This window comes from Salmo salar, chromosome ssa09 (assembly GCF_905237065.1).
Source record: "Salmo salar chromosome ssa09, Ssal_v3.1, whole genome shotgun sequence".
NCBI classification, from domain to species: Eukaryota; Metazoa; Chordata; class Actinopteri; order Salmoniformes; family Salmonidae; genus Salmo; species Salmo salar.
In genome coordinates this window covers 151,983,374-152,055,462 of record NC_059450.1, presented here as the reverse complement: position 1 = coordinate 152,055,462, position 72,089 = coordinate 151,983,374, and the positions used below count along the sequence as shown (strand labels likewise).

At 44.7% G+C, this 72,089-nt stretch overlaps 1 protein-coding gene across 2 annotated transcripts; it reads left to right on the top strand.

Moving 5' to 3' along the window:
• The first annotated feature begins 19,924 nt into the window (after window positions 1–19,924).
• Window positions 19,925–60,071, top strand: tiparp (TCDD-inducible poly(ADP-ribose) polymerase). Of its 2 annotated transcripts, none has more exons than XM_045724823.1 (7): window positions 19,925–20,200; window positions 21,218–22,260; window positions 43,701–43,887; window positions 45,963–46,150; window positions 53,956–54,237; window positions 55,931–56,188; window positions 58,818–60,071. In XM_045724823.1, exons 2-7 carry the CDS (start codon window positions 21,251–21,253, stop codon window positions 59,005–59,007), a joined length of 2,115 nt encoding a protein of 704 aa, XP_045580779.1. In that variant the 5' UTR covers window positions 19,925–20,200; window positions 21,218–21,250; the 3' UTR covers window positions 59,008–60,071. The 2 variants fall into 2 exon arrangements, with proteins under 2 accessions (XP_045580779.1, XP_045580778.1); XM_045724822.1 differs by lacking the exon at window positions 19,925–20,200 and adding an exon at window positions 20,763–20,956.
• Window positions 60,072–72,089: the final 12,018 nt, after the last annotated feature.

Here is a 72,089-nt window from a genome sequence, read left to right as displayed (position 1 = left end):
AACAACTACATGTCTGGACCACAGAGAAACACAGAACAACTACATGTCTGGACCACAGAGAAACACAGATCAACTACATGTCTGGACCACAGAGAAACACAGAACAAGTGACATTTGGGAAGGCCTGTGTTTGTGTGCATACTTGGCCAATGAACAGAGAGACATGTTGTCAAACCTGGTCTGTTAACTCAATCTCTTACATAACATCACAGTACCATTGAAAATTATATGGCACATGGAAACCAAACGTGGGTGGTCTATGGTGATAGGTGGGATGGGCTGAGAGTGGCTGAGGGTTGGTATTAAAGACTTGATGTTTGGTAATGTATTATTATGTGACTGCTTTATATAAAAGTATAATGTATGTAAAATGTATATATATGTAGTTGAAAAGCTGTACAAATTAAATATGATATGTGTCCTCCAGAGAGGGGGGGTTAATATTTATTTCAATAATAATAACTCTACTACTGAAAGCAGAGAAAGAAAACAGAAGATCTTGACATTTTGGCTAGTCTATCAGCATCTCAAAGGTCACAGTGTGTTTTGGAGCGTCAAGTGTGTGTGTGTGTGTGTGTGTGTGAGAGAGAGAGACAGAGAGAGAGACTTCAAGCCAGAGTCTCTCAAAGCATTCACAGTCAGCCCACTGACACCCCTATTAGATCACAGCAAATTCACTGTCTATCAAAGACAAAGGAAATGAATAATATTAAGAAATGCTATAGATAGAAGGAATGTAGTGTGGAAACCTTCCACAAAAAAAGTTAGACAACAACAAATTCAATCCCTTTAAGACAACTTCCTGGACAAAACGTTCCACTGTAATAGTGAAGGTGTAAACTTGGCAGTAGAAACCCTAAACAGTATATCAGCTTCCCTATCAAATCAAACAATTTCAAACAGAAAACCAAAGAAAATGAACAACAATGACAAGTGGTTTGATGAAGAATGCAAAAACCTAAATAAGAAATTGAGAAACCTATCCAACCAAAAACATAGAGACCCAGAAAACCAGAGTCTACACCTTCACTATGGTGAATCACTAAAACAATACAGACATACACTACGGAGAAAGAAGGAACAGCACGTCAGAAATCAGCTCAATGTAACTGAAGAATCCATACACTCCAACCACCTCTGGGAAAATTGGAAAACACTAAACAAACAACAACACGAAGAATTATCTATCCAAAATGGAAATGTATGGATAAACCACTTCTCCAGTCTTTTTGGCTCAATAACAAAGAACAAACAGCAAAAACATATACATGATAATGTAACGGTCGTCGTAAGATGGAGAAGTGGACCAAAGCGCAGCGTGGTAAGTGCTCATGATTCTTTATTATCACAACACACTCAAACAAAATAACAAAAGGCGAAAAACGTACAGTTCTGTCAGGCAACAGAGGCTAAACAGAAAACAACCTCCCACAAAACCAGGAAGAAAACAGGTTGCCTAAGTATGATTCCTAATCAGAGACAACGATAGACAGCTGCCTCTGATTGGGAACCACACTGGCCCAAAAACAAAGAAACAGAAAACATAGATTTTCCCACCCGAGTCACACCCTGACCTAACCAAACAGAGAATAATAAGGATCTCTACGGTCAGGGCGACAGATAAAATACAAATCTTAGAATCAACTATTAAAGACTACCAGAACACACTGGATTCTCCAATTACATTGAATGAACTACAGGACAAAATACAAACCCTCCAACCCAAAAAGGCATGTGGTGTTGATAGTATTCTCAATGAAATGGAAAACATGTACAGACAACAAATTCCATTTCGCTATACTTAAACTCTTAAACATCATCCTTAGCTCTGACATCTTCCCCAATATTTGGAACCTAGGACAGATCACCCCAATTGTCACGTCCTGACCCTTGTAAGAGGTCATTTTCCATAGTAGATTGGTCAGGGCGTGACAGGTGGTTGTTTTGGGTGGTTTTGGGTTTTCTGTTTATATGTGGGGTTGTTCTAGATTTCTATTTCTATGTTTTGTTTTCTATGTTTTGGCCGGGTATGGTTTCCAATCAGAGGCAGGTGTCTATCATTGTCTCTGATTGGAAGCCATACATAGGCAGCCTGTTTTTCCTTTGGGTTTTGTGGGTAGTTGTTTTCCGTTTTGTCAGAGGTTACCTTACGGAACTGTTGTCAGTCGTTTTATTGCTTTGGTTCAAGTGTCTTCATTAAAAGTTTAACTATAAGCACTATACACGCTGCACCTTGGTCTACTCACTTTGACGTCTGTGACACCAATTCACAAAAGTGGAGACAAATTTGACCCCAATAACTACCGTGGGATATGCGTCAACAGCAACCTTGGCAAAATCCTCTGCATTATCATTAACAGCAGACTCGTACATTTCCTCAGTGAAAACAATGTACTGAGCAAATGTGAAAATGGCTTTCTACCAAATTTCACCAACAAAGAGCCAATTTAATTACGACTATATGTCCCAGAATGATATTGCAGATGTATCTGACTCCACTTTGTGGGAGGCATTTAAGGCTGTTATGAATGCACTTATAATATCGTATGAGGCTACCATTATAAAATGTTGGCAGAGAAGATTAGTAGATATTGATGCCCAGCTCCCGGTGCTTGAGAGAGGCTATATGGAAGCGCCCTTATCTTCCAAGTTGAATGACATAATAAGAAACTCAAATATGAATACAATACTATTCTCTCCAACTAAGTAAACACAATGCTATTAAAGATTTAACAAAAACACTTTGAGATGGGTGACAAACCTGGATAAAGCGCGCCAGTTGAGAGGTATACAGGCCAATAGAGCTATTCATAGAATGAAATCTAGTACAGGAGCTGTTACTACAGACCCAAAAGAAATGAATGTATGTTTCACAAAGTTTTATCAAGACCTCTACACCTCAAAGACCACTGCAAATACCACAAAAAATGTCTGATTTCCTCCATTCCCTTTCCCTACCTAAATTATGCGGCGCTGCTCAAATGAAACTAAATACAGAGATAACTTTTGAAGAGGTTGTCTCTGCAGTACGTTCCTTCCCTAATGGAAAAGCGTCAGGCCCTGAAGGCTTTGGTATCGAGTTTTACAAAGGTTATTCATAAAAGATTCACTCCTCTTATGTTGAGGATATTTAAACACTCTATTAAAACTTGCAGACTCCCAGAATCTTTGCACTCAGCTAATATCTCCCTAACATTAACAAAAGATAAAGATGAAACTGATCCATCTTCATATCGTCCTATTGCCCTCCTCGGATGCGATCTCAAGGTGTTTACTAAAATACTCGCGAACAGACTAAATAAATGCATTTAGACTATATTCCATCATGACCAAACTGGTTTTATCGCAAGGCAGAATTTTTCATTTTCCAACGTTAGGCGACTGATGAATATCATGTATTCCAAACATGACAAAGATTCTAAAGTTGCAATTCTTGCACTTGACGATCGAAAAAGCAATTGACCAAGTGGAATGGAACTACATTCTGACAGTAATAAATGAGTTTGGTCTGGGCGAGAGTTTTGTCTCTTGGATTGAAATACTATATGCGTGCACGACGGCTTCAGTTCTCACTAATTACCATAAATCACCTCCGTTTTCACTTCAAAGTTCCTGCCGCCAGGGATGCCCCTTGAGTCCGTTGCTATTCGCCAATGCTATGGAACCCCTAGCTGTCAGTATCAGAAGCCATCCTGCCATTGCTCTACTAAACATTGGCATTGTTGATCACCGCATCTCGCTCTATGCAGATGACATCATCTTGTTCGTCTCACGCCCTGAAGAGTCACTTCCACCGCTGTTGGAGCTCATCGAATCATTTGGAGAACTCTCTGGGTACACCATAAACTGGGATAAAAGCGAATTCATGCCTCTTAAAAGGTGACTTAAACCCAGAGTTCTTTAAACGTATACCATTTAAAAATCACAGGAGACTAAATTAAATATTTAGGTGTTGTCATCCCCAAGGACCCTAAATTGATTTATAAATTGAACTACCTCGACATGATAGAGAAGTTGAAGCGCAACACTGAGATCTGGAGAGTGTTGCCTCCATCTTTGATAGGCCATGATAACGCTATTAAAACGGTTACACTCCCCAGATTCCTTTATCTCTTTCAGAATCTGACTATATTTTTAAGTAAAGCTTTTTTCAAATCCTTGGATTCTATTATCTTGCCTTTTGTGTGGGGATACAAAGTACACCGTATCTCTAAAAAAAACTATAATCAAACCCAAAGAATTAGGTGGCCTGAGCCTGTCATTTTCAGCATTATTATTGGGCAGCAAATGCTAGAGCACTGGTTTATTGGCAGGATGCATACCCTGGTGTGGTAGATCCCTCCACCCCTTCATTGCTCGCTATTGAACAAGATATACACAACACCTCTCTTCCAGGACTTATCTTTTCATCAACTAAATCCCCTACAGGTATTACTGGGAATAACTTCATGCAAAACAAAATCATTAAAAATGTGGTAGCAAATAAGGAAAACATAACGTCTGTAGTCGTATTTGCCATAACCATGCTTTCCCCACTTCACTAACTGACAAAACTTTTACATTCGCTTAAATATACCACAATTTGAGGCAATTACACCTGCCCGCGAATTGTATATTTTCATGAACCTCGCCCCTGGCTCCAAGAGTTTGATCTCCAGATTTGTAGATCACTTTACAGCATATCCACACAACATTTGAAGGAGACCTGGGAGGAAGACCTTGTTATAGAGATTACTGATGACCGTTGGGCTGATTGCCTTCGAGATATTCACTTGTGGTCGATAAATTCCCGACACCAACTTATTCAATACAAAGTGATTCACAGACTACACTATTCCTGTACCAAATTACACTCGTTCTACCCTCGGTCTCTCAGATATGCCCTAAGTGCAAATCTGCAGAGGGTACCCTGGGTCACCTCTTCTGGTCATGCCCCAAACTGCACACATTCTAGCGGGATATTTTTAAGCGTTTCTCAGAAGTATACAGCTGTAACCTCATACCAGCCTCGGATACTGTTGTTTTAGGCAGGTCACATCACCTAACGACTTTAACACACTAGGAACAAAAAAACATTACAATATGGCATGGTTATTGCAAAAATAAACATTTTAAGCCTTTGGAATAAGGAGGCTGTACCCGTTTTAAAACCTGGTTAGCTGAAGTCACCAGCTTGCTACATATAGAAAGGATTCGACATGATATCTCTGGCAGATATAATACATTTGTTAATATATGGCAGCCCTTTATCGCGTATCTTTCACGTGATGATGGGCAACACAATATACAACCTGCAACCAACCCTGATCCACAGTAATTGTTTTTAATGCCGAGCATAGTCCTTATACTGTACAGTTGGTCAAATATCAATGAAGCAAGGTGCCAATTCCTTAACCTGTCTTTGTGATTGTCTCCACCCCCCTCCAGGTGTCGACCATCTTCCCCATTATCCCCATTGTATTTATACCTGTGTTCTCTGTTTGTCTGTTGCCAGTTTGTCTTGTTTGTCAAGTCAACCAGCGTATTATTTCCTCAGCTCCTGCTTTTCCCCAGTCTCTCTTTTTCTCGTCTTCCTGGTTTTGACCCTTGCCTGTCCCATCTCTGAGCCCGCCTGCCTGACCACTCTGCCTGCCCCTGAGCCTGCCTGCCGTCCTGTACCTTTGCCCTACTACTCTGGTTACCGACCTCTGCCTGACCCGATCCTGAGTCTACCTGCCTTGACCTGTCGTTTGTCTGCCCTGTTGCCGTAATAAACATTGTTACTCCGACACAGTCTGCATCTGGGTCTTACCTTCAGACATGATACTTGCTGCCAAGGGAATGCCTGACAGCTTGAAAGACGTTTTGGACACCACAGTGAAAATGGTTAACTTTGTTAAAGCAAGGCCCCTGAACTCTCGTGTATTTTCTGCACTATGCAATGATATGGGCAGCGACCATGTAACGCTTTTATAACATACAGAAGTGCGCTGGTTATCAAGGGGCAAAGTATTGACACGTTTTTTTAAAACTGAGAGACGAGCTTACAGTTTTCTTTACTGACCATAATTTTCACTTGTCTGACCGCTTGCATGATGACGAGCATCTCACACGACTGGCCTATCTGGGTGATGTTTTTTCTCGCCTGAATGATCTGAATCTAGGATTACAGGGACTCTCCGCAACTATATTCAATGTGCAACTATATTCAATGTGCGGGACAAAAATTGAGGCTATGATTAAGAAGTTGAAGCTCTTCTCTGTTTGCATTAACAAGGACAACACACAGGTCTTTCCATCATTGTATGATTTCTTGTGTGAAAATGAACTCAATATTACGGACAATGTTGGGTGAGTTGGGTGCGCAATTGTGCAGGTACTTTCCCGAAACTGATGACACAAACAACTGGATTCGTTAAAGGAGGCACATAACTCTGCAATGTTGGGTTGTATTGGAGAGTCTGTCTTAAATAATTTTCCACACACAGTCTGTGCCTGTATTTAGTTTTTATGCTAGTGAGGGCCGAGAATCCACTCTCACATACTGTAGGTATGTGGTTGCTAAGGGCAACAGTGTCTTAACAGCGCAATTTGCCAAGGCAGGATACTCTGAGCGCAGCCCAATCCAGAAATCTGGCAGTGGCTTCTGATTAAATTAAATTTTCACAGAACCGCTTGTTGCAATTTGGATGAGGCTCTCTTGTTCAGATATCGGTAAGTGGACTGGAGGCAGGGCATGAAAGGGTTAAAGCACACCCTTCTCATTAACCTGTGGTGAGTTATTCACAATTTTCGATTAACAAATAAGGTTTTATATGTAAGATGGCTAAATAAAGAGCAAAATTATTTATTATGATTATATTATTATTTGTGCCCTGGTCCTATAAGAGCTCTTTGTCACTTCCCACGAGCCGGGTTGTAACAAAAACTCACACTCATTCTTATGTTTAATAAATGTATCGTATAGTGTGTGTGTGTGGCAGGCTTACAATGATGGCAAAAAACAACATTTGAGAGTGCGCTGACCCTGGTGCTAGAGGGGGTATGCAGCTGGAGGTTGAATGTTTGAAGGGGTACGGAACTATAAAAAGTTTGGAAACCACTGCCCTAGAGCAAACAAAAAACTATACCTTGGTCTAAACATCAGCGCCACAGGTAACTTCCACAAAGCTGTAAACGACCTGAGAGACAAGGAAAGAAGGGCATTCTATGCCATCAAAAGGAAAATAAAATTCAACATACCAATTAGGATCTGGCTAAAAATATTTGAATCAGTTATAGAACCCATTGCCCTTTATGGTTGTGAGGTCTGGGGTCCGCTCACCAACCAATAATTCACAAAATGGGACAAACACCAAATTGAGACTCTGCATGCATAATTCTGCAAAAATATCCTCTGTGTACAACGTAAAACACCAAATAATGCATGCAGAGCAGAATTAGGCCGATACTCACTAATTATCAAAATCCAGAAAAGAGCCGTTCAATTCTACAACCACCTAAAAGGAAGCGATTCCCAAACCTTCCATAACAAAGCCATCACCTACAGAGAGATGAAGTTACTTGACACATTGTAAAGAATTAACAAAAAACAGAGCAAACTAGAATGCCATTTGGCCCTAAACAGAGAGTACACATTGGCAGAATACCTGACCCCTGTGACTGACCCATAAATGACTACGTACAGACTCAGTGAACATAGCCTTGCTATCAAGAGAGGCAGCCATAAAGTGCCAGCAGGTGGGGCTATTGTTTGATTATATGGACTCTTAATAATTAAGGACGAGGTAGACACGTGTTCTTTACCATATGTTGAAATGATCAATGCAGTAACACAGGAGGTTGCGTGCTTCACCATTAACACCAAGGCCACTGGTTTAAGTTTCGCTCTGAAATCACTACATATGTATAACCCATTTATTAAGCCTCATCTCCTAAAGACTAATCATTCTGGTATTACATAACATAAGGTTCCCTTATAAAGCACTCCTTTTCCCACCAACTCTCCTTGTTCTACTCATCATTATAGGGTTCTGTGTTCCAGAACGACCATTTTTATTTTGTCTACCCCTCCCTCCTTCCCTCCCTCCCCTTCAGCCTTTCTCTCACTATTTTTTCTCTGATTATACCTGTTATCTATAAACTCATCCACCCTTTCTCTCTCTCTCTTTCTCCCTACTTTCCTTTAGAGGGAACTCTTGTAAATTTGACAGACATCTGTTCTCTTTGTCTATCCTTCCTTTGAGGTTGATGTGGCGACAGCAATAAATTAGAACAAAGAAACAGAGAGAAACCAAGAAATAGAAAGAGAAACGAGTCTAACAGGTTGTCAGACAGACAGACAGACAGACAGACAGACAGACAGACAGACAGACAGACAGACAGACAGACAGACAGACAGACAGACAGACAGACAGACAGACAGACAGACAGACAGACAGACAGACAGACAGACAGACAGACAGACAGACAGACAGACAGACAGAGAGAGAGAGAGAGAGAGAGAGAGAAGGTCAGTTTGATGATGACTTGTACTGAATATGCAACATTTTCCTAGAAAAGAAAAGCAACTTTTATTTCCTTCTCGGGAGTGTGCTTCCTGGGAAACTCAATTTCCTGCTCACTAAAGGTCCTAAGACAGGGAAGGAAATAAAAGGTCCTAAGACAGGGGCCGGAGTCTGTCTCCATAGTGAGGATGTCCTCCCACCCTTCCCTTTCATGGTTAACCCCACAGTGAACAGCCACATATCTGGAACACACAGGAAGTAGGATGGCAGCCTTTTCCTCCATGGTTGAATAAAATCCTGGTCTGTGGTAGTGTAACTACCTCCACAAGTGCTTTTGAAAACATTTTTTTACCTTTATTTAACCTGGCAAGTCAGTTGCCATGATAGGTTGGATTGAACCAGAGGGTTGCAGGCAGACTTATCCCCTGATCAGCTGTGAGGTAACAGAGAGAGAGAGAGAGAGAGAGAGAGACTTTAACTATTTGCACATCGTTACAATACTGAAAATAGACATAATGACGTTTGAAAATGTCTTAATTCTTTTAGAATTTCTGTGAGTGTAATGTTTACTGTTCATTTTTATTGTTTATTTCAATTTGGTTTATTATCTATTTCACTTACTTTTGCAATGTTTTACATATGTTTCCCATGCCAATAAAGTCCTTGAATTGAATTGAGAGAGAGCGAGAGAAACACAAAAATAAACAGACCCCACAAAGCCCCAGGACAGCAACACAATTAGACCGAACCAAATCGTGAGGAAACAAAAAGATAATTAATTGACACATTGGAAAGAATTAACAAAAAAACAAAGCAAACTTGAATGCTATTTGGCTCTAAACAGAGAGAACACAGTGGCAGAATACCTGACCACTGTGACTGACCCAAACTTAAGGAAAGCTTTGACTATGTACAGACTCAGTGAGCATAGCCTTGCTATTGAGAAAGGCCGCCGATGGCAGACCTGGCTCTCAAGAGAAGACAGGCTATGTGCACACTGCCAACAAAAGGAGGTGAAAACTGAGCTGCACTTCCTGACCTCCTGCCAAATGTATGACCATATTAGAGACACATATTTCCCTCAGATTACACAGACCACAAAGAATTAGAAAACAAATCAAATTTGAAAAAATTCCCATATCTATTTGGTGAAATACCACAGTGTGCAATTACAGCAACAATATTTGTGACCTGTTGCCACAAGAAAAGGTCAACCAGTGAAGAACAAACACCATTGTAAATACAACACATATTTATGATTATTTAGTTTCCCTTTTGTACTTTAACCATTTCTACATTGTTACAACACTGTATATATATATAATATGACATTTGTAACGTCTTTATTCTTTTGGAACTTCTGTGAGTGTAATGTTTACTGATAATTTTTATTGTTTATTTCACTTTTGTATATTATCTACTTCACTTGCTTTGGCAATGTTAACAGATGTTTCCCATGCCAATAAAGACCCTTGAATTGAATTGAGTTGAGATGAATTGAGTTGAATTGAGAGAAGGGGGCATGGTGTTACAGGGTCTAGCAGAGAAAGGAAAGCTAGCCAGTCGACCCTCCCCCTGTAGCAGAGCCTAGGGCAGTAAGGAGGAGCTGTGGAAGTCCCGGAGGGCCATATGCTAACGAGGAAAAGGAAAGTTAATGAAAAGGTCACACACTCAAGAAGCGTTGGGGACACTATCCCACATGGAGAAACGAAAGCAAAGGTTTTACAATGCGCTGTACATTCACACATATATACAAGCGTATAAACACAAACACACACTCACCGACATAAAATAAAAGTATACAGCTGACTCTGTCCACAAACAGACAGAAATGAAAGTGAACACCCTTTACCACTTTCCAATGGTGAGGCATGAAGGGGACACAAGGAGAAAATAACTTCAAAAAAAGGTGCAGAGAAAAGGAATGGGGAGAGGGAAAATTGAAGGATTTTGAACTCAACAAGTGCATGTATACAGAGAGAGATAGCTGAGAGAGAGATAACTGAGAGAGAGAGAGAGAGAGAGAGAGAGAGAGAAAGCAGAGAAACAGAGAGAAAAGAAAGATAGCAGAGAGAGATAGCTGAGAGAGAGGGATAGAAAGCAGAGAAACAGAGAGAAAAGAAAGATAGCAGAGAGAGATAGCTGAGAGAGAGGGATAGAAAGCAGAGAAACAGAGAGAAAAGAAAGATAGCAGAGAGAGATAGCTGAGAGAGAGGGATAGAAAGCAGAGAAACAGAGAGAAAAGAAAGATAGCAGAGAGAGATAGCTGAGAGAGAGGGATAGAAAGCAAAGAGAGAGAAAAGAAAGATAGCAGAGAGAGATAGCTGAGAGAGGGATAGAAAGCAAAGAAACAGAGAGAAAAGAAAGATAGCAGAGAGAGAGATAGCTGAGAGAGGGATAGAAAGCAGAGAAAGAGGGAGAGATAGCTGAGAGGGATAGAAAGCAGAGAAAGAGAGAGAAAAGAAAGATAGCAGAGAGAGATAGCTGAGAGAGGGATAGAAAGCAAAAAAAGAGAGAAAAGAAAGATAGCAGAGAGAGAGAGAGAGATAGCGAGACAGAAAGAATGAGAAAGGCAGAGGGAGTGAAATACCACAGTGTGGCATCACAGCAGCAAGATGTGTGACCTGTTGCCACAAGAAAAGGTCAACCAGTGAAGAACAAACACCAATGTAAATACAACCCATATTTATTTTCCCTTTTGTACTTTTGCACATCATTACAACACTGTATATATAATGATATTTGGAACTTTTGTGAGTGTAGTGTTTACTGTACATTTTGTATTATCTATTTCACTTGCTTTGACAATGTTAACATATGTTTCCCATGCCAATAAATCCCTTACATTGAATTGAGAGAGCGAGCAGAAATCGAGTGAGATATATAGAGAGGAAAGAAAGGAAAGAAAGAGACAGAAAGGCAGAGGAAGTGAATCTCTTTCCTGGGCCCAGCAGAGCAGAGAGGAGACGAGGTATCTGTGACATTCTGCTGCTCTCTGAGACCTGCTGGGCTGGTTTCTGTGGGGTCATTAAAATTCCAGCTCCCTCCTGCACCTTCACCTTCAGCACAGCTACAGCTCACAGCTACATGTTGGCGCTTGTCCACCGGCCTCCTCTCTCTGCTTCTGTCTATCTCTCACTCCCTCTCCCTCCCTCTGTCAAAGCTCAGCTCACTTTCTCTATGTCTATTGTCCCACTCTTTTTCTCTCAAATTCAATTCATTATTGCAATGACAGGACTAAACGAATGTAAAAAGATTGCGAAATCAAACAGGTCAATATTTAATTTCTTTCTTTCTACCTCTTTCTGCCTTTTTGTTTTTCACTCTCTTTGTGTCCCTTTTCTGTTTGTGTCTCTCTCTGTCTGTGTATTCTAGCTCAAGTGCATGACATTGTTCCTTACTTCCTGCCCTCCTAAGCCTTGGCCTTTTGTTTTGGGTGACCCTCATCCCCCATCTCCCCCTCTCCCCGCACCTCCCCCTCGTATCCCCTTTCTACCCCCCCCACTCATCCCCTTCTACCCTCACCTCCCCACCTCCCACCCTCATCCCCCATCTCCCCCTCTCCCCCCACCTCCCCCTCTTATCCCCCTTCTACCCCCACTTCCCCCTCTCATCTTCTTTCCACCCCCCCCACTCATCCCCTTCTACCCTCACCTCCCCACCTCCCACTCTCATCCCCTTCTACCCCTACCTCCTCCTCACCCCTTACCTTTCTCCCTCTGGCCTTAACCCCTTACCTTTCTCAGCAGGCCAAAGAAAGCACACCACACTAACACATATTAAATATGACAAAATAAAATGGTTTGCTATAGCCATGATAAATTCTGACTGATCTCTGTCTTGATGGTCATAGGAAGATAAATAATGTAGTGATATTACAATCACAAAAGAGTAAAGTATGTTCTGGCTATCTCTAGAACTTCAGAGTAGGTCAGTGTTACCTTGGGGCGAAGGAGAGAGACCTGGCTATCTCTAGAACTTCAGAGTAGGTCAGTATTACCTTGGGGTGAAGGAGAGGGACCTGGCTATCTCTAGAACTTCAGAGTAGGTCAGTGTTACCTTGGGGCGAAGGAGAGAGACCTGGCTATCTCTAGAACTTCAGAGTAGGTCAGTGTTACCTTGGGGCGAAGGAGAGAGACCTGTCTATCTCTAGAACTTCAGAGTAGGTCAGTGTTACCTTGGGGCGAAGGAGAGAGACCTGGCTATCTCTAGAACTTCAGAGTAGGTCAGTGTTACCTTGGGGTGAAGGAGAGGGACCTGGCTATCTCTAGAACTTCAGAGTAGGTCAGTGTTACCTTGGGGCGAAGGAGAGAGACCTGGCTATCTCTAGAACTTCAGAGTAGGTCAGTATTACCTTGGGGCGAAGGAGAGAGACCTGGCTATCTCTAGAACTTCAGAGTAGGTCAGTGTTACCTTGGGGCGAAGGAGAGAGACCTGTCTATCTCTAGAACTTCAGAGTAGGTCAGTGTTACCTTGGGGCGAAGGAGAGAGACCTGTCTATCTCTAGAACTTCAGAGTAGGTCAGTGTTACCTTGGGGCGAAGGAGAGAGACCTGTCTATCTCTAGAACTTCAGAGTAGGTCAGTGTTACCTTGGGGCGAAGGAGAGAGACCTGTCTATCTCTAGAACTTCAGAGTAGGTCAGTGTTACCTTGGGGCGAAGGAGAGAGACCTGTCTATCTCTAGAACTTCAGAGTAGGTCAGTGTTACCTTGGGGTGAAGGAGAGAGACCTGGCTATCTCTAGAACTTCAGAGTAGGTCAGTATTACCTTGGGGCGAGGCAGAGAGAGACTTCCAAGAACTGGAAATCTGTAAAGGGGAAGGTTAACAACATGCGTATGGCAGAAAAAGAGAATTGATGCATATCCAAATGTGGTACAAGATCAAGATAAAAAATGTGTAGCAATGTATTTACTGTTGAGATAATGACATGCTGTGTAGATAATACACTGTGCTGGGGAATTCATTATCACAAATGAAAGATCTTATATTTCAGAGCGACACATAATTTCACTTAAGTGTCAAAGTTATATATTTCAATGTAACCTGACTGTCTAGCTCAGTGTGTGTGTGTGTGTGTGTGTGTGTGTGTGTGTGTGTGTGTGTGTGTGTGTGTGTGTGTGTGTGTGTGTGTGTGTGTGTGTGTGTGTGTGTGTGTGTGTGTGATCCACACAGTCCTAACAGGGTACATATATCTGAGGAATACATGTGCTGCAGCCATGGGTAAAGGGAAGCCTCCAACAGGGCCTGGTTACTGGATGGTGTCTCCTATAGCACCTTCTGCCATTACTATCAGTAACACAGTCTCAGATGTCCCCCCCCCATCCCCCAACACACACACCACCCCTGGACTCACTCATTAAGCGTGGTGAGTGACGCCTCATCAGGGTTCAAAGGTCAATCTAACCGTCATCTTTGATGTATAGACAGTGGCATCAGCTTTTTCAACCATAGCTTTATCGCTCACAACCTGCGTGACAAAGTTCACACTGACTCAGGTAAGATAATATTTCCACCTGCCGTGACTGTTACTAGTGGAAAAAGTAGTTGAAAATGTTCGGCCTTTTCCCGGCTCAGACAAGGGCATCATGATCCATTCACCTCATCTATGGATGCCCGATGAAGACATAAAGGGTGGAAACGTTTGTTTGGAAGTAAATCACCTGAGTAGCAGTGGGTGGCTTTTTCTTTTCTGTTTTCCATGAATTCACGTATAACTCCAGCACCTGCAAAAGAAAGTACCTAGATATTCTGCACGTATGTTGTTCAGTTTTTATCCATTCACCTCATGAGTCATGGACTACCGCACACAATTCAAGACTTCACTCTCAAATCAGATTATACCATTATAATACAACTAAAAGGTAGGGTGTGCGGAGGGAAAATTACAGCACATAAATGTATTTTTAATTTTTTTTAATTTTGAAGTGTTTCATCCGAAACACATTGATCCAATAAAAGTTTATGAACTCTAGATAATAGCATCATATAAAATGTAATTTGGGTGGGAGTTAGATGATCCCAGACCGGAACACAAGGTGTATCACATGCGTAGGCCAGTCTATTTTTTTTTCTTCATTTTCTTCATAAAGCCCCATATAGAGACATGTCAGAACGCAAAGAACAGGATGTTACACGTGTTGGTTTGGCTGGAATGCTGGAAACATGTAGGCCTAGGTGTGTAATCAACCAATAATTCACTTGCGTCAGCTCAACGCGGTTAAAAGGTGAGACAGAGCTGTAATTTATGTATGATTGAATCTGTTGACAGCATTGAAGGCATTGTTTGTCTGGGCGGTTGTTTTACATGCTCTGTTAACTGTCGCCCTGTTAAAGGAAAAATCCACCCAAAACCACTCATTCCTTTAATCTACAGTGTAAAATAACACCAATATGTGAGAAATATATTTTTGGGGAAGAAATGTTTCATTTTGGCGTTATAATATGGTTGGTAGTAACATGGACAATCCTTGTGGAAATCTGTTGCAGCTCAAGTTGGCTACAAAAACCACAATGCAATGCTCTCTCTATGTGCTGGCTGGCTGGCTAGCAAGCTAGAAAACGTAGCTATACACAATAATACCAAAGACAATATCAGCATGTAAAGTACCTAGTTTAGAAAATCACCTCAACAAACTGCACTATCAATTTGGCAGTCAGACGGCAAGAGAGAGATGAACAGACGGACAGACAGACAGACAGACAGACAGACAGACAGACAGACAGACAGACAGACAGACAGACAGACAGACAGACAGACAGACAGACAGACAGACAGACAGACAGACAGACAGACAGACAGACAGACAGACAGACAGACAGACAGACAGACAGACAGACAGACAGACAGACAGACAGACAGACAGACAGACAGAACGTGTGTATGAAAGGGGAGAGGGAGTTCAACAGTGACGCCTGGAGTAAACAAGGTTCACGTTTAAAAATCTGTCTCAAGCTTCAGAGCCAGGATTGCCCTTTCGACCTTTGTCTTTTAAGATTACCAGGGCATGTGCACTGGGGCGCAAACGATCACATCCCATCACTTCCACGGCACAGTCCAGGAAGTTCAGCCACCAATGGACACATGAGACATCCACATGATACACCATTGATTGTGTAGATAAAAGGCCATAGGCCTACACACATCTATGCTGCGCCTTGCTTTACCGGCCTATAGGCTTACCCCTAAATATGTGTGTCACATACATAAACAACCAATGTTTTACCTAAAACAGTTGTATTAGGGTACTATTGTATTTCTGTGTAATAGTCTTATAGGAAACATGTAGCATATGAATGGATAGCATACGATAATAGTTACAATTTGGCTAAATAGGCCTATTGTTTGATATATCTGTTTCTGTGTGTGTGTGTGTGTGTGTGTGTGTGTGTGTGTGTGTGTGTGTGTGTGTGTGTGTGTGTGTTTGACCAAGGGTGCCATGCATAGACCAACCACCAAACCCCCAAAAAAATCTGAAGAGGCAAAAGGTATGTGAGGACGGCGGCTGGTAGGGGGGTCCGGCTGGGAGCTAGAATTGTGTATTTTAAAACGCCTGAAACCGCTTTTTCACGCAATCTAGAACCATAATCATTATGCTTAAATTCTATGTAAAAAAATATGTCCATTTTTTTCTGCATATCTAAGCATGCCTTTTGAGCTGTCTGTATCCTCCTGACTGGTGTTAATTTTTTTTAAAGAAACTAAATATGCTTCTCTGCTAAAATGTCTTATTCAGTACATTTAACACACTTGCAAATTTAGAATGTAAATCTTAGTGGGGCAAACAAACAAACCAAAAATGTAGATGCATGCCAGCAAACCCAATACAAAACACTAAACAATACATTAATTGCACTATAACGGTAACAAACGGTTCCCACACACTGTTAGGGCCTACGTAAAGCTGTCCCAACAGCAGAGTCCCAACACCTTACCACTGTTACACCTGGCTATCAGCGGAGCCTTGACTGGCAGCGAAATAGTTCATTTAGCCTCATTTACTGCCTTTAAAAAAAACATAGCTGATATGGCTGACTTGCTTAAACAAATGTTCTTTCTACTGACAGTTGAGATGTACAAGATATGGAGAAAATATGCATAAGGAGACGAGGTAATTTCGATTAAGACATTAATGAGCGAGATAGGATGGACGTAGTCAATATAACTATTTGTTCAGCACTTTTGAAATCTACAGCGACAGAATTCAGAACATGGGCCATTCTTACAGTATTCTCCCTGTACACCAAGTCAGAACCGTAGGATAAATAAAGGGGGCATATAAGCAGACAATGAAAGCTCTTACAATATTCAGTGATAACATTTCTCTAAAACAGGCTAAAGGCTACATGTGCACCACCAAGTCAGAACAGTAGGTGAAATTAAGAGGGTGGAAAAGGGACAAATTATTAGGGTGAGGCACACGGGCTACTAACAACTTACTACACAACATACACTTAATATTACTTTCGTAGCTACTGTATACATATCTCCTTGGCATATTGCATAATTTATGCAGCAGCACACAATACATTTTTGGACTCACCTTGTTGTGCTGTGCTCACTTGAACAGGAAGGTGGCGTGGCGGTTCTTCGTGGGCATATGTTGTCATCAAACTTTTGTCATCAAAGTCTGACATTCTGTAGATTTATGGTGCTTTCAAGACAACTGGGAACTTGGTGAAAAAACAAGGTTGAATCATGATGACGTCAGTGATCTTCAAGTCGGAGCTCTAGACTTGCAATTCTCAGTTGGATCGCCATTGTAAACGTACTTCTCAGTTGTCTTGAACTCAGTGAAATCAGATTCCCCAGTTCTGAGTTTCCAGTTATTTTGAGCGTGCCAGAAGTCATGCTGGATTGACACCATGGCCAATGTTGAATGTTTATCCTTTTAAGCTTGGAAAAGAGACCCTTAAACCCAGACTTGGGACCACACACCCACTCTACTGAATACCAGGCTAGTGATTGCTTTTGGAGCTGCCTTACTCAAGAAATTAAAAAAAATTGATTTTTTTTGTATTAGCTCAACAAAAAAAATATTATATTTGTTTTTTTACACTGATATGTGACATGTATTAACGCCAAAATAACATGCAAAAAGGCATCCCAGTTTATATATATATATATATATATATATATATATATATATATATATATATATATATATATATATATATATATACACTGCTCAAAAAAATAAAGGGAACACTTAAACAACACAATGTAACTCCAAGTCAATCACACTTCTGTGAAATCAAACTGTCCACTTAGGAAGCAACACTGATTGACAATAAATTTCACATGCTGTTGTGCAAATGGAATAGACAACAGGTGGAAATTATAGGCAATTAGCAAGACACCCCCAATAAAGGAGTGGTTCTGCAGGTGGGGACCACAGACCACTTCTCAGTTCCTATGCTTCCTGGCTGATGTTTTGGTCACTTTTGAATGCTGGCGGTGCGTTCACTCTAGTGGTAACATGAGACGGAGTCTACAACCCACACAAGTGGCTCAGGTAGTGCAGCTCATCCAGGATGGCACATCAATGCGAGCTGTGGCAAGAAGGTTTGCTGTGTCTGTCAGCGTAGTGTCCAGAGCATGGAGGCGCTACCAGGAGACAGGCCAGTACATCAGGAGACGTGGAGGAGGCCGTAGGAGGGCAACAACCCAGCAGCAGGACCGCTACCTCCGCCTTTGTGCAAGGAGGAGCAGGAGAAGCACTGCCAGAGCCCTACCAAAATGACATCCAGCAGGCCACAAATGTGCATGTGTCTGCTCAAACGGTCAGAAACAGACTCCATGAGGGTGGTATGACGGCCCGACGTCCACAGGTGGGGCTTGTGCTTACAGCCCAACACCGTGCAGGACGTTTGGTATTTGCCAGAGAAGACCAAGATTGGCAAATTCACCACTGGCGCCCTGTGCTCTTCACAGATGAAAGCAGGTTCACACTGAGCACATGTGACAGACGTGACAGAGTCTGGAGACGCCGTGGAGAACGTTCTGCTGCCTGCAACATCCTCCAGCATGACCGGTTTGGCGGTGGGTCAGTCATGGTGTGGGGTGGCATTTCTTTGGGGGGCTGCACAGCACTCCATGTGCTCGCCAGAGGTAGCCTGACTGCCATTAGGTACCGAGATGAGATCCTCAGACCCCTTGTGAGACCATATGCTGGTGCGGTTGGCCCTGGGTTCCTCCTAATGCAAGACCATGCTAGACCTCATGTGGCTGGAGTGTGTCAGCAGTTCCTGCAAGAGGAAGGCATTGATGCTATGGACTGGCCCGCCCGTTCCCCAGACCTGAATCCAATTGAGCACATCTGGGACATCATGTCTCGCTCCATCCACCAACGCCACGTTGCACCACAGACTGTCCAGGAGTTGGCGGATGCTTTAGTCCAGGTCTGGGAGGAGATCCCTCAGGAGACCATCCGCCACCTCATCAGGAGCATGCCCAGGCGTTGTAGGGAGGTCATACAGGCACGTGGAGGCCACACACACCACTGAGCCTCATTTTGACTTGTTTTAAGGACATTACATCAAAGTTGGATCAGCCTGTAGTGTGGTTTTCCACTTTAATTTTGAGTGTGACTCCAAATCCAGACCTCCATGGGTTGATAAATTGGATTTCCATTGATTATTTTTGTGTGATTTTGTTGTCAGCACATGCAACTATGTAAAGAAAAAAGTATTTAATAAGATTATTTCTTTCATTCAGATCTAGGATATGTTGTTTAAGTGTTCCCTTTATTTTTTTGAGCAGTGTATATATATATATATATATATATATGCTAGAAAGGTGGGGCTCTGCCCTAAATAACCGGTTACCACTGACATTTAGCAATTGCTTTTCTAAAGTCTACCAACCCTGCCAGCAGGCATGCCAGCTGACATACTGTAGTTAGACAAGCTAGCTACTCTATCTTGATTGATCACCTGAAATGGCTTCTCGGTAGCTAGCTGTGAGGTTGGGGGACTGAGAACCTAATTGGGATAGCTAAAGCCAACTTCATAAAATTGATAGATGGTTAATAGTATCACAGACAAACAAAAATATGAATGAACATGTTAGATTTTTTTTCAACCTGACAAATGCCCTATGGGTATGACAACTGTGACTGTCATAAGCCTACTTTCTGCATGTGTTTGTTTTACCATAATCCTCTCACCCCTGTAGGCATACTGGAAAAGCTGTTTGAATATGCAAACAAGCAGAAACCGTCCCCGTTACTCAATCAGTATGAGTAGAAGCTCATTTCTGGTAAAAACAAGGACAGGAGGGGTGAGACCACCTACCTCACTGTAAACACACTTAGAACGCCTACTGCTACTGATCAGGCGTTGACGAACACAGCACAGCGTTCTGCTTTACCTCCTGCTATGACACACCCGTTTCGTTTTCTCCTCCTCTCTCTCTTCTCCATTGATGCCAAGTCCCGCCCCTCGACCGGGGTGAGAAGCGCCGTGAGAAGCGCCGTGAGTGGCTGAGAGGACTGAGCGTTCCCTGCAACAGCTGCCTCTATCCACAACGGGAGTTGGCGGAACTGAGCCCAGTGGAGAACGACAAACAGCCGCTTTGTCACGCATTGCCTCAGTACCGTACCAGCAGGCCAAACGCAGAACACCTAGGACGGCATATCTATACATTCATGACCGGACAGGGATTAAGTGGCTTAGAAGACAATTGCACGGAAGGGATAGAACGGATTTTACACAGGTAGGAATAGGATGTGTGTGTTTGGACGCTTTGTATTGTAAACGGGCTCGGTGAAAGCAACGCTATAATAAATCACCTAGCCAGCCGGGGCACCTATGCAGTATGTTTGTTGGAGATCGACTATATTGCAGTCCTTTTGCGCAGCGCACCAGATCTACATGACTCCTGGAAGGGAATTTTTTAACAATTTATAAATTATATAGCAGTGTGCTACATTGCACAGCAATGTATTTGATGTCAAACACCCACCGTGTTTTCTTGGATAAAATCTGCTGAAATGCGGGTTTTTGCGCATAAACCTAATTTGTATGCGGAATCTATGCGTTATAACACGTTGTTATTCTAACCGTTGACTAGGCTCAGACCTATAGGTATTTATATAGAGGATGAAGGCCTTTTGGTGATCGTTACAACCATTGAATGCAGTGGCTGGGTCGAGTCTTTGTGCGGTTCGCCGCAGTCCCCTGTCCCATCCGTGAGTGTCTGTGGATCGCTTTAACTGAGACCATAGGCCTACGTGCAAACTTGCTCGAGCAGCGATTTGTAATTTGCACGTATACGTTAGAGCCCGTTTATCCGCTTCCGCTGATCGAGAACGTTACGGTTGGACACGGGTTGTTTCGCGCTGTAGGCTTATAGCCTACGCAGTTTAGATGCATCATGACGCTCGTCGTTGACTGAAAGTAATAGTGTTTCTAAATTTGGGAGACTTTCCCCCCCCCACACAGTTTCCATTCTAGATTCTAGAATGCCATGGTAAGCAGGATACTTCCCGTCTCACTAGTTGTATCATTTTAACATTACCGAGGAAAATAAACGATTGGTTTAAAATATTACGGTTATTGTTTATCACCCAATGAAACGCAGTGGTTATTGACTCTGAACCGGCTGACTAACAAGTTTGTTATCTAATGACACACACATGCCCAGGACTTTCGAAACCTATGAGGCATACATTTTACGAGTGTTATTTCTCTCTCTCTCTCTCTCTCTCTCTCATTTCTTTCCGCCTCTCAGGACTGTTGGGTTTTAGGAGTGCCCCTGGCCACCATGGATACAACTTTGCATAGCCTGCAGAAACCGACAGCCTCAACCGATAAGGTCCTGGACGGTGGAACGGGACTCGCTTTGGATATGAGTATGGGGGACCGGGAATTCACGGAACACTCGATTAGACTTACCGACAAAATCCCGTTAGTGAAGCCCTATTTAAAAAAAAAGAAAGGACAGAGGAAACTGGACTCAAAATGCCTCCGTGCGCTTCAGGACCCAATCCTGACCACATTACTGAGTACGGATGCACTTGTTACCGGAGACGGGGTGTTTGTTCCCCGGAACCCTCCGACAAGGACAGCGGGGAACCTGTGCACTGCGGCGGTGGTCAAACAGGCACGGATTGGTGGGCCTGTGTGTCTGAAAGATTCGGGAGCTACCGGTGTAACGGCTATGATTACCGGCGACACTGACACAGAAATGGCGGACACCGCCGCAGAGTTGGAGGAGACAGAGAGGGGGGTAACCAAGGTACCTGTAGATCTCCAGCGCGTGACAATAGACCCCAACGAACGCAGATTCCAGCTCAAACGTGTCCCCCGGGCGCGCGAGGTGGGGGCGGCAACCCCCACACCAGATACCCCTCTAGTATCCCCTCCAAGCCAGGGGGGCAACACGATGAGTGACCTCTTCGCCTCTAAAGCCTTGCGGGGGCCAGATTGTCTGACCATCAAAGACAGTACGAACACCCCCAGTCTTCAGGCCGACAAAGGCGAGATATTTCAGGATAAAAGCGAAGAGGCCTCCCTGGATCTAGTTTTTGAGCTGCTAACCCAGCTCCAGTATCACACACACCAAGCCGACGCAGTTTCGATCTGCGTGGATTTCCTGCAGGGGTTGTGTGTGTACGGGAGTGACTGCGCTTACCACCATACTGTGCTGCCCTACCACTGGCAGATCCGCAGGAGTGATACTCAAAGCTGGCAAAGCGTGGCGGATGATTCGCAGGAACAGTTGGAGAGGCTTTACTGCAATCCGGACAATGAGCAAGTCAGGCTGAAATTTCAGTAAGTGCTGTTATTTTGTTCTACGTTCTGTGTAAAAGTAGCCGAATAGGGCTGAGATTGTATTTACAGTTTTAAGACAGGAGTGCTGTGACATGAGAGAGCTATGCTGTTTGCTATAGAAAAGGAGAGGCACTCCCCTAGGAGCTTAGACGCAATCATTTAATAACCTAATAACCAATGTTTGGACAGGCAAGCTGTCTTCATCAGGTAACTGGTTTATAACGTGTCATAGAACATACACAGGTGTCTGTAATCATGGCCTGGGTGTGGCCAGATATCATTGGTTAATTCTTTTATATATAAGAACATACAAAAACAGGAATAGATAGCATAATAGATCCAATTTGGCTACATAGGTCTGCTGTTTGATATGTGTGTGTGTGTGTGTGTGTGTTGTAATGTTTAACTGACTGAGTCGTTTTGGTTCTCTGACTTCCCGTATCTAGGTTCTTCTTCGCTTATCATTTGTTATTGCACTTTTAATTCCTGCAATAGAGTGAGTCTGCTTTTTCTGCCCCTTCTCATTGGTTGAAACCGCTGAAACCAGGAAGTGCTGTACCCATGGCAGCTTAGAGCTAGGAACTTGCATGACCTACTGCTGCCTGATGCGGTCACAGGCACTAGCTGTCTCTCTCTCTCTCTCTCTCTCTCTCTCTCTCTCTCTCTCTCTCTCTCTCTCTCTCTCTCTCTCTCTCTCTCTCTACACACACACACAAGCACTTGGCAAGCGATAGCAAACAGGCATACAAAGCGTGCTCTGGTTCAAGCTATACACTGCACATTCACACAATGACATGGTTAGCTATTTCACCACACCACACACATGTGTGTGACTGCGTGTGCGTGTTGTTGATTTGAAGTTTTAAACTGAAACGATGCATACCTTCCCACCCACAGGATACGCCCCTGTCTGTGAGAACCAAACGCAGCCAAGCTTCTATTGAATATGCAACACTCTCATATAGGCCTTGCAGTATTAGGCTTTCCTGATAGTAACTTAGTATAGTGTCAGATTCACAAACATTATTCTTTTTTTATTTAACCTTTATTTAACTAGGCAAGTCAGTTAAAGAACAAATTCTTATTCACAATGACGGCCTACACCGGCCAAACCCGGACGACGCTGGGCCAGTTGACACTATGGGACTCCCAATCACGGCCGGATGTGATGAAGCCTGGATTTGAACCAGGTACTGCAGTGAGGCCTCTAGCACTGAGATGCAGTGTCTTAAACCCATTGATAAACAACCATTCCAGAATAATGCAGTAACTACCAGTGTAATAACCTGTATAGTTACTGTGTATCAGAGTAGTAAATACATGTTAAGAGACCTCTTCTTACATTCGCTCAGAAAACCAAAGTAGCCATGGTAACTATCGGTATTAGGATAGACCGTAGGACTTTTATTTAAGTTTAAAATACTTTCCCATTTAGTTTACACCTCTCTTCTAAAGGGTATTTGTTTTCTTCTTTATGGCTTTCTTTTGGGAAGTGTTAGACCATCAAATTCTCTGGGAGAATTTCAAACAACGGCCCCCAACACGCTCTCGACATGCTCTGAATTTGAATTCACATATAAGCAAGTAAAGCCAGATGTACATTTAGCTGTACTGTAACTGCTGAATACAGTTGATAACAGCTGTTATCTGAAGAGCAGGACAAAACAAGCCTGGCCGTCGACATGGCAACAGACTTATTTGGCAGCCGTTGCTGTGTGTGTGTTAGGGAAAGTGTGAGTGGCCGGTTTTCCGCGTCATCGGCCAACGGCCTCAGACATGGATGGATGTCGAATACTGACCTGTATTGCTGCTGACCTGGCTGGTTTGAGAGATGGCATGCATGTGTGAGATTGTGAACATGGGAGAGAACGTTAATAATTCCGTGTGTGTGTGTGTGTAGGAGACTAGATTAATCCCATCCATATGACACCTAGGAAATAACACGAATCCTCTTCTCTCAGGATCCCTCTGGCCAGCAACAGTTACATAGAGAGAGGAACAGACTACTCTCACTGTTTACATACACTCACCCCTATCCCCATGACAGGAATATGTAATGTGTGTGTGTGTGTGTGTGTGTGTGTGTGTGTGTGTGTGTGTGTGTGTGTGTGTGTGTGTGTGTGTGTGTGTTGAGAGAGAGAGAGAGAGCCTTTTTTTTGTTGGACGGGCGGTAAAAGCTTCACACGTCATTAACTGACACAGTCACTGAGCACCAAGGACAGAGTGACCCGACACCAAGGGGTGTGTGATTGCTTCTCTCTCTCTCTCTCTCTCTCTCTCTCTCTCTCTCTCTCTCTCTCTCTCTCTCTCTCTCTCTCTCTCTCTCTCTCTCTCTCTCTCTCCTCATTGCTTCTGTCTATTTGGACAACTGCCAGTGTGTGTGTCGTGTCTTTGTGCCATTGTTTGTCAGAAAATATAATTTATCAGACAATGTGTAGCTTATCTTGTGTGTGTGTTACCTGTGTTTGTAATTGTTTGTGAATGTTTCCTTGCATGTGAATGTTTCCTTGCGTGTGTATGTGAATGTTTCCTTGCGTGTGTATGTGAATGTTTCCTTGCGTGTGTATGTGAATGTTTCCTTGCGTGTGTATGTGAATGTTTCCTTGCGTGTGTATGTGAATGTTTCCTTGTGTGTGTATGTTGATGTTTCCTTGCGTGTGAATGTTTCCTTGCGTGTGAATGTTTCCTTGCGTGTGTATGTGAATGTTTCCTTGCGTGTGAATGTTTCCTTGCGTGAGTGTGTTTCCGTGTGTGTGTGAGGAGATAACGTGTCAGACCGCTTATGAAATGATTCACTGGGGTGAGGTCTGGGTCGCCCTGCCTTTCACCACTCAACCTCTACCTTTCTGTCTGTCTGTCTGTCTGTCTGTCTGTCTGTCTGTCTGTCTGTCAGAGAGAGAGAGAGACACAGACTGTCTGTCTGTCTGTCTGTTAGAGAGAGAGACACAGACCGTCTGTCTGTCAGAGAGAGAGAGAGACACAGACCGTCTGTCTGTCTGTCTGTCTGTCTGTCTGTCTGTCTGTCTGTCTGTCTGTCTGTCAGAGAGAGAGAGAGAGAGAGAGAGAGAGACACAGACCGTCTGTCTGTCTGTCTGTCTGTCTGTCTGTCTGTCAGAGAGAGAGACACAGACCGTCTGTCTGTCTGTCAGAGAGAGAGAGACACAGACCGTCTATCTGTCTGTCTGTCTGTCTGTCTGTCTGTCTGTCTGTCTGAGAGAGAGAGACACAGACCGTCTGTCTGTGTGTGGCCGTGAGTGTTCGTGCTTGCAGGCTTCCGTACACCTATTCTGAAGCTATTTCCTCCCTATCCCTCTGGCATCTCTTTTTCTCTCCCCCTATCATCAACCTGTCCCCCCATCCCTCCCTCTCAAATTCTACCTCTCATCATTGTCTCCCTGTGAGTGTGTGTGTGTGTGTGTGTGTAGACAGAATAGCCTGTCCTCATGCAGAACATTAAGCACGGCAGAAGAAGGCTTTTGTTTTTAGGAAGATTATAAACTCTGTGATGAAGGGAACTGAAGAGGGTTATATTTTGTTGCTTCTGAAGCTGTGAAACTGAACCAGAACAGGACAACTCTTTACTCTCATATATGAGGAAGTCAGAAACACCCTGTGTGTGTGTGTGTGTGTGTGTGTGTGTGTGTGTGTGTGTGTGTGTGTGTGTGTGTGTGACTGTTCAGTAAGGGTGTGTGTTTGCACCCCTGGAAAGACCACATTTTAATCCAGGCTTCGAGTCTCTCCCAAAAAGGGGTGTGTCTTTGTACTGTGTCTGGCATTTGATTGGCTCTCTTAATGAACTCCCAGACTCATGCTGTGCACTTAATTTAACCAGCAGAATTTCATTTTGAAGCTACTTACCTGGCCTGGAGAGAAAGAGGAGGGGAAAGACTAGAGGGAGACAGAGGAGGAGAGAGAGAGACAGATGAGGAGAGAGAGGGAGACAGACTGGAGGGAGACAGAGGAGGAGAGAGAGAGACAGAGGAGGAGAGAGAGAGACAGAGGAGGAGAGAGAGAGACAGAGGAGGAGAGAGAGAGACAGAGGAGGAGAGAGAGAGACAGAGGAGGAGAGAGAGAGAGACAAAGGAGGAGAGAGAGGGAGACAGACTGGAGGGAGACAGAGGAGGAGAGAGAGAGACAGAGGAGGAGAGAGAGAGACCGAGGAGGAGAGAGGGGGGAATACTGGAGGGAGACAGAGGAGGAGAGAGAAGGGGAAAGACTGGAGGGAGACAGAGGAGAAGAGAGAGAGACAGAGGAGGAGAGAGAGGGGAAAGACTGGAGGGAGACAGAGGAGGAGAGAGAGAGAGAGAGAGGAGAGAGAGGGAGACAGACTGGAGGGAGACAGAGGAGGAGAGAGAGGGAGACAGAGGAGGAGAGAGAGGGGGGAAGACTGGAGGGAGACAGAGGAGTAGAGAGGGAGACGGAGGGGGGAGACTGGAGGGAGACAGGAGTAGAGGGGGAGACTGGAGGGAGACAGAGGAGTAGAGAGGGGGGAAGACTGGAGGGAGACAGAGAAGGAGAGAGAGAGACAGAGGAGGAGAGAGAGAGACAGAGGGGGGGAAGGAGGAGAGAGAGAGACAGAGGAGGAGAGAGGGAGACAGAGGAGGAGAGAGGGAGACAGAGAAGGAGAGAGAGAGACAGAGGAGGAGAGAGAGGGGGGAGGAGGAGAGAGAGAGACAGAGGAGGAGAGAGAGAGACAGAGGAGGAGAGAGGGAGACAGAGGAAGAGAGAGAGAGAGAGGGGGAGGAGGAGAGAGAGAGACAGAGGAGGAGAGAGAGAGACAGAGGAGGAGAGAGAGAGACAGAGGAGGAGAGAGGGAGACAGAGGAGAAGAGAGGGAGACAGAGGAGGAGAGAGAGAGACAGAGGAGGAGAGAGGGAGACAGAGGAGGAGAGAGAGAGACAGAGGAGGAGAGAGGGAGACAGAGGAGGAGAGAGAGGGAGACAGAGGAGGAGAGAGGGAGACAGAGGAGGAGAGAGAGAGACAGAGGAGGAGAGAGGGAGACAGGAGGAGAGAGAGGGAGACAGAGGAGGAGAGAGGGAGACAGAGGAGGAGAGAGAGAGACAGAGGAGGAGAGAGGGAGACAGAGGAGGAGAGAGGGAGACAGAGGAGGAGAGAGGGAGACAGAGGAGGAGAGAGAGAGACAGAGGAGGAGAGAGAGAGACAGAGGAGGAGAGAGAGAGACAGAGGAGGAGAGAGGGAGACAGAGGAGGAGAGAGAGGGACAGAGGAGGAGAGAGAGAGACAGAGGAGGAGAGAGAGAGACAGAGGAGGAGAGAGAGAGACAGAGGAGGAGAGAGAGAGACAGAGGAGGAGAGAGGGAGACAGAGGAGGAGAGAGAGGGAGTAGGAGGAGGGTAGATCACTGAAGACCTCATACGAGAAACAAACTTGTTTTAACCCATTGTTTTCATCTTGGTTGGCTGCAGCTTCCCTAGGTGTGTTTGTATGAAGGAGAACTCTGTCGTGGAAGGTAGTGTGATGTCTGGAATGAGAGGAGCCTTCTAATTGGAGGCTGTCTGTGTGTGTAGTGAGAGAGTGTAGCGTGATTGGGGAAAAGACAGTTGGTGGATCTATTGCTGGCTGTAGTTCCATTCTGCTCGTAAATGTGACAGTTCACACATTCCTCATTAAAATATGGCCTTGTGGCAATCGGTTATGACACACACACACACACACACACACACACACACACACACACACACACACACACACACACACACACACACAGTCTTGTTTTACTAACCTTGTGGGGACACACATGAACATGATTCCCATTGAAAATCCTATTTTCTCTGTCCCCTAACCTCAACCCCAAAACCTCACACTAACTCCTACTCATAAAGCTGACCCCTAACCCGCCCTAATTCTAACCCTAGACCACCTAGAAATAGCCTTTTCCTTGTGCGGATGGGCAAACGCACTTCTAGTCCCCACAAGTATAGTTCAATCAAAACAAATCTCATTTTATTGGTCACATGCTTTGTAAACAACAGGAGTAGAGTAACAGTGAAATGCTTACTGACAGGCCCTTCCCAACAATGCAAAGAGATGTCCACGCACAGACACACACAAACACAGAGCCCTGCCAGAGGGCCTTGTCCTCTCCCCAGTGGAGGCAGAGACAGTTCTGAACAGAGAGAAGAGGGGTGGAATGAGAATAGGGAAGACAGGGTGAGCAGAATAGAGAAGAGGAGAGAACAGAGGGTGAGAACGGAACAGACTCTACTTTGACAATGCAGGCTGTTCCCATCGCTCTCCCTCTCCTGTTCCCATCTCTCTACCTCTCCTGTTCCCATCACTCTCCCTCTCCTGTTCCCATCTCTCTACCTCTCCTGTTCCCATCTCTCTCCCTCTCCTGTTCCCATCTCTCTACCTCTCCTGTTCCCGTCGCTCTCCCTCTCCTGTTCCCATCTCTCTACCTCTCCTGTTCCCATCTCTCTACCTCTCCTGTTCCCATCTCTCTCCCTCTCCTGTTCCCATCTCTCTACCTCTCCTGTTCCCATCGCTCTCCCTCTCCTGTTCCCATCTCTCTACCTCTCCTGTTCCCATCTCTCTACCTCTCCTGTTCCCATCACTCTCCCTCTCCTGTTCCCATCTCTCTCCCTCTCCTGTTCCCATCTCTCTCCCTCTCCTGTTCCCGTCTCTCTACCTCTCCTGTTCCCGTCGCTCTCCCTCTCCTGTTCCCGTCTCTCTCCCTCTCCTGTTCCCGTCTCTCTCCCTCTCCTGTTCCCGTCTCTCTCCCTCTCCTGTTCCCGTCTCTCTCCCTCTCCTGTTCCCGTCTCTCTACCTCTCCTGTTCCCGTCTCTCTCCCTCTCCTGTTCCCGTCTCTCTCCCTCTCCTGTTCCCGTCTCTCTCCCTCTCCTGTTCCCGTCTCTCTCCCTCTCCTGTTCCCGTCGCTCTCCCTCTCCTGTTCCCGTCGCTCTCCCTCTCCTGTTCCCGTCTCTCTCCCTCTCCTGTTCCCGTCTCTCTCCCTCTCCTGTTCCCGTCTCTCTCCCTCTCCTGTTCCCGTCGCTCTCCCTCTCCTGTTCCCGTCGCTCTCCCTCTCCTGTTCCCGTCTCTCTCCCTCTCCTGTTCCCATCTCTCTCCCTCTCCTGTTCCCGTCTCTCTCCCTCTCCTGTTCCCATCTCTCTCCCTCTCCTGTTCCCCGTCTCTCTCCCTCTCCTGTTCCCGTCTCTCTCCCTCTCCTGTTCCCGTCTCTCTCCCTCTCCTGTTCCCGTCGCTCTCCCTCTCCTGTTCCCGTCTCTCTCCCTCTCCTGTTCCCGTCGCTCTCCCTCTCCTGTTCCCGTCGCTCTCCCTCTCCTGTTCCCGTCGCTCTCCGTCTCCTGTTCCCGTCTCTCTCCCTCTCCTGTTCCCGTCGCTCTCCCTCTCCTGTTCCCATCTCTCTCCCTCTCCTGTTCCCATCTCTCTCCCTCTCCTGTTCCCGTCTCTCTCCCTCTCCTGTTCCCGTCGCTCTCCCTCTCCTGTTCCCATCTCTCTCCCTCTCCTGTTCCCGTCTCTCTCCCTCTCCTGTTCCCGTCTCTCTCCCTCTCCTGTTCCCGTCGCTCTCCCTCTCCTGTTCCCGTCTCTCTCCCTCTCCTGTTCCCGTCGCTCTCCCTCTCCTGTTCCCGTCGCTCTCCCTCTCCTGTTCCCGTCGCTCTCCGTCTCCTGTTCCCGTCTCTCTCCCTCTCCTGTTCCCGTCGCTCTCCCTCTCCTGTTCCCATCTCTCTCCCTCTCCTGTTCCCATCTCTCTCCCTCTCCTGTTCCCGTCTCTCTCCCTCTCCTGTTCCCGTCGCTCTCCCTCTCCTGTTCCCATCTCTCTCCCTCTCCTGTTCCCGTCTCTCTCCCTCTCCTGTTCCCGTCGCTCTCCCTCTCCTGTTCCCGTCTCTCTCCCTCTCCTGTTCTTTCTCTCTACTCTACCTGTTCTTTCTCTCTCTACTCTACCTGTTCTTTCTCTCTCTACTCTACCTGTTCTTTCTCTCTACTCTACCTGTTCTTTCTCTCTACTCTACCTGTTCTTTCTCTCTACTCTACCTGTTCTTTCTCTCTCTACTCTACCTGTTCTTTCTCTCTACTCTACCTGTTCTTTCTCTCTCTACTCTACCTGTTCTTTCTCTCTCTACTCTACCTGTTCTTTCTCTCTACTCTACCTGTTCTTTCTCTCTACTCTACCTGTTCTTTCTCTCTACTCTACCTGTTCTTTCTCTCTACTCTACCTGTTCTTTCTCTCTCTACTCTACCTGTTCTTTCTCTCTACTCTACCTGTTCTTTCTCTCTACTCTACCTGTTCTTTCTCTCTCTACTCTACCTGTTCTTTCTCTCTACTCTACCTGTTCTTTCTCTCTCTACTCTACCTGTTCTTTCTCTCTACTCTACCTGTTCTTTCTCTCTACTCTACCTGTTCTTTCTCTCTCTACTCTACCTGTTCTTTCTCTCTCTACTCTACCTGTTCTTTCTCTCTCTACTCTACCTGTTCTTTCTCTCTCTACTCTACCTGTTCTTTCTCTCTACTCTACCTGTTCTTTCTCTCTCTACTCTACCTGTTCTTTCTCTCTACTCTACCTGTTCTTTCTCTCTACTCTACCTGTTCTTTCTCTCTCACTCTACCTGTTCTTTCTCTCTCTACTCTACCTGTTCTTTCTCTCTCTACTCTACCTGTTCTTTCTCTCTACTCTACCTGTTCTTTCTCTCTACTCTACCTGTTCTTTCTCTCTACTCTACCTGTTCTTTCTCTCTACTCTACCTGTTCTTTCTCTCTCTACTCTACCTGTTCTTTCTCTCTACTCTACCTGTTCTTTCTCTCTACTCTACCTGTTCTTTCTCTCTCACTCTACCTGTTCTTTCTCTCTACTCTACCTGTTCTTTCTCTCTCTACTCTACCTGTTCTTTCTCTCTCTACTCTACCTGTTCTTTCTCTCTACTCTACCTGTTCTTTCTCTCTCTACTCTACCTGTTCTTTCTCTCTACTCTACCTGTTCTTTCTCTCTACTCTACCTGTTCTTTCTCTCTCTACTCTACCTGTTCTTTCTCTCTCTACTCTACCTGTTCTTTCTCTCTACTCTACCTGTTCTTTCTCTCTACTCTACCTGTTCTTTCTCTCTACTCTACCTGTTCTTTCTCTCTACTCTACCTGTTCTTTCTCTCTCTACTCTACCTGTTCTTTCTCTCTACTCTACCTGTTCTTTCTCTCTACTCTACCTGTTCTTTCTCTCTCTACTCTACCTGTTCTTTCTCTCTACTCTACCTGTTCTTTCTCTCTACTCTACCTGTTCTTTCTCTCTCTACTCTACCTGTTCTTTCTCTCTACTCTACCTGTTCTTTCTCTCTACTCTACCTGTTCTTTCTCTCTACTCTACCTGTTCTTTCTCTCTCTACTCTACCTGTTCTTTCTCTCTACTCTACCTGTTCTTTCTCTCTCTACTCTACCTGTTCTTTCTCTCTACTCTACCTGTTCTTTCTCTCTACTCTACCTGTTCTTTCTCTCTACTCTACCTGTTCTTTCTCTCTCTACTCTACCTGTTCTTTCTCTCTACTCTACCTGTTCTTTCTCTCTACTCTACCTGTTCTTTCTCTCTACTCTACCTGTTCTTTCTCTCTCTACTCTACCTGTTCTTTCTCTCTACTCTACCTGTTCTTTCTCTCTACTCTACCTGTTCTTTCTCTCTCACTCTACCTGTTCTTTCTCTCTACTCTACCTGTTCTTTCTCTCTACTCTACCTGTTCTTTCTCTCTCACTCTACCTGTTCTTTCTCTCTCTACTCTACCTGTTCTTTCTCTCTACTCTACCTGTTCTTTCTCTCTACTCTACCTGTTCTTTCTCTCTACTCTACCTGTTCTTTCTCTCTACTCTACCTGTTCTTTCTCTCTACTCTACCTGTTCTTTCTCTCTCTACTCTACCTGTTCTTTCTCTCTACTCTACCTGTTCTTTCTCTCTACTCTACCTGTTCTTTCTCTCTCTACTCTACCTGTTCTTTCTCTCTACTCTACCTGTTCTTTCTCTCTCACTCTACCTGTTCTTTCTCTCTCTACTCTACCTGTTCTTTCTCTCTACTCTACCTGTTCTTTCTCTCTCTACTCTACCTGTTCTTTCTCTCTCACTCTACCTGTTCTTTCTCTCTCTACTCTACCTGTTCTTTCTCTCTACTCTACCTGTTCTTTCTCTCTACTCTACCTGTTCTTTCTCTCTCTACTCTACCTGTTCTTTCTCTCTCTACTCTACCTGTTCTTTCTCTCTCACTCTACCTGTTCTTTCTCTCTACTCTACCTGTTCTTTCTCTCTCTACCTCTACCTGTTCTTTCTCTCTCTACTCTACCTGTTCTTTCTCTCTACTCTACCTGTTCTTTCTCTCTACTCTACCTGTTCTTTCTCTCTCTACTCTACCTGTTCTTTCTCTCTACTCTACCTGTTCTTTCTCTCTACTCTACCTGTTCTTTCTCTCTACTCTACCTGTTCTTTCTCTCTCTACTCTACCTGTTCTTTCTCTCTCTACTCTACCTGTTCTTTCTCTCTACTCTACCTGTTCTTTCTCTCTCCCTCTACCTGTTCTTTCTCTCTCTACTCTACCTGTTCTTTCTCTCTACTCTACCTGTTCTTTCTCTCTCTACTCTACCTGTTCTTTCTCTCTACTCTACCTGTTCTTTCTCTCTACTCTACCTGTTCTTTCTCTCTACTCTACCTGTTCTTTCTCTCTCTACTCTACCTGTTCTTTCTCTCTCTACTCTACCTGTTCTTTCTCTCTCTACTCTACCTGTTCTTTCTCTCTACTCTACCTGTTCTTTCTCTCTCTACTCTACCTGTTCTTTCTCTCTACTCTACCTGTTCTTTCTCTCTCTACTCTACCTGTTCTTTCTCTCTCTACTCTACCTGTTCTTTCTCTCTACTCTACCTGTTCTTTCTCTCTCTACTCTACCTGTTCTTTCTCTCTACTCTACCTGTTCTTTCTCTCTACTCTACCTGTTCTTTCTCTCTCACTCTACCTGTTCTTTCTCTCTACTCTACCTGTTCTTTCTCTCTCTACTCTACCTGTTCTTTCTCTCTCACTCTACCTGTTCTTTCTCTCTACTCTACCTGTTCTTTCTCTCTCACTCTACCTGTTCTTTCTCTCTACTCTACCTGTTCTTTCTCTCTACTCTACCTGTTCTTTCTCTCTCACTCTACCTGTTCTTTCTCTCTCTACTCTACCTGTTCTTTCTCTCTCACTCTACCTGTTCTTTCTCTCTACTCTACCTGTTCTTTCTCTCTCTACTCTACCTGTTCTTTCTCTCTACTCTACCTGTTCTTTCTCTCTACTCTACCTGTTCTTTCTCTCTCTACTCTACCTGTTCTTTCTCTCTACTCTACCTGTTCTTTCTCTCTCTACTCTACCTGTTCTTTCTCTCTCTACTCTACCTGTTCTTTCTCTCTACTCTACCTGTTCTTTCTCTCTCTACTCTACCTGTTCTTTCTCTCTCTACTCTACCTGTTCTTTCTCTCTCTACTCTACCTGTTCTTTCTCTCTACTCTACCTGTTCTTTCTCTCTACTCTACCTGTTCTTTCTCTCTCTACTCTACCTGTTCTTTCTCTCTACTCTACCTGTTCTTTCTCTCTACTCTACCTGTTCTTTCTCTCTCTACTCTACCTGTTCTTTCTCTCTCTACTCTACCTGTTCTTTCTCTCTACTCTACCTGTTCTTTCTCTCTACTCTACCTGTTCTTTCTCTCTACTCTACCTGTTCTTTCTCTCTCACTCTACCTGTTCTTTCTCTCTACTCTACCTGTTCTTTCTCTCTCTACTCTACCTGTTCTTTCTCTCTCACTCTACCTGTTCTTTCTCTCTACTCTACCTGTTCTTTCTCTCTCTACTCTACCTGTTCTTTCTCTCTACTCTACCTGTTCTTTCTCTCTTACTCTACCTGTTCTTTCTCTCTACTCTACCTGTTCTTTCTCTCTCACTCTACCTGTTCTTTCTCTCTACTCTACCTGTTCTTTCTCTCTACTCTACCTGTTCTTTCTCTCTACTCTACCTGTTCTTTCTCTCTCTACTCTACCTGTTCTTTCTCTCTACTCTACCTGTTCTTTCTCTCTACTCTACCTGTTCTTTCTCTCTACTCTACCTGTTCTTTCTCTCTACTCTACCTGTTCTTTCTCTCTACTCTACCTGTTCTTTCTCTCTCTACTCTACCTGTTCTTTCTCTCTACTCTACCTGTTCTTTCTCTCTACTCTACCTGTTCTTTCTCTCTCACTCTACCTGTTCTTTCTCTCTACTCTACCTGTTCTTTCTCTCTCACTCTACCTGTTCTTTCTCTCTCTACTCTACCTGTTCTTTCTCTCTACTCTACCTGTTCTTTCTCTCTCTACTCTACCTGTTCTTTCTCTCTACTCTACCTGTTCTTTCTCTCTACTCTACCTGTTCTTTCTCTCTACTCTACCTGTTCTTTCTCTCTCTACTCTACCTGTTCTTTCTCTCTCTACTCTACCTGTTCTTTCTCTCTACTCTACCTGTTCTTTCTCTCTACTCTACCTGTTCTTTCTCTCTCACTCTACCTGTTCTTTCTCTCTACTCTACCTGTTCTTTCTCTCTACTCTACCTGTTCTTTCTCTCTACTCTACCTGTTCTTTCTCTCTCTACTCTACCTGTTCTTTCTCTCTACTCTACCTGTTCTTTCTCTCTACTCTACCTGTTCTTTCTCTCTCACTCTACCTGTTCTTTCTCTCTACTCTACCTGTTCTTTCTCTCTCTACTCTACCTGTTCTTTCTCTCTACTCTACCTGTTCTTTCTCTCTACTCTACCTGTTCTTTCTCTCTACTCTACCTGTTCTTTCTCTCTACTCTACCTGTTCTTTCTCTCTACTCTACCTGTTCTTTCTCTCTCTCTACCTGTTCTTTCTCTCTACTCTACCTGTTCTTTCTCTCTACTCTACCTGTTCTTTCTCTCTACTCTACCTGTTCTTTCTCTCTCTACTCTACCTGTTCTTTCTCTCTCTCTACCTGTTCTTTCTCTCTACTCTACCTGTTCTTTCTCTCTACTCTACCTGTTCTTTCTCTCTCTACTCTACCTGTTCTTTCTCTCTACTCTACCTGTTCTTTCTCTCTACTCTACCTGTTCTTTCTCTCTCTACTCTACCTGTTCTTTCTCTCTCTCTACTCTACCTGTTCTTTCTCTCTACTCTACCTGTTCTTTCTCTCTCTACTCTACCTGTTCTTTCTCTCTACTCTACCTGTTCTTTCTCTCTACTCTACCTGTTCTTTCTCTCTACTCTACCTGTTCTTTCTCTCTACTCTACCTGTTCTTTCTCTCTACTCTACCTGTTCTTTCTCTCTCTACTCTACCTGTTCTTTCTCTCTACTCTACCTGTTCTTTCTCTCTACTCTACCTGTTCTTTCTCTCTCACTCTACCTGTTCTTTCTCTCTACTCTACCTGTTCTTTCTCTCTCTACTCTACCTGTTCTTTCTCTCTACTCTACCTGTTCTTTCTCTCTACTCTACCTGTTCTTTCTCTCTCACTCTACCTGTTCTTTCTCTCTACTCTACCTGTTCTTTCTCTCTCACTCTACCTGTTCTTTCTCTCTACTCTACCTGTTCTTTCTCTCTACTCTACCTGTTCTTTCTCTCTCACTCTACCTGTTCTTTCTCTCTTCTCTCTACTCTACCTGTTCTTTCTCTCTCTACTCTACCTGTTCTTTCTCTCTACTCTACCTGTTCTTTCTCTCTACTCTACCTGTTCTTTCTCTCTTACTCTACCTGTTCTTTCTCTCTACTCTACCTGTTCTTTCTCTCTACTCTACCTGTTCTTTCTCTCTACTCTACCTGTTCTTTCTCTCTCACTCTACCTGTTCTTTCTCTCTCACTCTACCTGTTCTTTCTCTCTCACTCTACCTGTTCTTTCTCTCTACTCTACCTGTTCTTTCTCTCTCTACTCTACCTGTTCTTTCTCTCTACTCTACCTGTTCTTTCTCTCTCACTCTACCTGTTCTTTCTCTCTCTACTCTACCTGTTCTTTCTCTCTCTACTCTACCTGTTCTTTCTCTCTACTCTACCTGTTCTTTCTCTCTACTCTACCTGTTCTTTCTCTCTCTACTCTACCTGTTCTTTCTCTCTCTACTCTACCTGTTCTTTCTCTCTCTACTCTACCTGTTCTTTCTCTCTACTCTACCTGTTCTTTCTCTCTACTCTACCTGTTCTTTCTCTCTACTCTACCTGTTCTTTCTCTCTACTCTACCTGTTCTTTCTCTCTCTACTCTACCTGTTCTTTCTCTCTACTCTACCTGTTCTTTCTCTCTCTACTCTACCTGTTCTTTCTCTCTCTACTCTACCTGTTCTTTCTCTCTACTCTACCTGTTCTTTCTCTCTACTCTACCTGTTCTTTCTCTCTCACTCTACCTGTTCTTTCTCTCTCACTCTACCTGTTCTTTCTCTCTACTCTACCTGTTCTTTCTCTCTCTACTCTACCTGTTCTTTCTCTCTACTCTACCTGTTCTTTCTCTCTACTCTACCTGTTCTTTCTCTCTACTCTACCTGTTCTTTCTCTCTCTACTCTACCTGTTCTTTCTCTCTCTACTCTACCTGTTCTTTCTCTCTACTCTACCTGTTCTTTCTCTCTACTCTACCTGTTCTTTCTCTCTCTACTCTACCTGTTCTTTCTCTCTACTCTACCTGTTCTTTCTCTCTACTCTACCTGTTCTTTCTCTCTCTACTCTACCTGTTCTTTCTCTCTACTCTACCTGTTCTTTCTCTCTACTCTACCTGTTCTTTCTCTCTACTCTACCTGTTCTTTCTCTCTACTCTACCTGTTCTTTCTCTCTCTACTCTACCTGTTCTTTCTCTCTCTACTCTACCTGTTCTTTCTCTCTACTCTACCTGTTCTTTCTCTCTCTACTCTACCTGTTCTTTCTCTCTACTCTACCTGTTCTTTCTCTCTCTACTCTACCTGTTCTTTCTCTCTACTCTACCTGTTCTTTCTCTCTACTCTACCTGTTCTTTCTCTCTACTCTACCTGTTCTTTCTCTCTACTCTACCTGTTCTTTCTCTCTACTCTACCTGTTCTTTCTCTCTACTCTACCTGTTCTTTCTCTCTCTACTCTACCTGTTCTTTCTCTCTCTACTCTACCTGTTCTTTCTCTCTACTCTACCTGTTCTTTCTCTCTCTACTCTACCTGTTCTTTCTCTCTCACTCTACCTGTTCTTTCTCTCTACTCTACCTGTTCTTTCTCTCTCTACTCTACCTGTTCTTTCTCTCTACTCTACCTGTTCTTTCTCTCTACTCTACCTGTTCTTTCTCTCTCTACTCTACCTGTTCTTTCTCTCTCTACTCTACCTGTTCTTTCTCTCTACTCTACCTGTTCTTTCTCTCTACTCTACCTGTTCTTTCTCTCTACTCTACCTGTTCTTTCTCTCTACTCTACCTGTTCTTTCTCTCTACTCTACCTGTTCTTTCTCTCTCTACTCTACCTGTTCTTTCTCTCTACTCTACCTGTTCTTTCTCTCTACTCTACCTGTTCTTTCTCTCTACTCTACCTGTTCTTTCTCTCTCTACTCTACCTGTTCTTTCTCTCTCTACTCTACCTGTTCTTTCTCTCTCACTCTACCTGTTCTTTCTCTCTACTCTACCTGTTCTTTCTCTCTACTCTACCTGTTCTTTCTCTCTACTCTACCTGTTCTTTCTCTCTACTCTACCTGTTCTTTCTCTCTCTACTCTACCTGTTCTTTCTCTCTACTCTACCTGTTCTTTCTCTCTACTCTACCTGTTCTTTCTCTCTACTCTACCTGTTCTTTCTCTCTCTACTCTACCTGTTCTTTCTCTCTACTCTACCTGTTCTTTCTCTCTACTCTACCTGTTCTTTCTCTCTACTCTACCTGTTCTTTCTCTCTACTCTACCTGTTCTTTCTCTCTACTCTACCTGTTCTTTCTCTCTCTACTCTACCTGTTCTTTCTCTCTCACTCTACCTGTTCTTTCTCTCTACTCTACCTGTTCTTTCTCTCTACTCTACCTGTTCTTTCTCTCTACTCTACCTGTTCTTTCTCTCTCTACTCTACCTGTTCTTTCTCTCTCTACTCTACCTGTTCTTTCTCTCTCTACTCTACCTGTTCTTTCTCTCTCACTCTACCTGTTCTTTCTCTCTCACTCTACCTGTTCTTTCTCTCTCTACTCTACCTGTTCTTTCTCTCTCTACTCTACCTGTTCTTTCTCTCTACTCTACCTGTTCTTTCTCTCTACTCTACCTGTTCTTTCTCTCTACTCTACCTGTTCTTTCTCTCTCTACTCTACCTGTTCTTTCTCTCTACTCTACCTGTTCTTTCTCTCTACTCTACCTGTTCTTTCTCTCTACTCTACCTGTTCTTTCTCTCTCTACTCTACCTGTTCTTTCTCTCTACTCTACCTGTTCTTTCTCTCTCTACTCTACCTGTTCTTTCTCTCTACTCTACCTGTTCTTTCTCTCTACTCTACCTGTTCTTTCTCTCTCTACTCTACCTGTTCTTTCTCTCTCACTCTACCTGTTCTTTCTCTCTCACTCTACCTGTTCTTTCTCTCTCTACTCTACCTGTTCTTTCTCTCTCTACTCTACCTGTTCTTTCTCTCTACTCTACCTGTTCTTTCTCTCTACTCTACCTGTTCTTTCTCTCTCTACTCTACCTGTTCTTTCTCTCTCTACTCTACCTGTTCTTTCTCTCTCTACTCTACCTGTTCTTTCTCTCTACTCTACCTGTTCTTTCTCTCTACTCTACCTGTTCTTTCTCTCTCTACTCTACCTGTTCTTTCTCTCTACTCTACCTGTTCTTTCTCTCTACTCTACCTGTTCTTTCTCTCTCTACTCTACCTGTTCTTTCTCTCTCTACTCTACCTGTTCTTTCTCTCTCACTCTACCTGTTCTTTCTCTCTACTCTACCTGTTCTTTCTCTCTACTCTACCTGTTCTTTCTCTCTCTACTCTACCTGTTCTTTCTCTCTCACTCTACCTGTTCTTTCTCTCTACTCTACCTGTTCTTTCTCTCTACTCTACCTGTTCTTTCTCTCTCTACTCTACCTGTTCTTTCTCTCTCTACTCTACCTGTTCTTTCTCTCTACTCTACCTGTTCTTTCTCTCTACTCTACCTGTTCTTTCTCTCTCTACTCTACCTGTTCTTTCTCTCTACTCTACCTGTTCTTTCTCTCTACTCTACCTGTTCTTTCTCTCTCTACTCTACCTGTTCTTTCTCTCTCACTCTACCTGTTCTTTCTCTCTACTCTACCTGTTCTTTCTCTCTCTACTCTACCTGTTCTTTCTCTCTACTCTACCTGTTCTTTCTCTCTACTCTACCTGTTCTTTCTCTCTCTACTCTACCTGTTCTTTCTCTCTACTCTACCTGTTCTTTCTCTCTCTACTCTACCTGTTCTTTCTCTCTACTCTACCTGTTCTTTCTCTCTACTCTACCTGTTCTTTCTCTCTCTACTCTACCTGTTCTTTCTCTCTACTCTACCTGTTCTTTCTCTCTCACTCTACCTGTTCTTTCTCTCTCTACTCTACCTGTTCTTTCTCTCTACTCTACCTGTTCTTTCTCTCTCTACTCTACCTGTTCTTTCTCTCTACTCTACCTGTTCTTTCTCTCTCTACTCTACCTGTTCTTTCTCTCTACTCTACCTGTTCTTTCTCTCTCTACTCTACCTGTTCTTTCTCTCTCTACTCTACCTGTTCTTTCTCTCTACTCTACCTGTTCTTTCTCTCTCTACTCTACCTGTTCTTTCTCTCTCTACTCTACCTGTTCTTTCTCTCTACTCTACCTGTTCTTTCTCTCTACTCTACCTGTTCTTTCTCTCTACTCTACCTGTTCTTTCTCTCTCTACTCTACCTGTTCTTTCTCTCTCTACTCTACCTGTTCTTTCTCTCTACTCTACCTGTTCTTTCTCTCTCTACTCTACCTGTTCTTTCTCTCTTACTCTACCTGTTCTTTCTCTCTACTCTACCTGTTCTTTCTCTCTCTACTCTACCTGTTCTTTCTCTCTCTACTCTACCTGTTCTTTCTCTCTACTCTACCTGTTCTTTCTCTCTACTCTACCTGTTCTTTCTCTCTCTACTCTACCTGTTCTTTCTCTCTCACTCTACCTGTTCTTTCTCTCTCACTCTACCTGTTCTTTCTCTCTCTACTCTACCTGTTCTTTCTCTCTACTCTACCTGTTCTTTCTCTCTACTCTACCTGTTCTTTCTCTCTACTCTACCTGTTCTTTCTCTCTCTACTCTACCTGTTCTTTCTCTCTCTACTCTACCTGTTCTTTCTCTCTCTACTCTACCTGTTCTTTCTCTCTACTCTACCTGTTCTTTCTCTCTCTACTCTACCTGTTCTTTCTCTCTCACTCTACCTGTTCTTTCTCTCTACTCTACCTGTTCTTTCTCTCTACTCTACCTGTTCTTTCTCTCTACTCTACCTGTTCTTTCTCTCTCTACTCTACCTGTTCTTTCTCTCTCTACTCTACCTGTTCTTTCTCTCTACTCTACCTGTTCTTTCTCTCTACTCTACCTGTTCTTTCTCTCTCTACTCTACCTGTTCTTTCTCTCTCTACTCTACCTGTTCTTTCTCTCTACTCTACCTGTTCTTTCTCTCTCTACTCTACCTGTTCTTTCTCTCTACTCTACCTGTTCTTTCTCTCTCTACTCTACCTGTTCTTTCTCTCTACTCTACCTGTTCTTTCTCTCTATACTCTACCTGTTCTTTCTCTCTCACTCTACCTGTTCTTTCTCTCTACTCTACCTGTTCTTTCTCTCTACTCTACCTGTTCTTTCTCTCTCTACTCTACCTGTTCTTTCTCTCTCTACTCTACCTGTTCTTTCTCTCTACTCTACCTGTTCTTTCTCTCTACTCTACCTGTTCTTTCTCTCTACTCTACCTGTTCTTTCTCTCTCTACTCTACCTGTTCTTTCTCTCTCTACTCTACCTGTTCTTTCTCTCTACTCTACCTGTTCTTTCTCTCTACTCTACCTGTTCTTTCTCTCTCTACTCTACCTGTTCTTTCTCTCTACTCTACCTGTTCTTTCTCTCTACTCTACCTGTTCTTTCTCTCTACTCTACCTGTTCTTTCTCTCTCTACTCTACCTGTTCTTTCTCTCTACTCTACCTGTTCTTTCTCTCTACTCTACCTGTTCTTTCTCTCTACTCTACCTGTTCTTTCTCTCTACTCTACCTGTTCTTTCTCTCTCTACTCTACCTGTTCTTTCTCTCTACTCTACCTGTTCTTTCTCTCTCTACTCTACCTGTTCTTTCTCTCTACTCTACCTGTTCTTTCTCTCTCACTCTACCTGTTCTTTCTCTCTCTACTCTACCTGTTCTTTCTCTCTACTCTACCTGTTCTTTCTCTCTCTACTCTACCTGTTCTTTCTCTCTACTCTACCTGTTCTTTCTCTCTACTCTACCTGTTCTTTCTCTCTACTCTACCTGTTCTTTCTCTCTCTACTCTACCTGTTCTTTCTCTCTACTCTACCTGTTCTTTCTCTCTACTCTACCTGTTCTTTCTCTCTACTCTACCTGTTCTTTCTCTCTCTACTCTACCTGTTCTTTCTCTCTCTACTCTACCTGTTCTTTCTCTCTACTCTACCTGTTCTTTCTCTCTACTCTACCTGTTCCTCCTTTGCTTGATAGCTTCTCTCACCTGTCATGAGTCATGTATTATCAGGTGTGTTGCTGATAACCTACTGTCCAATCATTTAAAAAAATATATTTCCCAAAAGACTGTGACCAAAATAGTTTGCGAATGAAATATTTTTCTTGTGAAGTGAACAAAACAATGTTTTTTTAACCCAAATCTAAAATGGACCCATATGATATGAATAGATAGCATGACTTTGGTCTCAGGCTGTTGATTGTGTTTCCCGCATGAACCATGAAGCCTATTTTAGTTCATCACACAGACCGCAGGACTCTTATTTAACGGCAACACTCATGTTAATCTGTGTCTGTGTCTGTGTGTGTGTGTGTGTGTGTGTGTGTGTGTGTGTGTGTGTGTGTGTGTGTGTGTGTGTGTGTGTGTGTGTGTGTGTGTGTGTGTGTGTGTGTGTGTGTGTGTGTGTCTGTGTGAAGACATTAGACAATGACTGTGTAGTAATATAGTCTGTGTGTGTCACACAACCCTATGACTGATTTCTTGAATTGGGTGAAACTATGACTTGACACTTCTTTGGTAAATGAAGTTCTATATTGGTGTGTGAGGTTCACTTCACTCAGCTGTCCTTAGTCAGTGCAATACAATCCAGTAAATCACGTGTAGTGTGTCGTCTGTGGGCAGGAGCTACATATAGGATGGTGTGTTTGCGCTCATTCTGACAGATTCATTCCTAGGATTCTCTGTTTTAGGATTAAAACATTAAGATTTTGTGGACCTAGAGGCTAAAATAGGTAGCTGAGCTGTGAAAGGAAAATGTCTCTTGTAAGCCACACAAGTCACCAAAACACACACACACACACACTGTCACACCTCTCACACACTAACCTCTGAACCCTGCGTGTCTCTACCTGTCCAGGCCCCTGACCTTTAACCTCAAATCCCATTCTACTCTCTCTGTCTCTCTCTGTCTCTGTCTCTCTCTCTCTACTCTCTCTGTCTCTCTCTCTCTCTCTCTACTCTCTCTGTCTCTCTCTCTACTCTCTGTCTGTCTCTCTCTCTACCTCTACTCTCTCTGTCTCTCTCTCTACTCTCTCTGTCTCTCTCTCTCTCTCTACTCTCTCTGTCTCTCTCTCTACTCTCTCTGTCTGTCTCTCTCTCTACCTCTACTCTCTCTGTCTCTCTCTCTACTCTCTCTGTCTCTCTCTCTGTCTCTGTCTCTCTCTCTACTCTCTCTGTCTCTCTCTCTACTCTCTCTGTCTCTCTGGTAATATATCATTATTATGATCATTACATAAGGCTTGTGTTGACAGCACATTCACAGAACTCCAATGACAGTAGAGAACAGTGTGTGGTATCTGGTGGTTTAGTGTCAGTGATACTGACCGTGTTCTCTTCTCTCCTAGGGGTCGTGTGTTTACCTTAGACTTCAGTGATACTGACCGTGTTCTCTTCTCTCCTAGGGGTCGTGTGTTTACCTTAGACTTCAGTGATACTGACCGTGTTCTCTTCTCTCCTAGGGGTCGTGTGTTTACCTTAGACTTCAGTGATACTGACCGTGTTCTCTTCTCTCCTAGGGGTCGTGTGTTTACCTTAGACTTCAGTGATACTGACCGTGTTCTCTTCTCTCCTAGGGGTCGTGTGTTTACCTTAGACTTCAGTGATACTGACCGTGTTCTCTTCTCTCCTAGGAGTCGTGTGTTTACCTTAGACTTCAGTGATACTGACCGTGTTCTCTTCTCTCCTAGGGGTCGTGTGTTTACCTTAGACTTCAGTGATACTGACCGTGTTCTCTTCTCTCCTAGGGGTCGTGTGTTTACCTTAGACTTCAGTGATACTGACCGTGTTCTCTTCTCTCCTAGGGGTCGTGTGTTTACCTTAGACTTCAGTGATACTGACCGTGTTCTCTTCTCTCCTAGGGGTCGTGTGTTTTCCTTAGACTTCAGTGCCATGCGTGTATGTGACCTGGAGTTTGACCGCGTCAGACGGTTGACCACTCCCTCCAGCCCTGCCGCCCGGCCCCCAAACACAAACCCCGCCCCTAACTGCCACACAGTGTGGAAATACTACTGCAGAGACAACTTTGGCTGGAGAGAATACTCTGAGGTGAGTGTCTCTGTGTCTGTGTTTGAGTTCGAGGCTATTAAAGGAGATTGTGTGTAACACACAAACTGACAAAGGAACCCAGACACATTAACCCTCAAGTCACACCAGATCAGTTGTCTGCCCACTGTCAGAAGATTAATACATCAATGAAGGATCATGTGTGCATACACACACACACACACACACACACACACACACACACACACACACACACACACACACACACACACACACACACACACACACACACACACACACACACACATGGTATGTTTAGATTACAGGGTCCAGTCCTAACTGCTGCATGTGTGTGTGTGTGTGTGTGTGTGTGTGTGTGTGTCTGTGTGTGTGTGTTCAAAGCAGGGGTTGGAACCAAAATTATTATTTTCCAATCGTTTAGTTCTGAACAGAACCACTATTTGTTTTCGTTCTGTTCTACTGATCCGACCAGCAAAATAAAGTTCTCTGAACTGGTCCGAACCAAAAAAAAGAGTATCACTTTATATCATTCCTTCATGTTCCTTTTTAAACTTGTAAAATGAACAGTTTTTTAGGTGTAGCTCATTAAATGACTTCACCAGTCAGTGTGGATGGAGCAGTTTGTTAGGGAGCACATGGACAGACTAGTGTGTAGGGTGGGTGATGCCACATGGACAGACTAGTGTATAGGGTGGGTGATGCCACATGGACAGACTAGTGTATAGGGTGGGTGATGCCACATGGACAGACTAGTGTATAGGGTGGGTGATGCCACATGGACAGACTAGTGTATAGGGTGGGTGATGCCACATGGACAGACTAGTGTATAGGGTGGGTGATGCCACATGGACAGACTAGTGTATAGGGTGGGTGATGCCACATGGACAGACTAGTGTATAGGGTGGGTGGTGCCACATGGACAGACTAGTGTGTAGGGTGGGTGATGCCACATGGACAGACTAGTGTATAGGGTGGGTGGTGCCACATGGACAGACTAGTGTATAGGGTGGGTGATGCCACATGGACAGACTAGTGTATAGGGTGGGTGATGCCACATGGACAGACTAGTGTATAGGGTGGGTGATGCCACATGGACAGACTAGTGTATAGGGTGGGTGATGCCACAGCGAGAGAGGATGGAGGAGGTGCCTTAGCCAACGCTTCAAGCCATCTTATTATGATATGCATTATGTGAATTAGGCTCACAGAATTAAACCTCGGATTACAAACAACGCAACAAAGAGCCTATAACAAAACCTCTGTCTGTCTACAAGCAGAACATCTTTCAGTTTGCGTGTGTCGACTAGCTGCCCCCCTTCCCACTCAGACGTATAGGCATGTGACATTACGAGCATGATTCAGAAGATGGGGAGAGATTTTTAATGAGAGAATAATGGATTCAGTGTTTCAGGTCTAGTTCATTGATATTTTATAGTTATTCAATTTCACATTGGATTTAATTAACTATGAAAATGTAAGACTTGTTTTTATTCATTCTTTTCAGGTTTTCTGTTCTGTTCCCTGAACCGGTTCCAACTCCTGGTTCAGTTTTCTCTGTGTGTGTGTGTGTGTGTGTGTGTGTGTGTGTGTGTGTGTGTGTGTGTGTGTGTGTGTGTGTGTGTGTGTGTGTGTGTGTGTGTGTGTGTGTGTGTGTGTGTGTGTTAATTTGTCTATTCCCAGTGCTACAATTCAGTTTGATATGTTTTCTTAGAATGAGACCTGTTAAAAGCAGATTCAAGTGTTAGTTACACAATGTTAGGTGGAACAACTTTGAATCACATGATTTATAACTGATGAATAAATCACCATCTATAAATAATATATCTAACTAAATCTCTCATCCCCCTCCCTCCTTCCCTCTCCCTTCACCCTCTCTCCCTCCTTCCCTCTCCCTTCACCCTCTCTCCCTCCTTCCCTCTCCCTTCACCCTCCTTCCCTCTCCCTCCTTCCCTCTCCCTTCACCCTCTCTCCCTCCTTCCCTCCTTCCCTCCTTCCCTCTCCCTTCACCCTCTCTCCCTCCTTCCCTCCTTCCCTCTCCCTTCACCCTCTCTCCCTCCTTCCCTCCTTCCCTCTCCCTTCACCCTCTCTCCCGCCAGCCGGTGGTGCGTCTGATAGAGGAGGCTGGTGGTCGTGGTCTGAAGGAGGTCCGATTCATCACCCTACAGAACCACTACATCCTCAACATCAGAGAGGGCTTCCAGCAGAACGCCGTGTTCGGCTTCAGACGCCAGATCAAGAAGCGACCCCTCTTCCTGTCCTCCATGGTCCTCACACCACATCTACAGTAAGTACTGGACTAACACTATACTGAGTGTATAAAACATTCAGGACACTTGCTCTTTCCATGACATAGACTGACCAGGTGAATTCAGGTGAAACTATGATCCCTTATTGATGTCACCTGTTAAATCCACTTCAATCAGTGTAGATGAAGAGGAGGAGACAGGTTAAAAAGAAGGATTTTTAAGCCTTGAGACAATTGAGACATGGATTGTGTATTTGTGCCATTCAGAGGGTGAATGGGCAAAACAACATGTTTAAGTGCATTTGAACGGGGTGTGGTAGTAGGTGCCAGGCGCACCGGTTTGTGTGAAGAACTGCAACGCTGCTGGGTTTTTCACACAAGCTTTCCTTATGTATCAAGAATGGTCCACCACCCAAAGGACATCCAGCGAACTTGACAGAAGTGTGGGAAGCAATGGAGTCAACATTGGCCAGCATCCCTGTGGAACGCTTTCGACGCCTTATGGAGTCCATGCCCCGACAAATTGAGGCTGTTCTGAGGGCAAAAAGGAAGGGATACTACTCAATATTAGGAAGGTGTTCCTAATGTTTTGTCCACTGTTTACTAGCTATACATTCACATTTCAATCTACTGGACTAGACGTTTAGCTTCAGCAAACGCTCTTATCCATAGCAACCATAGTACACTGGAGACTGCTGCTACCATAACAACCATAATACACTGGAGACTGCTGTTACCATAACAACCATAATACACTGGAGACTGCTGCTACCATAACAACCATAATACACTGGAGACTGCTGTTACCATAACAACCATAATACACTGGAGACTGCTGCTACCATAACAACCATAATACACTGGAGACTGCTGTTACCATAACAACCATAATACACTGGAGACTGCTGCTACCATAACAACCATAATACACTGGAGACTGCTGCTACCATAACAACCATAATACACTGGAGACTGCTGCTACCATAACAACCATAATACACTGGAGACTGCTGCTACCATAACAACCATAATACACTGGAGACTGCTGCTACCATAACAACCATAATACACTGGAGACTGCTGCTACCTTGACAACCATAATACACTGGAGACTGCTGCTACCATAACAACCATAATACACTGGAGACTGCTGCTACCATAACAACCATAATACACTGGAGACTGCTGTTACCATAACAACCATAATACACTGGAGACTGCTGCTACCATAACAACCATAATACACTGGAGACTGCTGCTACCATAACAACCATAATACACTGGAGACTGCTGTTACCATAACAACCATAATACACTGGAGACTGCTGCTACCATAACAACCATAGTACACTGGAGACTGCTGGTACCATAACAACCATAGTACACTGGAGACTGCTGCTACCATAACAACCATAATACACTGGAGACTGCTGCTACCATAACAACCATAATACACTGGAGACTGCTGCTACCATAACAACCATAATACACTGGAGACTGCTGCTACCATAACAACCATAATACACTGGAGACTGCTGCTACCATAACAACCATAATACACTGGAGACTGCTGCTACCATAATAACCATAATACACTGGAGACTGCTGCTACCATAACAACCATAATACACTGGAGACTGCTGTTACCATAACAACCATAATACACTGGAGACTGCTGGTACCATAACAACCATAGTACACTGGAGACTGCTGTTACCATAACAACCATAATACACTGGAGACTGCTGGTACCATAACAACCATAATACACTGGAGACTGCTGCTACCATAACAACCATAATACACTGGAGACTGCTGTTACCATAACAACCATAATACACTGGAGACTGCTGTTACCATAACAACCATAGTACACTGGAGACTGCTGTTACCATAACAACCATAATACACTGGAGACTGCTGCTACCATAACAACCATAATACACTGGAGACTGCTGGTACCATAACAACCATAATACACTGGAGACTGCTGCTACCATAACAACCATAATACACTGGAGACTGCTGCTACCATAACAACCATAATACACTGGAGACTGCTGCTACCATAACAACCATAATACACTGGAGACTGCTGGTACCATAACAACCATAATACACTGGAGACTGCTGCTACCATAACAACCATAATACACTGGAGACTGCTGCTACCATAACAACCATAATACACTGGAGACTGCTGCTACCATAACAACCATAATACACTGGAGACTGCTGTTACCATAACAACCATAATACACTGGAGACTGCTGTTACCATAACAACCATAGTACACTGGAGACTGCTGTTACCATAACAACCATAATACACTGGAGACTGCTGCTACCATAACAACCATAATACACTGGAGACTGCTGGTACCATAACAACCATAATACACTGGAGACTGCTGCTACCATAATAACCATAATACACTGGAGACTGCTGTTACCATAACAACCATAATACACTGGAGACTGCTGTTACCATAACAACCATAGTACACTGGAGACTGCTGTTACCATAACAACCATAATACACTGGAGACTGCTGCTACCATAATAACCATAATACACTGGAGACTGCTGCTACCATAACTTCTCTTGTTTGGATGGTACCATAACACACTGTGGTTGGACATGAAATGCCAGCACAGTGACCACACCACACTCTCTCTTCTGTCCTGACTTAGTGTCAGTATAAACAGTGTTCTATAGAGACAGTCAATCATTCTTCCCTGGAAGTAGCAGACAGTCATTCTCTCCCTGGAAGTAGCAGACAGTCATTCTCTCCCTGGAAGTAGCAGACAGTCATTCCTCCCTGGAAGTAGCAGACAGTCATTCCTCCCTGGAAGTAGCAGACAGTCATTCTCTCCCTGGAAGTAGCAGACAGTCATTCCTCCCTGGAAGTAGCAGACAGTCATTCCTCCCTGGAAGTAGCAGACAGTCATTCTCTCCCTGGAAGTAGCAGACAGTCATTCTCTCCCTGGAAGTAGCAGACAGTCAGGCCCTAGTGTAGTGTAGCACATTATGCTAACTACCAGAACACAGTGCTGCCCTGTCCCTGTCCCTGTCCCTGCCCCTGTCCCTGGCCCTGTCCCTGGCCCTGCCCCCCCTGTCCCTGTCCCTGGCCCTGTCCCTGCCACTGTCCCTGTCCCTGCCCCTGCCCCTGCCCCTGTCCCTGTCCCTGCCCCTGTCCCTGTCCCTGCCCCTGCCCCTGTCCCTGCCCCTGTCCCTGCCCCTGCCCCTGTCCCTGGCCCTGTCCCTGGCCCTGTCCCTGCCCCTGCCCATCCTATCAGTCCAGTACTTCTGCTACTGGGGGGAGCTAGACTGTCCTTCTCCAACCAGGCCTGGAACAAACAGATGGAAAGCGAGCGCGAGAAAGGGAGACAAAGGAAAGAGCGATAAAGAGAGAACAAGGAAGAAGGAGGGACAGAAGGGAACGGATGGAAAAGGAGGAGAGGGGGTCTAGAGGGCTTCCAGACAGCAGCATGACTGAACGAGTGTGAAACGGGACTGTGGGGAGTTGGAATGTGAGCAAGGGATTTGTCCCCGGGACTTTTTCATTTGTTTTCTTCTTTCCATCTACGGCTGATGCTTGACTGTTCTGTTCTCCTGTGCTCTAGTCACCGAGTCATGAGTCTCCTGTGCTCTAGTCACCGAGTCATGAGTCTCCTGTGCTCTAGTCACCGAGTCATGAGTCTCCTGTGCTCTAGTCACCGAGTCATGAGTCTCCTCTGCTCTAGTCACCGAGTCATGAGTCTCCTGTGCTCTAGTCACCGAGTCATGAGTCTCCTGTGCTCTAGTCACCGAGTCATGAGTCTCCTGTGCTCTAGTCACCGAGTCATGAGTCTCCTGTGCTCTAGTCACCGAGTCATGAGTCTCCTGTGCTCTAGTCACCGAGTCATGAGTCTCCTGTGCTCTAGTCACCGAGTCATGAGTCTCCTCTGCTCTAGTCACCGAGTCATGAGTCTCCTGTGCTCTAGTCACCGAGTCATGAGTCTCCTGTGCTTTAGTCACCGAGTCATGAGTCTCCTGTGCTCTAGTCACCGAGTCATGAGTCTCCTCTGCTCTAGTCACCGAGTCATGAGTCTCCTGTGCTCTAGTCACCGAGTCATGAGTCTCCTCTGCTCTAGTCACCGAGTCATGAGTCTCCTGTGCTCTAGTCACCGAGTCATGAGTCTCCTGTGCTTTAGTCACCGAGTCATGAGTCTCCTGTGCTCTAGTCACCGAGTCATGAGTCTCCTCTGCTCTAGTCACTGAGTCATGAGTCTCCTCTTGCAATAAAATGCAATCTTACGGTGTTCATTTTGAGTTCAGGGTGCGTGCCTGTGTGGGTGCGTGCCTGTGTGCTTTAAGAATGTCCTGCTGAGCACACGGGTGGAAGTCATTCGTTTGATTGGGTCTGTAGCTGCTTGGGAGATAGTTCTCACTCGGGCAAATACCCACACAAACACACGTGTCCGTTCACCTTGCTTAAACACCTCTTCCTTTCTATCTCTCTTCCTCTCTTCCTGCATCTATCCATCTCTTTATCTTCCCCCTTCCCTCGTGCTATCTGGTTCTTTCATTACAGTCATTCTCTCTCTCTCTTCCCTGTGATCTTCTCAGAAGACATGGGAGAATAAAGCACCTGATTGTGGACAGATTTCAGCGTGACACTCAAACGAAGCAAGACAGAACTGAGATGAAAGATGAGACTGTCAGGGGAGAGAGAGGGAGGGAGAGCGAAAGATAAACTGTCACTGTGAAGCAGATAATCACACACACAGACGCGGAGATGAGGCGAATACCATTAAGACGTGGAGTCTGAGCCAGAGAGAACATGTCAGTGATCCTACTGTTAGTGACTGAAATGACAGACGGGCCATCTGACAGCCTCCTGATATGCTCATGCTTTGTGTTTTTCTCATCCTGTGTCAGCTCCTCATTTCTGTGAATCTCATAGTCTTCTCCTTGGCTGCTGCTGTAGTAGAGTATTGCTCTGCTTCTAGCACTATGTCATCATCGTGGGTGACAGGAACTAGGACATCGTGGGTGACAGGAACTAGGACATCATCGTGGGTGACAGGAACTAGGACATCATCGTGGGTGACAGGAACTAGGACATCGTGGGTGACAGGAACTAGGACATCATCGTGGGTGACAGGAACTAGGACATCATCGTGGGTGACAGAAACTAGGACATCATCGTGGGTGACAGGAACTATGACATCATCGTGGGTGACAGAAACTAGGACATCATCGTGGGTGACAGGAACTATCACATCGTGGGTGACAGAAACTATGACATCATCGTGGGTGACAGGAACTATGACATCATCGTGGGTGACAGAAACTAGGACATCATCGTGGGTGACAGGAACTATCACATCGTGGGTGACAGAAACTATGACATCATCGTGGGTGACAGGAACTATGACATCATCGTGGGTGACAGAAACTAGGACATCATCGTGGGTGACAGGAACTATCACATCATCGTGGGTGACAGGAACTATGACATCATCGTGGGTGACAGGAACTATGACATCATCGTGGGTGACAGAAACTAGGACATCATCGTGGGTGACAGAAACTAGGACATCATCGTGGGTGCCAGGAACTATCACATCATCGTGGGTGACAGGAACTAGGACATCATTGTGGGTGACAGGAACTAGGACATCATCGTGGGTGACAGGAACTATCACATCATTGTGGGTGACAGGAACTATCACATCATCGTGGGTGACAGGGACTATCACATCATCGTGGGTGACAGGGACTATCACATCATCGTGGGTGACAGGAACTATCACATCATCGTGGGTGACAGGAATTATCACATTGTGGGTGACAGAAACTAGGACATCATCGTGGGTGACAGGAACTATGACATCATCGTGGGTGACAGAAACTAGGACATCATCGTGGGTGCCAGGAACTATCACATCATCGTGGGTGACAGGAACTATCACATCATCGTGGGTGACAGGGACTATCACATCATCGTGGGTGACAGGGACTATCACATCATCGTGGGTGACAGGAACTAGGACATCATCGTGGGTGACAGGAACTAGGACATCATCGTGGGTGACAGGAACTATGACATCATCGTGGGTGACAGAAACTAGGACATCATCGTGGGTGACAGGAACTATCACATCGTGGGTGACAGAAACTATGACATCATCGTGGGTGACAGGAACTATGACATCATCGTGGGTGACAGAAACTAGGACATCATCGTGGGTGACAGGAACTATCACATCATCGTGGGTGACAGGAACTATGACATCATCGTGGGTGACAGGAACTATGACATCATCGTGGGTGACAGAAACTAGGACATCATCGTGGGTGACAGAAACTAGGACATCATCGTGGGTGCCAGGAACTATCACATCATCGTGGGTGACAGGAACTAGGACATCATTGTGGGTGACAGGAACTAGGACATCATCGTGGGTGACAGGAACTATCACATCATTGTGGGTGACAGGAACTATCACATCATCGTGGGTGACAGGGACTATCACATCATCGTGGGTGACAGGGACTATCACATCATCGTGGGTGACAGGAACTATCACATCATCGTGGGTGACAGGAATTATCACATTGTGGGTGACAGAAACTAGGACATCATCGTGGGTGACAGGAACTATGACATCATCGTGGGTGACAGAAACTAGGACATCATCGTGGGTGCCAGGAACTATCACATCATCGTGGGTGACAGGAACTATCACATCATCGTGGGTGACAGGGACTATCACATCATCGTGGGTGACAGGGACTATCACATCATCGTGGGTGACAGGAACTATCACATCATCGTGGGTGACAGGGACTATCACATCATCGTGGGTGACAGGAACTATCACATCATCGTGGGTGACAGGGACATCATCGTGGGTGACAGGAACTGTCACATCATCGTGGGTGACAGGGACTAGGACATCGTGGGTGACAGGGACTAGGACATCGTGGGTGACAGGGACTAGGACATCGTGGGTGACAGGGACTAGGGCATCGTGGGTGACAGGGACTAGGACATCGTGGGTGACAGGGACTAGGACATCGTGGGTGACAGGGACTAGGACATCGTGGGTGACAGGGACTAGGACATCGTGGGTGACAGGGACTATCACATCATCGTGGGTGACAGGAACTATCACATCATCGTGGGTGACAGGAACTATCACATCATCGTGGGTGACAGGAACTATCACATCATCGTGGGTGACAGGAACTATCACATCATCGTGGGTGACAGGAACTATCACATCATCGTGGGTGACAGGGACTATCACATCATCGTGGGTGACAGGGACTATCACATCATCGTGGGTGACAGGAACTATCACATCATCGTGGGTGACAGGGACTATCACATCATCGTGGGTGACAGGAACTATCACATCATCGTGGGTGACAGGGACATCATCGTGGGTGACAGGAACTGTCACATCATCGTGGGTGACAGGGACTAGGACATCGTGGGTGACAGGGACTAGGACATCGTGGGTGACAGGGACTAGGACATCGTGGGTGACAGGGACTAGGACATCGTGGGTGACAGGGACTATCACATCATCGTGGGTGACAGGGACTAGGGCATCGTGGGTGACAGGGACTAGGACATCGTGGGTGACGGGGATCATGTTGGTTATAATGCAGGACGTGGTGGAGCTTCAGTTTTATTGGTTATTCAGCATTAGCGTAGCTTCTAATGAAATAAAATATTGTTGGATTGTTCTGGGTGTGGTTCATAATTCTAAAAGTGAGCAATATAATATTCCCAGATATGTTGTAAAAATCTGTCTCTCCCCTCCCTCCCATTCTTCTCTTTTCCAGGACTCTTGGTGGCCTCTCCTCTTTCCCCATCTCCTCCTCCACTCTGGATCTGTCTGTTTCTCTCCCTCTCTCTCCCACCTTCACCAACCCTCCCAGCGTATTCCCAGAAACATGGTTACCCATGACGACCAGCCAGGACTTCCTGCAGGTTCCAGTATCCCGTGACGACCGGAGCTATCGGACCGTCTACACCCTCTTCCACAAGACGGTGTCCGAAACCAAGTTCCGCATCCTGAAGATACTCCGTGTTCAGAACCCCTTCCTCTGGGAGAAATACAAGAGGTGAGTTATCATACCGTTATTACACAGGAATTCACCTGGGTCCTGGTGGAGGTAAGGAGATGGTTGACTTAGTAGCTACACACTTATTAGCAATTAGTTTGTTATGAATGTCTGAATCAGGGCTCTTGTGTTCCTGGAGATAGATGGCTGGTGTGCCTTGGCTGCTACACTGGTCCTGCTTTAGACCAGACCTAGAGGAAAGACTGTCTGGTCCTGCTTTAGACCAGGCCTAGAGGAAAGACTGTCTGGTCCTGCTTTAGACCAGACCTAGGGGAAAGATGGATGTCTGGTCCTGCTTTAGACCAGACCTAGAGGAAAGACTGTCTGGTCCTGCTTTAGACCAGACCTAGAGGAAAGACTGTCTGGTCCTGCTTTAGACCAGACCTAGGGGAAAGATGGATGTCTGGTCCTGCTTTAGACCAGACCTAGGGGAAAGATGGATGTCTGGTCCTGCTTTAGACCAGACCTAGAGGAAAGACTGTCTGGTCCTGCTTTAGACCAGACCTAGGGGAAAGATGGATGTCTGGTCCTGCTTTAGACCAGACCTAGAGGAAAGACTGTCTGGTCTTGCTTTAGACCAGACCTAGGGGAAAGATGGATGTCTGGTCCTGCTTTAGACCAGACCTAGGGGAAAGATGGATGTCTGGTCCTGCTTTAGACCAGACCTAGGGGAAAGATGGATGTCTGGTCCTGCTTTAGACCAGACCTAGGGGAAAGATGGATGTCTGGTCCTGCTTTAGACCAGACCTAGGGAAAGATGGATGTCTGGTCCTGCTTTAGACCAGACCTAGGGGAAAGATGTCTGTCCTGCTTTAGACCAGACCTAGAGGAAAGATGGATGTCTGGTCCTGCTTTAGACCAGACCTAGGGGAAAGATGGATGTCTGGTCTTGCTTTAGACCAGACCTAGGGGAAAGATGGATGTCTGGTCCTGCTTTAGACCAGACCTAGAGGAAAGATGGATGTCTCTCTGCTATGGCCCTGAATATGAATGCGCTGGAAGGGGTCTGTTCCAGGCTAAACGGCTCTGATGCCAGAATGCACCAGAATGCTTTCAATTGGGGCCAAAGAGGTCATTGGTGTTGTTGTGGTTAGTGTTGTGTTTCAATATGACTGAATGATGTGGGTGCTTTGTGCTGTACGACTGGTGAGAGCCAAGTTGTGTGTGTGTGTTCAGTGTGTGTGTGTGTGTGTGTGTGTGTGTGTGTGTGTGTGTGTGTGTGTGTGTGTGTCTGAACACACAGCTGGGCTCTCAAATTAGTGTAACCCACTAGTGAAGGTGAGACCGTGAGAACCGGGATTCAGAAGCACAGGAAGTGGGTCCTTGATTTTTTTTTTTATACAGCAAATTGCCATAGATACGGCAGAAGGGAATAGAGCAGAGAGAGGATGAGTCAGGGGGGTGGTGCTGTGTGTGTGTGTGTGTGTGTGTGTGTGTGTGTGTGTGTGTGTGTGTGTGTGTGTGTGTGTGTGTGTGTGTGTGTGTGTGTGTTTGTCCTACTTGGTAGAATCAGTGAATCAAATAGACTAGACTGTAGAGTTAAAGCTGTTTCACTGTATCTGGTGAAACATTCAATCACTAAAGACAACACTAATAACACACACACACACACACACACACACACACACACACACACACACAATCACCAGACTGAAGACATCATTAATAACTCCCCCTCCTCTCCCCCTGACAGGAAGAAGGAGTACATGTCTCGTCGTCTCTCGGAGATGGACAGGATGCTGAGCGAGCGTCACCTGTTCCACGGCACCTCCACTGAGGTGGTGGAGGGCATCTGCAAACACAACTTTGACCCACGTGTCAGTGGCAAACACGCCACCATGTTCGGACAAGGCTCCTACTTCGCCCGCAAGGCCGTCTACTCCCATAACTTCTCCAAGCGCTCTCCTAAAGGGATCCACTCCATGTTCCTGGCCAAAGTCCTCACTGGCAGGTTAGTAGTCTTTATGGGGATTACTATGTCCTCACTGGCAGGTTAGTAGTCTTTATGGGGATTACTATGTCCTCACTGGCAGGTTAGTAGTCTTTATGGGGATTACTATGTCCTCACTGGCAGGTTAGTAGTCTTTATGGGGATTACTATGTCCTCACTGACAGGTTAGTAGTCTTTATGGGGATTACTATGTCCTCACTGGCAGGTTAGTAGTCTTTATGGGGATTACTATGTCCTCACTGGCAGGTTAGTAGTCTTTATGGGGATTACTATGTCCTCACTGGCAGGTTAGTAGTCTTTATGGGGATTACTATGTCCTCACTGGCAGGTTAGTAGTCTTTATGGGGATTACTATGTCCTCACTGACAGGTTAGTAGTCTTTATGGGGATTACTATGTCCTCACTGGCAGGTTAGTAGTCTTTATGGGGATTATTATGTCCTCACTGGCAGGTTAGTAGTCTTTATGGGGATTACTATGTCCTCACTGGCAGGTTAGTAGTCTTTATGGGGATTACTATGTCCTCACTGGCAGGTTAGTAGTCTTTATGGGGATTACTATGTCCTCACTGACAGGTTAGTAGTCTTTATGGGGATTACTATGTCCTCACTGGCAGGTTAGTAGTCTTTATGGGGATTACTATGTCCTCACTGACAGGTTAGTAGTCTTTATGGGGATTACTATGTCCTCACTGACAGGTTAGTAGTCTTTATGGGGATTACTATGTCCTCACTGACAGGTTAGTAGTCTTTATGGGGATTATTATGTCCTCACTGGCAGGTTAGTAGTCTTTATGGGGATTACTATGTCCTCACTGGCAGGTTAGTAGTCTTTATGGGGATTACTATGTCCTCACTGGCAGGTTAGTAGTCTTTATGGGGATTACTATGTCCTCACTGGCAGGTTAGTAGTCTTTATGGGGATTACTATGTCCTCACTGGCAGGTTAGTAGTCTTTATGTCCTCACTGGCAGGTTAGTAGTCTTTATGGGGATTACTATGTCCTCACTGGCAGGTTAGTAGTCTTTATGGGGATTACTATGTCCTCACTGGCAGGTTAGTAGTCTTTATGGGGATTACTATGTCCTCACTGGCAGGTTAGTAGTCTTTATGGGGATTACTATGTCCTCACTGGCAGGTTAGTAGTCTTTATGGGGATTACTATGTCCTCACTGGCAGGTTAGTAGTCTTTATGGGGATTACTATGTCCTCACTGACAGGTTAGTAGTCTTTATGGGGATTACTATGTCCTCACTGGCAGGTTAGTAGTCTTTATGGGGATTACTATGTCCTCACTGGCAGGTTAGTAGTCTTTATGGGGATTACTATGTCCTCACTGGCAGGTTAGTAGTCTTTATGGGGATTACTATGTCCTCACTGACAGGTTAGTAGTCTTTATGGGGATTACTATGTCCTCACTGACAGGTTAGTAGTCTTTATGGGGATTACTATGTCCTCACTGGCAGGTTAGTAGTCTTTATGGGGATTACTATGTCCTCACTGACAGGTTAGTAGTCTTTATGGGGATTACTATGTCCTCACTGGCAGGTTAGTAGTCTTTATGGGGATTACTATGTCCTCACTGACAGGTTAGTAGTCTTTATGGGGATTACTATGTCCTCACTGGCAGGTTAGTAGTCTTTATGGGGATTACTATGTCCTCACTGGCAGGTTAGTAGTCTTTATGGGGATTACTATGTCCTCACTGACAGGTTAGTAGTCTTTATGGGGATTACTATGTCCTCACTGGCAGGTTAGTAGTCTTTATGGGGATTACTATGTCCTCACTGACAGGTTAGTAGTCTTTATGGGGATTACTATGTCCTCACTGGCAGGTTAGTAGTCTTTATGGGGATTACTATGTCCTCACTGACAGGTTAGTAGTCTTTATGGGGATTACTATGTCCTCACTGGCAGGTTAGTAGTCTTTATGGGGATTACTATGTCCTCACTGACAGGTTAGTAGTCTTTATGGGGATTACTATGTCCTCACTGGCAGGTTAGTAGTCTTTATGGGGATTACTATGTCCTCACTGGCAGGTTAGTAGTCTTTATGGGGATTACTATGTCCTCACTGGCAGGTTAGTAGTCTTTATGGGGATTACTATGTCCTCACTGGTGGTTAGTAGTCTTTATGGGGATTACTATGATTTATAGCATCACACAGCACAGAAACGCATCACACAGCACGGAAACGCATCACACAGCACGGAAACGCATCACACAGCACGGAAACGCATCACACAGCACGGAAACGCATCACACAGCACAGAAACGCATCACACAGCACGGAAACGCATCACACAGCACGGAAACGCATCACACAGCACGGAAACGCATCACACAGCACGGAAACGCATCACACAGCACAGAAACGCATCACACAGCACGGAAACGCATCACACAGCACAGAAACGCATCACACAGCACGGAAACGCATCACACAGCACGGAAACGCATCACACAGCACAGAAACGCATCACACAGCACGGAAACGCATCACACAGAAATGTGGTTGAAGAAAACACTTCCTGACTTCAGTAGACCACCACTGGTGAGTCCTCCGTGATAGTTCCATGTGGTGAGCACTAGCAGAACTTGACGTTGTTCCTCTCTCCTCTGTGTCTCCAGGTTTACAGTGGGGAACCCCTCTATGCGTCGGCCGCCCCCACTCAGCCCCCGCGACCCCTCCAGTGACCTGTACGACTCGTGTGTAGACAACTGGGTGGACCCCCAGATCTATGTTATCTTTAACGACGACCAGAGCTACCCCTACTTTATCATCCAGTACGAAGAGGTTCCCAGTACCGTGGCTATCTGACACGAGAGCAGACCGAACCAAACCCAGTACCGTGGCTATCTGACACGAGAGCAGACCGAACCAAACTCAGTACTGTGGCTGAGAACAGACCAGACCGAACCAAACCCAGTATTGTGGCTGAGAACAGACCAGACCGAACCAAACCCAGTACTGTGGCTGAGAACAGACCAGACCGAACCAAACTCAGTACTGTGGCTATCTGACACGAGAGCAGACCGAACCAAACCCAGTACCGTGGCTATCTGACACGAGAGCAGACCGAACCAAACTCAGTACTGTGGCTGAGAACAGACCAGACCGAACCAAACTCAGTACTGTGGCTGAGAACAGACCAGACCGAACCAAACCCAGTATTGTGGCTGAGAACAGACCAGACCGAACCAAACCCAGTACTGTGGCTGAGAACAGACCAGACCGAACCAAACTCAGTACTGTGGCTGAGAACAGACCAGACCGAACCAAACCCAGTGCTGTGGCTGAGAACAGACCAGACAGAACCAAACCCAGTACTGTGGCTGAGAACAGACCAGACAGAACCAAACCCAGTACTGTGGCTGAGAACAGACCAGACAGAACCAAACCAGAGCTACCTCATACTGCATCATCAGTATGAATAGTTAACCAGTACTGTCGACATCTGAGACCTATTGGTTCCTCCCTACACCATTTTGGGTCTGAACAGTTTAATTCGGACACAATGCTGTGAGAATAGACATTAGCGTCTGCCATTTTGGGTCTGAACAGTGGACAGTTTAATTTGGACCCAATGCTGTGTGAATTAATAATTGCCTTGGCGTCTGCCACTTTGGATCCCCATCGGGACTGAACAGTGGACAGAGTCACTGAGACTCAGTGCTGGAGTGACCACATAACGTTTCTGTTTAAAACATGACCCCCATCTCTCTCTAAGACCTCTTTCTCTCAGAGGGCAGACATATTTGGTGAGATAAGCTGTACGTACGTTCTTGTTGTTTATATTTGAACTGTGTGCCTTTTGTTCATAAAAATGTTTATTTATGTTAGTTAATGTAACATTGAGTAAATAAATCATCTAAAAGAGAAAATCGTAGCGCTGTCCAGGCTGATTTTATTGCCAAGTTTTATATTTCATTGGCAGTTGAGTACACTCTTTCTACAGCCTCAGCAAACACTGGTCCTGTTTTATGGACCTACTGTAAGTAGCCTATATGCAGCCAAGACAGAAAGATAAACGCAGTCAGAGACTAAAGTAGCGCTGACGCGGTCAGCTACCCCATCAAGATTCTGAGCCTGTCTGGCAGGGTTGGTCCAACAAAGCCAGAGCCCCCTGATGGGAAGGCATAATATACAAGGAATTTCTCCAAGCTGCTAATGAGAACCTTGACGACCTTGTACCTAGCTGTTGGGGATTCTGGTGGGGTGCCCTCAACCCAACCAGGCAGTGGCAGTGCTGGCAACACTAGCTGCAGAAATCCATGGTGAGGAGGTCACACTCTGACAATCAGAGAGGGGCCAAATTATTGTGGCCCTAGTGGCACAAAATCATCAAAGGTTTGACTGCACAGAGATTCTTGGGAAAATGGTCACAACAGCATGTGAGTGTTTCAGGGTAGGGGGGTGTATCTGAGAACCATCAGCTAGAACTTGACATTGGTTAATCAAATCTTCCATTCTTGGTCAGTGTTGCATGCCTTCTCACACAGCTACAACTGTATATGCATTCACACATGAAGTCTTGAGTTGGGCTCAGGGATGGAACAACTGTTGAACGTCTGAGCTTGTGGTTGTTTGTGGTGGGAGAGGAGTCGAGTGTGTAATTGTGTGTGTGTGTGTGTGTGTGTGTGTGTGTGTGTGTGTGTGTGTGTGTGTGTGTGTGTGTGTGTGTGTGTGTGTGTGTGTGTGTGTGTGTGTGTGTGTGTGATATATATATATCCCACATCTGTTGCAATGGAGTAATTCAAGGGTTTTTCTTTATTTGTACTATTTTCTACATTGTAGAATTATTGTGAAGACGTCAACATTATTAAATAACACATATGGAATCATGTAGTAACAAAAAGAGGGTTAAACAAATCAAAATATATTTTATATTTGAGATTCTTCAGAGTAGCCACCCTTTGCCTTGATGACAGCTTTACACACTCTTGAACAAATAAAGAAAAACCCTGGAAGGAGTAGGTGTGTCCAAACTTTTGACTGGTCCTGTATATTTGTTTTTTAAATAACTGTATACAGTACAATCGACGTGAATGCGTTGGAAATTACTTTGGCAGTTAATCTGCTTCTGTTCTGGGGTGGCATTCTGTGATCTTTTTAAAGGATGGGACCCATTTATTTTATTTCACCTTTATTTAACCAGGTAGGCCAGTTGAGAACAAGTTCTCATTTACAACTGACCTGGCCAAGATAAAGCAAAGCAGTGCGACACAAACAACACAGAGTTACACATGGGATAAACAAAACATACAGTCAATAACACAAAAAAATCTATGTACAGTGTGTACAAATGTAGTAAGATCTACCAATCTATCAAATGCCATAGGATACAGGGGTGTTCTGCCAGTCACTGGGACGTATTTACCTGGCTAAAAGAGAAGGAATATAATATCTATTGGTTACATTGGTTTTAGACTAAGTTGTGTGGAGAAAGGACGGTGGGGCTAGATGGCAAGGTAGATGGATTCTTTTAAATATGTTATTGTCACAATTGTGTGTAGAGAAGGACCAAGGCGCAGCGTGCTCTGAGTTCCACATTTTATTTTAGTGAAACTTTACAAACAACAACAACAACAACAACAAGACACACCCAACAAACCGTGACAACAGCGGTGCTACATGCACTGACTCAAAATAAGATCCCACAAACAACAGGTGGGAAAAGGCTGCCTAAATATGATCCCCAATCAGAGACAACGAGATACAGCTGCCTCTGATTGGGAACCATATCAGGCCAACATAGAAATACAAAACTAGAGTACCCACCCTAGTCACACCCCGACCTAACCAAAATAGAGAATAAAAAGGATCTCTAAGGTCAGGGCGTGACAGTTATTGGACCACAAACTGATTTAGCTCATTAATCTATAAGGTCCAAATAATTATGATCCATGCTTCTTTGAAAAAAATAATATTTCTATATATATATATATATATATATATATATATATATATATATATATGTATAATTGATCAAACCTACAAGCAATACAAGACTCTATTATTGTGGGAGATTATAATACGGTCTTAAATACCTCTATGGACCGTAAAGGAAGTCACACTACAAGCTATCACCCTTATGCACTTAAGGAAAATCACAAATATCATGGATATATTGGAACTAGTGCATTTTATGGAGGCTTAAATACCCCTGACCTAGTGAGATATACATGGAGGAGACTTAAATACCCTGACCTAGTGAGATATACATGGAGGAGGCTTAAATACCCTGACCTAGTGAGATATACATGGAGGAGGCTTAAATACCCTGACCTAGTGAGATATACATGGAGGAGGCTTAAATACCCTGACCTAGTGAGATATACATGGAGGAGGCTTAAATACCCCTGACCTAGTGAGATATACATGGAGGAGGCTTAAATACCCTGACCTAGTGAGATATACATGGAGGAGGTTTAATACCCTGACCTAGTGAGATATACATGGAGGCTTAAATACCCCTGACCTAGTGAGATATACATGGAGGAGGCTTAAATACCCCTGACCTAGTGAGATATACATGGAGGAGGTTTAATATCCTGACCTAGTGAGATATACATGGAGGAGGCTTAAATACCCTGACCTAGTGAGATATACATGGAGGAGGTTTAATACCCTGACCTAGTGAGATATACATGGAGGAGGTTTAATACCCTGACCTAGTGAGATATACATGGAGGCTTAAATACCCTGACCTAGTGAGATATACATGGAGGAGGTTTAATATCCTGACCTAGTGAGATATACATGGAGGAGGCTTAAATACCCCTGACCTAGTGAGATATACATGGAGGAGGCTTAAATACCCCTGACCTACTGAGATATACATGGAGGAGGCTTAATATCCTGACCTAGTGAGATATACATGGCGGAGGTTTAATATCCTGACCTAGTGAGATATACATGGAGGAGGCTTAAATACCCCTGACCTAGTTAGATATACATGGAGGAGGCTTAACTACCCTGACCTAGTGAGATATACATGGAGGAGGCTTAAATACCCTGACCTAGTGAGATATACATGGAGGAGGCTTAACTACCCTGACCTAGTGAGATATACATGGAGGAGGCTTAAATACCCTGACCTAGTGAGATATACATGGAGGAGGTTTAATATCCTGACCTAGTGAGATATACATGGAGAAGGCTTAAATACCCTAACCTAGTGAGATATACATGGAGGAGGCTTAAATATCCTGACCTAGTTAGATATACATGGAGGAGGTTTAATATCCTGACCTAGTGAGATATACATGGAGGAGACTTAAATACCCTGACCTAGTGAGATATACATGGAGGAGGTTTAATATCCTGACCTAGTGAGATATACATGGAGGAGACTTAAATACCCTGACCTAGTGAGATATACATGGAGGAGACTTAAATACCCTGACCTAGTGAGATATACATGGAGGAGGTTTAATATCCTGACCTAGTGAGATATACATGGACGAGACTTAAATACCCTGACCTAGTGAGATATACATGGAGGAGGTTTAATATCCTGACCTAGTGAGATATACATGGAGGAGACTTAAATACCCTGACCTAGTGAGATATACATGGAGGAGACTTAAATACCCTGACCTAGTGAGATATACATGGAGGAGGCTTAAATACCCTGACCTAGTGAGATATACATGGAGGAGGCTTAACTACCCTGACCTAGTGAGATATACATGGAGGAGGCTGAATCAAGCTAGTCGTCTTGACTACTTTCTCATGTCATTCAAATCAAATCAAATTTTATTAGTCACATGCACTGAAAACAACAGGTGAAATGCTTACTTACGAGCCCCTAACCAACAATGCAGTTTAAAAATATACGGATAAGAAATAAAAGTAACAAGTAATTAAAGAGCAGCAGTAAAATAACAATCTCGCTGGCACAAAAAGTTTAAAAAGTGTTGCTAGGAGACAGAATGCAGTCTGAGATATACAGTGCATTCAGAAAGTGTTGCTAGGAAACAGAATGCGGTCTGAGATATACAGTGCATTCAGAAAGTGTTGCTAGGAGACAGAATGCAGTCTGAGATATACAGTGCATTCAGAAAGTGTTGCTAGGGGACAGAATGCAGTCTGAGATATACAGTGCATTCAGAAAGTGTTGTTAGGAGACAGAATGCAGTCTGAGATATACAGTGCATTCAGAAAGTGTTGCTAGGGGACAGAATGCAGTCTGAGATATACAGTGCATTCAGAAAGTGTTGCTAGGGAAACAGAATGCGGTCGGAGATATACAGTGCATTCAGAAAGTGTTGCTAGGAGACAGAATGCAGTCTGAGATATACAGTGCATTCAGAAAGTGTTGCTAGGGAACAGATTGCGGTCTGAGATATACAGTGCATTCAGAAAGTGTTGCTAGGAGACAGAATGCAGTCTGAGATATACAGTGCATACAGAAAGTGTTGCTAGGAGACAGAATGCAGTCTGAGATATACAGTGCATTCAGAAAGTATTCGGACCCCTTCCCTGTTCCCACATTTTGTTACGTTATAGCCTTATTCTAAAATGTATTACATTTATTTTTCCCCCTCATCAATGTACACACAACACCCCATAATGACAAAGCGATAACAGGTTTTTAGAATTTTTTGCAAATGTATAGAAAACAAACAGAAACCTTATTTACAAATAAGTATTCAGACCCTTTGCTATGAGAGTCGAAATTGAGCTCAGGTGCATCCTGTTTCCATTGATCATCCTTGAGATGTTTCTACAACTTAATTGGAGTCCACCTGTGGTAAATTCAATTGTTTGGACATGATTTGGAAAGGCACACACCTGTCTATATAAGGTCCCACAGTTGACAGTGCATGTCAGAGCAAAAACCAAGCCATGAAGTCGAAGGAATTATCTGTAGAGACAGGATTGTGACGAGGCACAGATCTGGGGAAGGGTACCAAAACATGTCTGCTGCATTGAAGGTCCCCAAGAACACAGTGGCCTCCATCATTCTTAAATGGAAGAAGTTTGGAACCACCAAGACTCTTCCTAGAGCTGGCTGCCTGGCCAAACTGTGCAATCGGAGGAGAAGGGCCTTGGTCAGGGAGGTGACCAAGAACCCAATGGTCACTCTGACAGAGCTCCAGAGTTTCTGTGTGGAAATGGGAGAACCTTCCAGGAGGAGAACCATCTCTGCAGCACTCCACCAATTAGGCCTTTATGGTAGAGTGACCAGATGGAAGCCACTCCTCAGTAAAAGGCACATGACAGCCCACCTAGAAGGCACCTAAAGGCACCAAAAGGCACCTAAAGGACACTCAGACCATGAGAAACAAGATTCTCTGGTCTGATGAAACCAAGATTGAACTCTTTGGCCTGAATGCCTAGCTTCACGTCTGGAGGAAACCTGGCACCATTCATCACCTGGCCAATACCATCCCTACGGTGAAGCATGGTGGTGGCAGCATCATGCTATAGGGATGTTTTTCAGCGGCAGGGACCGGGAGACTAGTCAGGATCGAGGGAAAGATGAACAGAGCAAAGTACAGAGAGATCCTTGATGAAAATCTGCTCCAGAGCGGTCAGGATGATGCAGACAATTACATTGATGGAAGCCACAATCTATCTGCAATATTAAAGCTGATCTTCCCCCTAAATTAAAAAAATAAAGAGTATATTGGTATTTGATATTAGTGATAATGCCAGAGAAGCAAGTATTTGGAGGATATATTTCATCGGTGGCCGGTAAAACGTGCCAATATATCCTCCAAACACAGGATTCGAGGGCATTATCACTTTTATTACCAACGTATTCAAATAATGATTGACAGATTTTCACTAGAAACTTTATTTTGATTAATTTATTTATACTATTTCGTCCTTCCACTAGATAAAGTCCCGACACAAATCTAGGGTTTCTTCCCAAGCCGGCCGGCTGGTCGTTCATTCTATCGCTTCAGTTGCCAGAGACGCGACCCAGTCGTGTTCTATATCTATGTACCCAGTCGTTCGTTCTAAATGTTCCGTTGCCATGCTGGCTGGCAACATACTTATCCTTCGCTTGCTAGGTAGCCAACTAACACAGTCATGTCAAACAGTGCAGCCAGAATAACAGCAAAGTAGCTGTTTAGTGACATTTATTTGGATACATACATAACAATTTAAATTTGCTCTCTCATCAGGACACTGTTCAGAGGAGCTAGCCAACTACACAGCTAACGCAATCACTTGAAAATGAAGCTTGAAAGATGGTACACTAGGTGTATTTTGTTTCATTTTACATTATTTTTTGACATGTTAATCCTCAATTGGACAGTAGAGACAGAATTTCAATATTGAAACTATGTTGCAAAGGTCAGAGAGACGGACAGGAAGGTTTATACAAATCTCTGCTGTTGAAAAGGTCAGAGAGACGGACAGGAAAGTCTATACAAATATCTGCTGTTGAAAGCAAATCCTAGTCTAAAAAAAACGGAAGATAATGTTAAAAATAAAAAATATCCTTTTTTACAGTGGAAATCAGGATTATAAATTGCCTGGCTGGGTCAGGTTTATAAATTGCCTGGCTGGGTTGATGAGACAGTGGATTGCTCAGTGAGATGGAACAGTAAATAGCATTTCAACATCATAGCCTTGTGGAACAGACACTGGCTGGAAAGCGATTTTAACCAATCAGCATCCAGGATAAGACCCACCCGTTGTATAAAATAATAGAATGATGCATGATATTTGATACATTATAGCAGAAAACCCTGGTCATGGTTTCATGTGTCTGTCTGATCACCCTGTTCTCATTTGAAGCATGTGGAGGCAAACAACAAGTAAATAATTTCCCTACCCATCCCGTCCAATCCTTACTCCCAACACAAACCCTCTCTTCTCTCACTTCCCTGTCCCCTCTCTCTTTCCCTCCTCTTTCACCTTTCTCCCCCATTCCCCAGAGTGCCTGAGCTCTGAGGTTAATGGAGTCCAGAACTCCAGAGAGAGGCCTGGCAGAGGAAGCAGCCTTCCCCAGCCTGGAGGCAGCGTGCTGGGGTAATAACAGCAGGCCTCTTCCCTTCTCCTGGATCCCCTCCAACCAAGCTCCTCGGCCAACCTTCCCTCTGCTTGATTTATTTATGAAGTTTATTTGAACAATGTACAACAAAAACATAAGTCTCAGAAATTAGAAGTGACGTGTTGCACCAGATTTATCTAACAACTCATTTATATCTGCGGTCCTTCTTTATTTATCTTACTTTCTCTTGTTGTTTACATAAAGGTCTATTTTTCACATTATGTCCCACCCACCCTCTTTGTTTTCTTTACTGGCCTTGTCCTGCTATAGCATTCCCTGTCTCGTATTCACTCTCCGGTATCATCTCTCTCCCTCCCTCTCCGTCTCTCTCTCTCTGTCTCCGTCTCCGTCTCTCTGTCGCTCTTTCTCTCTCTCCCTCCCTCTCCGTCTCTCTCTCTCTGTCTCCGTCTCCGTCTCTCTGTCTCTCTCTCTCCTCTGTCTTTCTCTCTCTGTCGCTCCCTCTCTCTCTCCCTCCCTCTCCGTCTCTCTATCACTCTCTCCGTCTCTCTCTGTCTCTCTCCTCTGTCTCTCTCTATATCTCGCTCTCTCTGTCTCTCTCCCTCCCTCTTGTCTCTCTCTCTCTCTCTCCCTCCCTCTCCGTCTCTCTCTCTCTTTCCTTCTCTCTCTTTCTCTGTCTCTCATTCTCAGGTCACTGTGTATTGTAAGTCTGTCATGCTAAGCTCTGCTCTTCAGGCTGGAAAAGGGGAGGAGAAAGAGAAATAAACTAAGGGAGGAGATATTTTCTCTCCCTCTTCGTGCCTCTGTAAGCTGCGTGCCTGTCTGCTCTCCTCGTGTGCATGCAAGAATGTGCAGGTTGCCTTCTTTTCATTTCACCCCTCCTCCCCTCTCCTTTTCTCTCCTCCCCCTCTTTCTCTGCTCAATCCCTTTTTTCTGTCCTTTCTTCTACCTTCCTATTCTCCCTCCCATCTCTCCTCCTTCTTCTACCTTCCTATTCTCCCTCCCATCTCTCCTCCTTCTTCTACCTTCCTATTCTCCCTCCCATCTCTCCTCCTTCTTCTACCTTCCTATTCTCCCTCCCATCTCTCCTCCTTCTTCTACCTTCCTATTCTCCCTCCCATCTCTCCTCCTTCTTCTACCTTCCTATTCTCCCTCCCATCTCTCCTCCTTCTTCTACCTTCCTATTCTCCCTCCCATCTCTCCTCCTTCTTCTACCTTCCTATTCTCCCTCCCATCTCTCCTCCTTCTTCTACCTTCCTATTCTCCCTCCCATCTCTCCTCCTTCTTCTACCTTCCTATTCTCCCTCCCATCTCTCCTCCTTCTTCTACCTTCCTATTCTTCCTCCCCTGCTTACTTTCCTTTTCTTAAATTCTCCCCGCCCTTCTCTCTATTCCTCTCTCTCTTCCCCCCTCCCTCTCTCTGCTGTGGAAGTCATGCGGCGGGCACAGGCAGGCTGGGTTTGTTTGCCTGACTGCCCTCCAGGAATGAAAGCTGGGACACATAAACACTCCTTTATAAGCCCACAGGCTGCTGGAGCGACTGCAGAGAGGATGAGAAGGAGGCTGAGGAGGAGGGAGAGGAGAAGATAAAATGAGAGGAGCGATGAGGAGAAATCGAGAGGCGGATTATGACAACGGAGGCTAAAGGATCGAGGCCTGCTGAAGTGTGATACTGTACTAAACGTTGATGACTTATTGATCCACACAGACTGGTTTAAATCTCGCTGGATCGTTTAAGAAGTCTCTCTCTCTCTCTCTCTCTCTCTCTCTCTCTCAACACTGCAGGCTACACTAGAGATATTAACTCACACACTGGTTTGCAGACAGTTATGTGAGACTGCTGTATAGCTCAGGGTTCAGTAGGGGCTCAGCTAACGTCACACACACTAATTCGATTCAGTGAATAATTCAATGTTTCGTTGTTGCTCCAATGAATGCATACTTCACCGCTTCTCTCTGTCTCACAAACACGCATCATTTCATACTACTTGTATACACACATACAACCATATACAGTGCCTTGCAAAAGTATTCATCCCCCTTGGCATTCTTCCTATTCTGTTGCATTACAACCTGTAATTTACATTTATTTTTTATGTGGATTTCATGTAATGGACATATACAAAATAGTCCAAATGGGTGAAGTGAAATGAAAATAATAAGTGGTGCGTGTATATGTATTCACCCACTTTGCTATGAAGCCCATAAATAATATCTGGTGCAACCAATTACCTTCAGATGTCACATAATTAGTTAAATAAAGTCCACCTGTGTGCAATCTAAGTGTCACATGATCTGTCACATGATCTCAGTATACACACCTGTTCTGAAAGGCCCCAGAGTCTGCATCACCCCTAAGCAAGGCGCACCACCAAGCAAGCGGCACTATGAAGACCAAGGAGCTCTCCAAACAGGTCAGGGACAAAGTTATGGAGAAGTACAGATCAGGGTTGGGTTATAAAAAAGATCAGAAACTTTGAACATCCCACGGAGCACCGTTAAATCCATTATAAAAAAGAATTGAAGAATATGGCACCACAACAAACCTGCCAAGAGAGGGCCGCCCACCAAAACTCACAGACCAGGCAAGGAGGGCATTAATCAGAGAAACAACAAAGAGATCAAAGATAACCCTGAAGGAGCTGCAAAGCTCCACAGCGAAGATTGGAGTATCTGTCCATAGGACCACTTTAAGCCGTACACTCCACAGAGCTAGATTTACGGAAGACTGGCCAGAAAAAAAGCCATTGCTTAAAGAAAAAAATAAGCAAACATGTTTGGTGTTTGCCAAAAGGCATGTGGTTGACGCCCCAAACATATGGAAGAAGGTACTCTGGTCAGATGAGACTAAAATTTAGGTTTTTGGCCATCAAGGAAAACGCTATGTCTGGTGCAAACCCAACACCTCTCATCACCCTGAGAACACCATCCCCACAGTGAAGCATGGTGATTGCAGCATCATGCTGTGGGGATGTTTTTCATCAGCAGGGACTGGGGAACTGGAAACTGAAACCTGTTTCAGTCTTCCAGAGATTTGAGACTGGGACAGAGGTTCACCTTCCAGCAGGACAATGACATTTACATTTACATTTAGCAGACGTCATTTAGCAGACGCTCTTATCCAGAGTGACTTACAAATTGGTGCATTCACCTTATGATATCCAGTGGAACAACCACTTTACAATAGTACATCTATATCTTTTTTTTTGGGGGGGGGGGGGGGGGTTAGAAGGATTACTTAATCCTATCCCAGGTATTCCTTAAAGAGGTGGGGTTTCAGGTGTCTCCGGAAGGTGGTGATTGACTCCGCTGTCCTGGCGTCGTGAGGGAGCTTGTTCCACCATTGGGGTGCCAGAGCAGCGAACAGTTTTGACTGGGCTGAGCGGGAACTGTGCTTCCACAGAGGTAGGGAGGTGAGCAGGCCAGAGGTGGATGAATGCAGTGCCCTTCTTTGGGTGTAGGGACTGATCAGAGCCTGAAGGTACGGAGGTGCCGTTCCCCTCACAGCTCCGTAGGCAAGCACCATGGCCTTGTAGCAGATGCGAGCTTCAACTGGAAGCCAGTGGAGTGTGCGGAGGAGCGGGGTGACCCTAAGCATACTGCTAAAGCAACACTCAAGTGGTTTAAGGGGAAACATTTAAACATTTAAATGTCTTGGAATGGCCTAGTCAAAGCACAGACCTCAATCCAATTGAGAATCTGTGGTATGACTTAAAGATTGCTGTACACCAGCAGAACCCATCCAACTTGAAGGAGCTGGAACAGTTTTGCCTTGAAGAATGGGCAAAAATCCCAGTGGCTAGATGTGCCAAGCTTATAGAGATATACCCCAAGAGACTTGCAGCTGTAATTCCTGCAAAAAGTGACTCTACAAAGTATTTTTTTAGGATGGGGGGGTTCTTTCTTTTTTCTTACTTCTTGTTTGTTTTACAATAACAAATATTTTGCATCTTCAAAGTGGTAGGCATGTTGTGTAAATCAAATGATACAAACCCCTCAAAAATATATTTTAATTCCAGGTTGTAAGGCAACAAAATAGGAAAAATGCCAAGGGGGGTGAATACTTTCGCAAGCCACTATAAAGGATACTCAATGCACATACACACACACACACACACACACACTTGGACTGATTGAAGTTTGCCTACAGCTCATTAAAACTCACAGCCTCAATTATTCAGTAGGTCTGAACAGGTTTTTTCTGGAGAGATAGAGGAAGGATGGAGAGATGGAGGGATTGAGAGAGGAATGGAGGGATTGAGAGAGGGATGGAGGTGAAGGTGGAGGGATTGAGATAGAGGGATGGAGGGATTGAGATAGAGGGATGGAGGTGAAGGTAGAGGGATTGAGGTGAAGGGATGAAGGTAGAGGGATGGAGGTGAAGGTGGAGGGATTGACGTAAAGAGATGAAGGTGAAGGTGGAGGGATTGAGGTGAAGGGATGATGGTAGAGGGATGGAGGTGAAGGTGGAGGGATGGAGGTAAAGGGATGAAGGTAGAGGGATGGAGGTGAAGGTAGAAGGATGGAGGTGAAGGGATGAAGGTGGAGGGATGAAAGTGGAGGGATGAAGGTAGCGGGATGGAGGTGAAGGTGGAGGGATGGAGGTGAAGGGATGAAGGTAGAGGGATGGAGGTGAAGGTAGAAGGATGGAGGTGAGGGAAGAAGGTAGAGGGATTGAGGTGAAGGGATGAAGGTAGAGGGATGGAGGTGAAGGGATGAAGGTAGAGGGATGTAGGTGAATGTAGAGGGATGGAGGTGAAGGTGGAGGGATTGAGGTGAAGAGATGAAGGTAGAGGGATGGAGGTGAAGTTGGAGGGATTGAGGTGAAGGGATGAAGGTAGGGGGATGGAGGTGAAGGAGGAGGGATTGAGGTGAAGGGTTGAAGGTAGAGGGATGGAGGTGAAGGTGGATGGATTGAGGTGAAGGG

What these genes read in the sequence shown, in the direction of transcription:
- tiparp (XM_045724822.1), top strand. An exon ending in GCTGGAGAGAATACTCTGAG is followed by an intron (nt 43,888 to 45,962) that starts GTGAGTGTCTCT and finishes CTCTCCCGCCAG; the next exon opens with CCGGTGGTGCGTCTGATAGA. An exon ending in GTCCTCACACCACATCTACA is followed by an intron (nt 46,151 to 53,955) that starts GTAAGTACTGGA and finishes TCTCTTTTCCAG; the next exon opens with GACTCTTGGTGGCCTCTCCT.